The 72,089-nt window shown below is 36.5% G+C and overlaps 2 protein-coding genes and 3 non-coding genes across 6 annotated transcripts; 4 read left to right on the top strand and 1 right to left on the bottom strand.

Moving 5' to 3' along the window:
- The first annotated feature begins 14,924 nt into the window (after window positions 1-14,924).
- LOC149082806 (uncharacterized) lies at window positions 14,925-46,771 on the top strand. Of its 2 annotated transcripts, none has more exons than XM_089235968.1 (3): window positions 14,925-15,066; window positions 38,158-38,735; window positions 42,628-46,771. In XM_089235968.1, exons 1-3 carry the CDS (start codon window positions 15,043-15,045, stop codon window positions 44,798-44,800), a joined length of 2,775 nt encoding a protein of 924 aa, XP_089092094.1. In that variant the 5' UTR covers window positions 14,925-15,042; the 3' UTR covers window positions 44,801-46,771. The 2 variants fall into 2 exon arrangements, with proteins under 2 accessions (XP_089092094.1, XP_089092095.1); XM_089235969.1 differs by lacking the exon at window positions 14,925-15,066 and adding an exon at window positions 29,900-30,182.
- On the top strand, window positions 24,889-24,961 carry TRNAE-CUC (transfer RNA glutamic acid (anticodon CUC)). Its single transcript has one exon. It is a non-coding gene; the product is annotated as a tRNA-Glu (tRNA).
- TRNAA-GGC (transfer RNA alanine (anticodon GGC)) lies at window positions 28,285-28,356 on the bottom strand. Its single transcript has one exon. It is a non-coding gene; the product is annotated as a tRNA-Ala (tRNA).
- On the top strand, window positions 28,560-28,631 carry TRNAA-GGC (transfer RNA alanine (anticodon GGC)). Its single transcript has one exon. It is a non-coding gene; the product is annotated as a tRNA-Ala (tRNA).
- A 15,562-nt stretch (window positions 46,772-62,333) lies between the features above and the next one.
- Window positions 62,334-71,018, top strand: LOC149082810 (uncharacterized). The gene is made up of 2 exons (XM_089235970.1): window positions 62,334-62,951; window positions 66,842-71,018. Exons 1-2 carry the CDS (start codon window positions 62,335-62,337, stop codon window positions 69,012-69,014), a joined length of 2,790 nt encoding a protein of 929 aa, XP_089092096.1. The 5' UTR covers window position 62,334; the 3' UTR covers window positions 69,015-71,018.
- The last annotated feature ends 1,071 nt before the right edge of the window (window positions 71,019-72,089 follow it).

Here is a 72,089-nt window from a genome sequence, read left to right on the forward strand (position 1 = left end):
TTCACAATGAAAAGGTCATTTTTATTTCAAATTTTAGGCAAAATTCATGTGATATTCCAAACGATTTCAAAAAATTCTATGAATGGAATGTTTTGTTGTTCTTACAGTACATTTAAATAGTAATAGTGCATGTTATGAACCGAAATTTACAGGATTGTATAATATGCTCATAAATTACACTCAAATCTGTTGATGTACGTATGAATTTTTGCAAATTTCATTCCATATTTTGTCTATAAAAACACTGTAATTAGACAAATACATGTGATATACCTTAGATTTTAGCTTATAACATCGGCAATATGTAGCAGAGTATCATATTAAAATTTTGTAATGATACATTTTTAGAAATCGTGTTTCGAACTCAAGTAAAATGTTAAAAAATATCATTCTTCGTTTTAAACGTGATTAATAATTTTATTCGCGGAATACTTATGTGTAAAAACGAAACACTAAAGTGGACGTAACTTCGGTTCTGAGCGTAATCTAAACAAAACAAAACCTGTTTTGGAATCACGAGGAATAGGGAAATAATAAAACATAAAAAAATAAAAATCGGTATTTTCTTTCAAAATGTTTCAAACGTAGTCGGATACCTTAATTTGATTTAAATTAATTTTAAAAATGCATGAAAATATACCATCAAAAGCAGAAAAATCGAGCTTTGATAGTTTTATTCGTATTAACAATATTTTTTTTATTTCATGCTTAAAATAATAATTGAAAGATAAAAATTTCAATTTCCAAACCATTCCTAATAAAAAAAAAATTTACTGTTACAATTTCTGTGGTGTTTTGTCAGAACATGATAACTCCAAAATCACGTTTTTGAGATACAATCATTTTCATTGTCATTTAAAAATCAAAAATAAAGCTTACACGCAAATACAAATGAAAATATCATACATCAGCATGTTGTTTAGCCGTACGCACATATTTGCGCATTTATCTCACATCTCATTAGTTATAATTAGCAAGACTTACTTTTAGATCTAAAAGCCATTTTTTCGAGATATCATGTTCCGACCAAACACCACAGATTTGTTGCTGTTGCCTTTCTATTATACCTAAAATATTTCCCATTGACAGACACGTGGCCAAAATTAGATATAGGCCATCAAGATATTGATGATTTAAATTCCTAATATTTTTGTCTATTTCTACGACTATCTCTTTATCTTTTTCATACTTGGTCAATTTACCGTTTAGAATTTGGCAAACAAAAGAATTTCATCAATATCTCGACAAATTTTCGTTCAAATATTACGGAGTAAATTTACTCTCTTACGTTTTTCTTTTTGGAAAAAAAATCAGCAAAATTTGAAATTGATTTTTCTTCATTTGGGCTGCATTAATATATATTTCGAGTCCTATTATCAACCGCACTCAATTATAATTTCACGATAGAAAAAATAACAGCCCCAATCCCCTTTTTCCCAGTTATCTTTACTCCCTTTTTCGTTAATTTTGGGCACTGAGTCAATATTTTCATTCCTTACAAACATTTTTCGTGAAATATCCTGTATAAAGCGTTAAAAAGTAATCGTAAACTCCTTTAAGAAGAGTGTGAGGATACAAATACAAATACAAATACAAATACAAATACAACGCCACAACAGGCAAAATGCCCAACGAGGTGGCTGATAAAAAGATGCCCATAAAAATATGGTTGTCATATGTTTCAAAAATACAGCAACCCAATTAAAAATGCAATTAACACAAATTACAAACAATATATACACATGATAAAATATTATACAATGCCCATAAAGAATACTTATGGTTGTCTTATTCTAAGAATGGATAGCTTCTCGATTTACCCCAACATGTTTATCGTATTTCTTTTTAAACGTGTCAATTGTGTTACAATTTACTACCTCCGGGGGTAAGCTATTCCATTTATTAACAACCCTATTGGAGAAAAATTCCCTGCGACACCATAACCTTGCATTGTCCCTCACCAATCGATACTGGTGTCCCCTTGTAAAAGCAGTCGATTGGCGGTGTACTAAAAGTTCATGGTCCATCCTATCCATCCCATTGAAAATTTTGAACACTTCGATCATATCTCCTCGACACCTGCGTTCATCCAGTGTAAACATATTCAAAAAATGAAGTCTCTCTTCATACCTCAAGCCCCGTGTGCCAATAAGGACACGCGTAGCTCTTCTCTGCACCCCTTCAACCAAGTCTATGTCCCTCTGTAGGTATGGTCTCCAAAACCTTACAGCATACTCCAGTCCAGGACGAACTAAGCCTCGAAAAAGCGGAAGAATGACTTTAGGAGAACGCGAAGAGACCTTTTTGAAAATGAGACCAAGCATTCTATTCGATTTTTTGACAACCGCTGAACAATGTTCAGAAAACTTAAGTCGCTCGTCAATGAGAATTCCCAAATCGGTGACTCTAGTTGCATCCGGGATAGTGACACCATTCAACTCGTAAGAGAACCGTGGGTTGTTCGAACCAAAATGAGCGACCATGCACTTATCTACGCTAAACGTCATGCTCCATTCATTTGCCCATGCTGCAATCTTGTTTAAGTTGGTCTGGAGCAACTCCCTATCGCTTTCATTTCCGATTACCCCCATTAGCTTCACATCATCTGCGAATTTGCTAGTAATTCCATCGATACCCTGATCGAGTTTGTCGATAAAAAGTGAAAAAAGTATGGGGCCAAGGACACTTCCCTGAGGAACTCCACTTGTGACGTCTGTCCAACCAGAGAATTCCCCGTTCACCATAACTCGTTGCGACCTATCTCTTAACCACGATTCTATCCAATTCAGCAAGTTGCCCCCTATTCCAATCTCGTGTAAACGCTTCAAGAGTTTGCCATGTTGGACCCGATCGAATGCCTTCTGGAAATCAAGGTAAACAACGTCGACATTTTTGCTCTTACCCAAAGCCTTAGTCACGTAATCATAGAAGCAAAGGAGGTTAGTTACACATGACTTCCCCTTCCTGAACCCATGCTGATTATCCGACAATACATTATTCTCGTCTATCCACTTCACAAACTGCCTTTTGATGATAATTTCCAAAATTTTCGAGAGGGAGCTCGTCAAACTCACTGGACGATAATTAGACACCACTTCTCTACTACCCTTCTTAAATATCGGAACAACGTTAGCCAGTTTCCAATCTCTCGGGACGATACCCTCAGCAACACTACTCCTGTATATCTGTGCGACTGGCCCCAACAATTCATTAGCACCTTCCCTGAGAACCCTGGGATAGATATCATCTGGTCCTGGTGCTTTGCTTGCACATACATTTCTTAGAAGATTTAGGACCTCCACGTCTTCAACTTGAATATCGTTGAGCGTTTTATTACCCCATGCAACACCCGTATATCGAATATCATTATCTCCATTAAAAACCGACGCGAAAAAGTCATTGAAAGCACTACACATGCCTACATTGCTCTCTACTTTTGAGCCTCCTATCGAGAGGGGGCCAACTGTCCCCTTACATCCATTATTGACGTATCGAAAAAATGATTTTGGGTCAGAGCCAATGTTATCTGCCAACCTAGATTCAACTTGCTTTTTACTATCCCTTATCGCTTTCTTCAACAGTCTTCTTTTATCAGTAAACAATGATAGGTCACCTCGTCCACTTTTATACTCTCTGAATGTTCTTTTCTTTTCAAGATAAAGGTTCCGCACGCTATCCGTGAACCATAGAGGGTGTGATGTACAAACACGCTTTTTTCGAACAAAGGGTATGACGTCGTGCAAAACAGAGGACAGCTTCGTACTAAATTCTTCCCATTGACTTACCACCCCTACTGATTCCAACCGGTCTTTGAAAACTTCCGCTAACCTTCTTCGCAAAACATCAAAGTTAGTTCTCCGAAAACAAGGAACCAGTCTTTTGTTATCAACCTTACCCGAGGAAAAGTTACAGTGAAATCTGACGATACGATGATCACTGGAAGAAAACTCTTCCCCCACCGAAACATGTTCAACTAGATCCTCAGAACTAGTAAGAACTAAATCCAAAATAGCAGTACCCCTAGTGGCTTCTGATACATGCTGATACAAAAAATTTTCGAGCACCAACTTAAGAAAGTCTCTTTCATACTGATTTCCAGATGAAAGGTTCTCCCAATCAATACCCGGGTAATTGAAATCCCCTAGTATGAGAACCCTCTTTCGCTTACACCTGTAGGAAATTTCATCATGCATTTTGGCGATATAGTTTTGATCCCTATTCGGTGGATTGTAACAAACCCCAACAATAAGCTTATGACGTCTTTTGTTCTCAAGTTCAACCCATATGGTTTCAATATCACTTCTCTGCACGTTACACTCTCTAGCCTTGAAACATGATTTCACGTATATCAACACTCCACCCCCTTTCCTATCAGATCTATTTCTCAAAAAATTATCGTATCCGGAGATGTGTAAGAAAGATTCATCCCCATCGTTTGCCCAAGATTCTGTAATGGCTATAAGATCCAAGTCCTCCACAACTATCATAGTTTCTAAAAAATCTTTCTTATTACCCAAGCTCCTGGCATTTATTAACACACATTTTAATTTGCCCGGTGGTTTGTTGTCAATCGAGAAGCCATCCAAGTCAGAGGTGGGTAATTCCCCGTCAGTACTGTTGTGATTATCATTAACTAACCCGCATTCCCGACTACGTGGTCTGGGAGTAAAAAACCTGACCTAAGACTATCGTAAACCTCCCAGACCCCTCTCTTATTTAGATGGATCCCATCCGAACGAAGCCACCTATCGGTAAATGCGGGAAGCTCCAAAAACGTGACCCCAAGTGAGGAGCAAATGTCCTTCAGGCCTATATTGAATTGGTGGATCCTACTCCTATATCCCCTACTACCCCTTGGCAGCACTGGAATCACTGCCACATCTGAACCCCCCTCCCTAGCGGATAATAGTAAATCCCGGTATTCTGACAGAGACTCACTAATATACAGTGGAACCTCGTTCATACGTCTCTCAGTTAAACGACTTTCACGTTTATACGACGTTCGACTTCGGTCGCAATTGGTTCTATACATTTTAATTCCAAAATTATTCATTTTAATGCCAAAATTATTCATTTTAGTGCCAAAATTATTCATTTTAATGCCAAAATTATTCATTTATTCGATGCAAAACCTCAATTATTCGGCGCTTTCGTTTCAAATCGTACTCCGAATTTTTTGAAAAAGTGTCATTAATATTCATCAAATGCTCACAATTTTTGTATGTAACAAAAACTAGTTACTGCAACAGTTTTTCTTGCATATTGTCATTGCAAAAGCCATAAATTTTTGGGTGATTGCTAACGTATACGAAAATACGTTCAGAGTGGACATTCAAGGGATTTGTTTGTTGCTTGTGTCTGAGTGGCGTGGTGGTGAGATGCTCGTGAAAGTTGCCATCAAATCCCAGGTTAGGACTAGGGGAAGAATATAGATAACAAGAAATTTTCCCTTACGAGCTTGAGGCGACCACTGATAGATGGCGGTTTCACCCCCAACCCAACTCGTTAATGGCAGTAAATTGCAATATAGTGATATGGCCGGAGCTGGTGTGTGGTGAAATAGTTGTTTATTGCTTAAGTCTTAGAATACGCAGATACGGCGAGCTCCAAAGAAACGAGTTTCAATTGTTTTGAAGGCCATATGTCTATTCAGAATTTTTTTCAGCGTTATCCCAGAGGGTACGAAAGTCCACACACATGATAGGAGACATATACGGTAAACATACACAGTAAGATCTTTCGATCAATTTCCCGTAGAATTTTCTTTTGTTGTGGTGCTTCGCTTGCTAGCTGTGTGAAATCTATCTGTCATTCGTAATGTCGAGAAAACGTAGTCCACAAAGTATCGTTACATCGGGATTCCACTGAATTTTAGTTGTTAAAAGAATCAATTTGAGCATGTGACATGTTGACGACGAATGATATGTGAAATAGAGCGTATCTCACGCTTTATTCCAATTATCATTCGTCCAAATATGTATTATAATGTAGAAGTTTGAATCTTTGTGAGTTTTAAAATATTTCCCGTGAACTTATTACACGCAATTACAGCTTTAAATTATTATCCTTTTCAATTCCGCATACTTTAAAAAAGAAAAGAAAGAAACATTCTTTGACCTTAACATTGTTGAACCCAAACAGAAACATTCAAACAAAGTGTTTATGACAATGTGTTTTTCTTTTAGAGTCGACGCCTCTCGATCTCATCACACCCTTGCGTAACATGTTTACGTCACCCGTGTGCGAACATCAGAAAAAATTGCATCGTCATCATCATCATCATCGTGAACAACAACACTACCTACAGGTTTGGTCGTGTTTAGCCTCACCTGAATGTCAGGAATTGGTGGTGGTGTAATAGAAGACACAAGAGCGGAGAGGTGTAACACGGTTTATAGATACCTTTAGGCGACCTTGGTTCTGTTGTAAATTTTTTATTTTATTTATTTTTTATTAATGTGGTTGTCCTATATTAGGTCGACGTCCTCAACTGATCTTCCGCCCGGGGGGGGGGGAATATTCAGGCTTACATACATGGAAGATCATCAGTTACATTAGAAACATGAGCGGAGAGGGAAAAAAATGAACGTATAACGCTTTCAAGTGTTTTCATGGCCGGTTTAGAGAGTTTGAGAGAAGAGTGAGAAATATAGCACACGAGAGCGAAAAGATAAATAGTTGCCCGATAGGTTTCGGATTCTACCATTGGAGCTACCTTTACTGGGAAAGCAGCAGAATAATAATTGGAAAAAGAATACGATTACAGAGTAGCAGCATTACAAAGTATATTCCGGTATGGAATACCTCGTCAAGAGCATAAGTTACTGTAGGAAGTTGTTGGATGTGGTGCACATCCTGATCACGATCTAGACCAGACCTGTGATACAATAACCTACTGACGATAGAAAGTTTCCTGGTGTCCGCTTCGTATTACTGTTTACTCTTTGTTTTTGTTTTTTTTAATATATATAAATGGTTTCGGCTGTTTCTGAAATTGAAAAGATGAAACCAAAAATGTTTGTTTTCTCTCTCTCTCTCTCTCTCTCTCTCTCTCTGGAGTTGGAAGGAAAAGCACCTGACTTGAATCTGATATTTACGGTATTAAAATCATACATCATGGAAGATTTCTTTTGAATTTGATTGTTATGAAATGAACGCGAACTTGGTATGAAATTTGATACTGTAGCTGAAAATAAGAATGAATTTATTCATTATTCCTCTTACTATATATAGACTTCTTACAGGTTAGAAACGCTATAAATCAGTGATAAATAGCACTGAATATACAGTGCGCACTTACACACCCTCAGTACTTTCACTTGTACTTTTCTCTCAGTTATAAGACGATTTTCTTCACTCCCGGTCAAAGATATAGCGTAGCATAATAATGCTATTATTTTATACGCCTCTCTCACTTATACGTCTTTTTGGGAGTGAGGGAGAGATCACTGTGATTGAATATTGAAATCCCAAAATTAATGTTTTGCATTAAATATGTAATGTATTACCGCTTTGTGTGCAATATGTATGATAATAGCATCCACATGAATTACATGCAGAAAAAATTTTCTGCGTGTAATTCATGTGGATATGATTATATGCAGAACTATATGCGGAAAACTAGGTTTAAATCGTGGATGTGATTTTCGTTACTGCGAGATAAAATGTCATCTTATAATCCACATATCAAAAGTTTATTCACCCACTATAAAATATTAAAAATTGGGAAGGACTGTTATCCATGTTTTTTTGGTGAAAAAAATATACATTTTTCTACTCACGCGTGTGTATACGCTATCTGTGTGCACGCATCTTTAAAAAGTTTAAATTTTAGAAGTTATTTTTCGTATATATTTATATTTACTCCAACCTCTCATAAAAAGAACTTTAAATAATACACAGTGGTGTATAATCTGCGCTAAAAAATTCAGACGTTTTTCCACGTATGATTCGTGGATTATATAGACACATATTAGTTAAATCCAAATTCCATGAGAGAAGCTAATTGGTCTCCAGTCCGGGGGAATCCAGTGTGAATATCATTGTTATTATTTTTTCACATTCACCATAGTTTGAAGACGTGGAAAACCTGGCCAGGGGAGACAGCACATAGTACCTGTGTTTTCCCGTTTTGGGGGGGGGCAGTTATAAATATACGGTCGAACTTAATTAGGACGAAGGTGACGAACCGAATTTCGTACTAACGGACGAAACAGCGATTTCTGTCCAACGTGAAAATATTTAGTTCATAATTAAATGAATAATTGAGCGAGTTCGTCTTAACTAGGTTTGACTTGTAATGGGTGTGTGTGTCTTAATGTACTGTGGGAGTTTGTTAATTTGAATTTTCACGAACTACCCTTGAGCTTTCTATCCAATTCAATGTTAAAATTACTAGTTTAATTTTAATTTTTTCAAATATTTCGGGTAATTCGGAGTGAAAATAATTTACGATTTTACTTCGAGCAAATGTGGATAATTCGGAAAAAATGTACACGCAGTCAGACTTTGCCTCTCTCGATCGAGTTGCCAAGCAATAAATCTATAAAGACAATAAAAGTTTGGAAATTCTGACGTCAATTCGGCACACAATGAATGCCGTTTTTCTCGGCCTTAACGTCTGGCTCACAAACACAGCCGTGCTTTCATTCTGTCCACTGAGCAACGTGTGAAAAAAATGTAGAGCAAGATAACCACAGTTTTTATGATCGACATTTAATAAATAACGAGTACCTCTTCCTTTGAAAACGGCTCTCTTTGTGCGTCAAAACGTATGTCAGTTAGTTAATTTGCTTTTCACGCTAGATTTATTGTTTGGCAACTCAGTTCGACAAAAAAATTACCGACATTGATTTGAATCCGTCGAAATTCGTAACAATGCTATTTGCTCTGAACGAATCCAACAAAAGTGCTTGGATGACAAGTGAACTATTTCAAATACCAACTATATATCAGTATAGGAAACTTTCACAATTTTTAGTGGGTTTTTTTCATGATTATTTAATGCCCATTTTAGCATAATTCAGCGCGAGTGCATCGAAGATTGTGGGCCACTTGATATGAATCATGTTCTTCAATCAATGGATCAAGGTGTACCATTCGATATCCGAAACATTTTTATCGTCGTGAAGAGTATCGTAAACGCCGACTACTTCGGCACTGGGGTGTAACTCTGAACAAAAACGAAAGTAATTGAAACATGCGTGCTACAAGCGATTGTTTTGTATTAGGTTTCGTATTGTAGCCGGCGATTCCGCCAGGCCGTAACACGGATTAGTCAAGCCCACCTTCAATAGAGTTCTAATATTCACCGCTAGGTTGCAGCAGTGCTGTTTTCATACCTCTGTTAAATGCACGGTGTTAATGCACGGTAATACCCTTCCCTCCCCACCCCTGTGTTAAATGCACGTGTTTTGTTGTTGTCAAGCTTTCGTTTGTGCAAGGAATCCGGTACATGTTTTAGCTTATGTAAGTATCAAATTCTAAAGCCAATATCCTCCTGATTAAGAATGTGCTAAATGCTTTTTTTTTACTTTGTCCAAAGAAAAAGTGGGACAAAGTAGCAGGAAATACTTGAACCAACACCGGGAAGTGTGGGGTGGTAAAAACTAACAGCAAGTCTGTTGAGGAAAATGAGCCATCGAAATCAAATTCGCCAACTGTGGAAACTGAATCGCTAAAGGCCAATATAGTAGAAGGAGATATTGTGTAGCAAACACACATACACACACACACTGTAACCACACCACACTGTTGGGGGGGGGGGGGGCAACGGATGTGGTCGACTCTTTTACGGCCAAATATTAATTTCCGTCCTTAAATAATAAAACTATGCTTTTCAAACCCCTGAATGACGGTCACCCCTCTTTTACGGATGGATTTGTTTATCCCATCGGTGTCCACAAAAAAAGAGGTTTCACCGGTAAAACCCCTCTTAACGGTCTCCTATTAGATGTGGTCACCCCTCTTTTACGGACAAATTTTTTTGTCCCGGGAGTGTCCGCAAAATAGGAGTTTTACTGTATTTTCAATGGTATTTCTAGTACAGCAGTGTTTCTCAAAGTGTGCGTCGCGGCGAGCTGGAAATGCTGATCTACTAAAAATATAATCAGTGTGTGGTTCTTTTATGAGTGCACAATATCCACTAAACAGATGAACCATAAATAGGGCCGCGAGTGACAAAAGTTAGAAAACCATCGTACTAGAACATAGTTTTTCCACCACGTTAAAAGGTAGGGGGGAGACCCCTTAATAACATCAATAAGTATGACATGATGTCACTCTCCACTTGTTAATGCAAGATATACAGAAAGCTGGATGTTGTGAAGATATTTATTTTTTGAGATGTTGATTTTTTTAAGGAACGAAAACTCATCTCTGCCTCTACCGGGAGTCGAACCCGAGGTTCGAGGGACCCGTGTTCGACTCCCGGTAGAGGCAGAGGTGAGTTTTCGCTCCTTAAAAAAATCGACATCTCAGAAAATAAATATCTTCACAACATCCAGCTTTCTGTATATCTTGCAACAGCAATAAGGTTAGAGTAATTAGATCAATTATCAATCCCAATGGAATATTCGTGATTAAGTTGTAATTTTAAGTCATTTCACGTATCTGGAATTGATGAATACGTTAATTTTAGATAATTTAAACTTTTTTGCTGTGACATTGGACTAAACCAAATTTTACTGTATTTCCAATAGACACGTGTGTGTTTTTTCTTATAGTTCGCAGACGGGTATCACTGTTAATACACTCGAAAAATATCTCAAAAAAAGCTTGTACCATTGTTTTCTGTCCTTTCTTTAATAAAACAAAGCAAGAAAAGACAATGAATATAGGTAAGTATACAGAATAACAAAATAATAAAATTTCATTCATTAAACTCGACCAAAACAGAGGACGCGAATCTTCTCGATTCCGTAAGCCACAGAGATTATATATCCACTAATTATTTCATTTATTTATTTTTTCCCCCTTCTTTCCAGCCGCGAATAAATATATCAGGTTCCAATCAGTTAACGATGGTCAGTCAGTCCATCAGTGAGAAGAAATGGTCGCATGCGTGTATACTAAACCACTTAAATTCGGGAGTACTATATACAACGAAGAGGTGTTTCTTTATTGATGGCCGACGACCTATAAACGATCTGTTCCACTTTGTAAATAGTCTTTTTTATCATGGCCAGAGGGCAATAAAGCGAAAAATGTACGTAATTGATTGAATAAGCCGAAAGGAAAAAGGATTTCCGACGCGAACCAGTTTTCGCTCTCCTTCCCTTTTTTTTTTTTTCTTATATATATATTTCCTAGACAACAAACAACACATCTTTTTGCCTCAAACCCCAACATCTTATATAGAATCTATAAAAACTAGAGCAGGGTCATCTCCAATCGAAGAGAAAAATAAAATTAGTATGTTTTTTTTATAGCTTGGGATATCGGACAGAAGCGTGGTAGGAACATTATGAAATATTAAAATGAAATGACGTCTATACACTAGCCTAGAAAAGAAAAAATTACCAACTGGGAACTTATATAGGTTATAATCTATATTTTAATCATTATTTCTGACTCCTGTGACGGAACTCATTTAATTTCACTGAAATTTTTTATCGAGGGTGATCGATGAAAATTTCAATATCAGTTGATTTAACCCTTTCGGACCCGAGCATTAAATTTTTTGGAATTTTCGAAATGTTTTTGCTGTTCTGATACTCAAATGCATTAAAAACGTAAATGTCAACAAATCTCTTTTTTTTTTTGTTTTTTTTTTTTTTTTTGTAAAGAAATAATTCACATCGTTCAGATTTGATATAAGACAGCGCAAGGTCATCTTGACATTCATCTTGACATTGATCATTCATCTTCACATACGCGTTTTTCCAGAATTTTATTGATCAATTTTGATGTAATAAATAACATTTTTCCCGGAGGCACTTTCTCCTGGAAGCCAACTTAAAAATACAATTCGAATTAAATTTTAACGCTGCTATCTGATGAAAGCACTCAAAGTTCATATTTACCATATTTCTAACTCGGAGCTTACATACACAATCCTACAAATTAAGACTTAACTGCCTGAAGTCAAAAGAAAAATGGGGGAATGGGTTAAAAGGGTCTCATGTCTTTAAAATCGTCAACATCGTCAAAAACCTCAAAATCTATTCCCCATTTAAAATGACATTAAAATATTATTTGAGCAATTTCTTATTTCAAATTCATTACACATATTTTCGATTGTATGGGTTATGCTACCCCCAACACAATTTCATGCATGTCTTTGATACTTATTTTTTAGCAAATATTGAAATGTTAAGAAAAAACATTTAATGTTAACATCTTGCAAGCATGATAAAATAGCATATGACATCAATTTTATTTAATTAAATAAAAATTGACTCAGAATGAGGAAAACTGTTTAGTGAAAACATTAGAATTCATTGACTCTCAATTTTATTTGAAATTATATTTAAAATTAAAATTCTAAAAAAAATTAAAATACTCTTCTTCATAGATCAAACATGTTCATAAATGAATTTCAAATATTTCGCCTCATTCAATAAATCAGTTTTCAGCTTCGAATTTTTATTCAATTATATTGATACCATGCGCTTGTTAACATTCCTTTTTTTCTGAATGAAATCCAATGATGTAAAAGACAAATTTAATTGACTCCATCTTAACTAAAAACTAAATTTAAAATTCAAAATTTGAAACAAAAATCAATATCTTTTTCACAAATCAGCCATTTATGAATGAATCTCAAATATTTTGCTTCGTTAGACGAAATGAACAAACAGTTTTCCTTATTTTGAATCAACTTTTATTCAATCAAATTGATTCCATGCTATTGTATCATGCGTGAAAGGCGTTAACATTGTTTTTTTTTCCCCTTAATGTGTTTGGAAATTTTTGCAAAAAAAATGAGTATTAGAGATACGTTTAAAATTTGTACTTGAACAGCATAACATACGCAATCGAAAATATTTATACCAAGTTTAAAATAAATTAATTTTTAAATAATATTTCTAATGATATTTCTACTAGAGCAGTTTTTGAGGTTTTAGACTATGTTAAAAATATAAGATTTCCTTAAAGTTAGAAACCATGGTGAAAAAAAATAGCGATGAGCTATGCAATTGCTCGCAAGGCTCTTTGTTTCTTTGATGTCTGATCACAGGGTTTTCAGTTAAGTTAAGGGCGGCCTCGAGGGAATCCCTAGCAGAAATCACAATGTATTGTAAAATAATAGACAAGGATTTTTTGATTATATAACCTACCCAAGGACTCTCCCCTTAGTCACACAAACACCGGGAAACTAAAAACCCACTTTTCACTTGTTTGGAAAAACAGTAATATTCTTAACAGTTGGTCAGTAGCACTTCAGGGTATCATCAACAAATAATCATTATTCTTCTTTGATATCGTGGTCAAACTATTATTCAAGACCATGTCGGACTATTATTTAAAGACAGAATTTACATGTATAAAATCATATACATATCTCAATAAATTAACATAAATAAAACATAAAATAAATCTAACATAAAATCGTTTATAAAATTGATAATCAGAAATAAAATTGGCAATTTAAAATAAAATCGGTGATAAAATTTTAAAGTTTAAAATAAGGCTTCGTGATGAATCGATGTTCAGCAACACAAACAGTTTTTGCTGATATACTGGAGTTCGAAACGCCAAGCTCCTTTTCTACCTCGCGAATCTTCGGTAGAGTCCAGCTCAAAGGTAGTAGTAATAAATATATTTATTTTGGAGGTTGAACTCCCACTGGTTGACGTAGTTGACGATTTTGGCGTGGTGCAGAAGATGGTGGCCGATAGAAATAATCCTCGTCTTCTTCGATGCATCGAACTAGATCTCCAAGTCTTTTCACAGCACCTTTTCTCTCCAAGTAGGTGTTTCTTCCTTGCTGCCGAATTCCGTAGTGCTTTGCACAGAAAATTGCAAACGCCTGGTGATAGGACAATGAAAGGCATGGTTCTCCGGATTTCCCACATCTCCGCATTTACATGAATCGGACGAACGAGGTTTAAAGCAGTGTATGTAAGCAGGAAACGGCCCACGTGTGCTGTCATAAAATAAAGTCACTTCCCGACTTTAATTTAAATTAATTGATTTAGGAAATTCACGTCAAAGTAAATTTCCCACTGCTAGAGGTCGCTGAAAATCCAGAATCACGTGTTTCAGTAGAAGAAAAATAAATAGAGAAGCTGTCAAAGAGGTTTATGCCGCCTTATCAGTGTGTCGAGGTACTTCAGAATGTCAACAAAAACCTTAAAATCAAGCCTAGATGCATCGAGATGTGTGTAAAGTTCTAATCTCACTTCCAAGGGTACCGCGAACATAAAATGTTTGAGAATAGTTCAAGCTCCTATTTCAATTTCGTTTCTTTCTGTTTTTGGTCCATCAGTTCGAATTTTTTTAAATAAAATACACTCATTTTTTTCGTTGCCCATTTAGTTATCTCTTGAAATCTCGATACACATATACAGTAGCATATCCATCATACGTATATAATCGAATTTGTCCTCCAAAAAAGATGGAATAGAGGAATCATTTTCCTTCAAGGCCATACTATCATGATGAATAATACCTTACGAGTAGTAGACGGATGGATGGATGGACCGCTGGAAGGTGATTACTGTCCGAGTGAAAGGTTGTTGACCCATTTATCTCGCTCTTCTTTCTCATCCGATGGATCGTAAGTCATGAAAAGATGCTTTTGCTGGCAATTATTATGCTTCGACGGTCATACGAAATCGTGTCAAAAGGGAGAAAGGAACTTCTCTCTGATGAGTTCCTGAGTGTTGTTCTGAATTATTAGGAATAAAATAATAATAATAATAATACGTCGGAGGGAAAAGAAAAACCGACGGGCTGAGGAATAGAATTTGCGCTCTCTCTCTTTGTCCGTCATTCAGGCCAATTGTTCGATTGGTCCAAGTTCAGTTTTCTTTCAACTAGACGGGCTTATTATTATCGTCTCAGCTCCGAAGAACTTTCTGGAAAAAAAAAAGGGGGATGAAGCCTAATTGGTCTGTAAATGTAAGCATACGAGACTCTTCATTATCTTTTTTTTTTTTTTCCATTGATAAGTTTAATAACTAACTTCCGAGGATAATGATTTCATATGGATCCAAATATTGGATACAATACGTTCAATTGTCCTTCTATTCCAACCTCCAAAAAAATAATTAATTGATAAATATGTTAAGTTTACTATTGGGAAGAGTTCTGGTATATTTAGGGTGACCATATAACCCATATTACCCTGAACCTTCCCATATATTCCAGAAATTTTGGCGACTCCGATTATTCCCGTACTTTCAACTAAGCTTACTTGAATTTTTTTTGTTTCTTTCTTTTTCTTCAATTATTTATTTTTATTCACTGAAATCAAGGGGATTAAGTCTTCTTATCCTTCTTATCCTATTAAGTCTTCAAAGACTAATTGTTTTCCTAACTTATAAATTTATTATGATGATTATGACTATGAATAAGTAATAACTAACATCAAATATAATAATAAATAAGTTTTAATGAGTACAGTAATAACATAATGATCCTTATTCATCTCACATATTTATCATCTTAGACGTTTGTTTTCGTGAAATATATATTTTAGTACTCTGCGATTCGCAGTATCACTTAATTTCCTGCCACTGGCGACTTTGCATCGATTTTAATAATAACTGGCAACTTTATGACGATAATTGACGATGACCCATATTTTCCTGTATTTAAGATGTTAATTCCCGGTATTTTCTCGTGGCAATATGGTCAGCCGTATTGTTAGTTGGAATATCTCGAAGAAAAGATGATAATTCTAAAAATATTTTCATTTTCTGCGCATGCGCTGGTAATCAAACGGGGGTGCAGAATAACTGTGCAATAATGAGATCCACTCTGAGATCAGTTATTTTCAAAAAAATTTCCGTGGTCCCCGTCCCGGCGTATCAGTAACTAAGATTTTTTTGGGGGGGGGAGGGGCGAACATGATTTTCTCACCACCTTCACTTCAAAATTCAACAATTAATTTTATAACGTGTTTTTCTTCTTACCCCCTAAGATCCGCCGCCACCCAAAGTTTTGCTTTCCGGGGCAGTTGTCAATTTTTCCCCTTCCCCTCCCTGGAGGGTTGCAAGAGGTTGCTGATGGGTCCCCGAATGTGTTTCAGAACAAAACAGAAATAACAATGGGAATGTATATTCGTGGCTACGGCATGGCCAAAGGACTCCTTGATCCTCTCGGTGTTTAAAATCAAGGGTTCCTCGAGTAGTAACTAAATATAGTCATCCCTCCAACCAAACTCTTACCTATCGGTACCTTAGTTGAGTGAACTAATGATCCCCATTAAATCTGAATAGTTAAATTGATTTTAATTCAGTCATTTTCAATTTTCTTGCAAAATTTGTTTCATCAATTCGATTGTTTTACAATAATATTTCTTAATATCATCAAATCAATCCGTATATTACCGCATTATTGTGAATTATTGTGACCGTATTTCACTTCTGTCGTTTTTAAACTAAAACATATACTTTTTCAATTTTTTTTCTTAATTTATCGTCATTTTTCTTCAAATAATTGGGAAGTTTTTCGATTTGCAATATGATGATTCTTAATTGATGGTGCAAACATTATCAGATAATAACACATGCGCTAAAACTAACACTTTTTTTTAGAAAAAAAGGGTGTGTAAAGTGAGGCTCTAGCGGTTTGTACAGATGCTATTGATACGTTATGACAGTGACTCCCAAACTGTACACCTTGGTACTCTCAGGTGCCGCTGCCAGCCGTAGCATTCGGACGAGATTATATCCTACAGGAAACAAAAATTGATTGTGAATTTTAATCATCAATTTCAATCAACCAATCTAGTCACACTGTATTCGTTAGGTAGGCCTATATGACTCGAGTGGCGTGGAAAAATCCTGCACACAAACGGCACCGTTAACCGAAAATTTCTTTCAGCTCCTACGTTATTGAATTAGAGTGCAGATAGCTGGATGAACCGTAAAACATCAATATACAGTGCAATAAAATACAATATTTAAGTCACAACATGACATTCTCTCACGCAACTAGATCGGTGTATATAAAATCTGTTTCCAACCACCACCCTTCTCCTCTCCTGCTCTCAAAATTTTGATGGTTTTCCAAAAAAATTTAAATGCTTCCTCATCTTTCGTAATCTGCAATTCTTTTTGACGCCATCCCTTCTTTTCCCTAATTCTCGAAGCAGATGTCTTCCTTACCAGATGTCTACAGACCTCTTGCGAGTTCTTGGAGAAGTTTCGGGGGTCCGTGAGCTTAGATGATAAACTATTAACTTTTTTTTTACTTTATTATATGCAGAATATTATTCTGTAAAGGGGTCCGTGATCTTGATCTCATAGGAAAAGGTGGTCCCTAGCCTTCGTTTTATTGTCACAAACGATTTGTTGGACTCAAAATGCTCAAATGGTTAAGAACCCGCCGCCCCCCCCCCATCCTGTGTCTCTCAATATCATTAATTGTAATAATTTATGGTATACAGAATTCCTTAACCCTTTTAGACACGAGCATTCATTTGTTTGGAATTATCGAAATGTTTTTGCGTTTTTGATACTCAAAAAAAACATTAAAAACATAAATGTCAGCAAATCTTTACTTTTCTAATTTTTTTACATTTAAATTTTTTTTTGTAAAGAAATAATTCACTTCGTTCAATTTTTTCAGCCAAGATGATTAGGGGTATACAGTCAAACTTCGTTAGTGCGTCACCCGGTTAACACGTCACTCCGCTTACCGGGTCACTTTTTGGAAGTCGCAATAGTCCTCAGACAGGAATTGCCACAGCTATGGCTTACTCCGTTTAACGAGTCACTCCGCTTACTAAGTCATATTTTTGCTCTTCCAAGTGTTACTCATTAACGAGGTTTGACTGTATTCATCTTCACATAGAATTTTTTTCCAGAATTTTATTCCTGAATTTTATGTAATAAATCATACTTCCCCCCCCCCCTCGGAGGTACTATCTCCTGAAAAAGCCATCTTTAAAAAAAAACCCTGAAAGTTCAACTTTAAGTGTTTTCCCCTCTGATGCAATCCCCCAGAATTCATTATCACCATATTTCTAATTAACTCGAAACTTACACAATCCTCTAAGTCAGGGTTCAACTCTCTGAGGTCAAAACAAAAAATTCTACAGTGGGAAAAAGCAACCCACACGTTCGTGACACCATGGTCAGGGTGGCACCCCACACCAAAGGGTTAAAAAATACTTATTAAAATTCCCGTATTCATAATTATAAGGTAGTTTTTTTTTCCACCGATAGGGAACATTACTTGATTCAGAATGCTTGAAAAGTTCATGTCTCTGCCTTTTCGGAATTCGTGAAAAATGCCCATCATCTGCAAAACCACCAATGACCAACCATTCTAGAATCCAAAGATAAATGTCATATCAGACGGACATTATAAGCATGCAAAGCCGTTCAGGATTTTTTACACGCGAAAAAGCACATATTTCCGATGATGAATTATTAATAAATAATTTTAAGGGATCCTGAAAAAAAAACCAATGAGGTATCGATTGAAATTTTCACCTGGTAGCCTATATAATTCAATGTCTCCTAAATAGGTTAAATTTAGGGCACTTGTGTGCACCCCTATGCAGTTATTTATTTAAAATATATATTTCAGTTTGCTACGCACCATAATTTCAGAATACCCTTATACAGGGTATCCGAGTTGCGTTATTTCATTCTATACGTAGGATTTTAACATGGGGCTACGCTCATTGGCCGAGATCACTATTACGTCGCTAAAAGGGGAGGCAAGGGGCGCAAAATGTTTTAGTACATAATATGTTACAGCAAATGCAGTAAATCGATTAGAATCCATAATTAATCGATTTATTTGCTGATCGTTCCCGTGAGTTTAATCATTTTTTCCCGGTGATTATGTATAGTACCCAAGCGTCGTTGGTAAATTTGATAAACACTAAAAGAAGTACATAATTTTTAATGGAGATGTGCATAATAGCCAAGCGTACCTAGTTAATTAATTTGATATATACTTGAAATTTATCAAATTCGATGAGTTTAGAACGATTTATCATGTTTACCAACGGCGCTTGGATATTATGCATCATCGCCGGTAAAAGGGATAAATTTAGAAAAATTTATAAAACATAATGGCCGATGGTTGTACATAATAACCGAATTTATCACATTTACCGCGTAATATATATATGCATATTACTTGGTGAATGTGATAAATCCTGTGATTATTGCATAATCGCCGATTTTATATTAGCTTATCAATAACAAAGAAGAGTTTCGCTGGCAATTTTTCAATCTATATTTGAATGCGGAACCCATATTTCAAGAACTTGCACGCTATAACTATAATAGTATAAACATGTTTTAGTTGAGCACCAATCCAGATGGCGCTATAGCCATAAACAAAAATCGCAGTTTGCCTCACTATTTGGTGACGTTTTTATGATCATAACCAGTGAGCGTAACCCCATGTCGAAATCCTAAATAACGCGTCTGGGTTAAAGATATCCAAAAGTGACGGCTTCCCATGAGTCCCCACCAACCACACATGATTACCTATAAATTTCAGTTGCATTAAAGAGGGCAACTCCTCAAGTTTATCGGCAGATGAATAAAGTTCAAAGTGCAACCATAGACGTCGGCTCTGTAGACGTCGAAACGGTATTGGATGTCTTGTCAAGCGTTTAGGGGCCATTAAAGTATTACGTAAGCAGATTTTCAGCCATTTTTTACCCCCCCCCCCTTGTCAGCAGAAGTCAGCAAAACACTGGACCCCACCCCCCGTCAGCAAAATTTCGTCAGCAGCTTAGAATATTTCATATCTTCAAAAAGGGGTTGTTGATGACGTAAGCAACCTTCAAACCCCCCCACCTTGTCGTCAAAAGTCAGCAAATCCGAAACCTCCCTACCCCCCCCCCCGATGCTGACGTAATACTTGAATGACCCCTTAGTAGCATTTGAGATATTAAATCAATTGCTGCAGATGCTGTTTAAAATCATGTGGGATGCTTCACATTTCACTCGCTTTGTATAAGGCGTTTAACATGCCTCACTGACTTAAATTCAGCTATGCAAAGCACTAACAGAACCTTATATTGTGCACCCATATGCTACTACTGCTACTACCACTACACCCCACATGCACATCGTAAACATTCATCTGAGAAACTTCTAATGAATTGGTGGATGTATCGGAATGGGCCGAAAACGTATAGTTCCCCCTTTCCTAACGTATAGTTAGGAAAATTTACCGCTGGGAAAATTTAACGAGAAACAATTAATCGATTACGGCTTGTGACCTAGTGGGCAAATGAGCAAGCAGTGAGCAGGTATATGAGGAAGTGAGTGAATAAGTGAGTGAGTGGGTAAATAAGCGAGTGAGTGGGTAAATAAGCGAGTGAGTGAGCAATGAGGGAATGAATGAGCAAGAGGAGTGAGTGAGTAAGTTATTGAGTTGCTGGTTGAGTATGTGAATGAGCAAGTGAGTGGGTGGGTGACCATGTGAATGAGCAAGTGAGTGGGTGGGTGACCATGTGAATGAGCAAGTGAGTGAGTGAATGAGCTTGCGAATGAGCAAGTAATGGAACAAAAGGATGAGTGCGTGAAAGATTGAACAAATTAGTAAGCATAGGAGTAAGTAAGTGAATGGGTGGGTGAGCATATGAATGAGCAAGTGAGTGAATGAGCAAGTGAGTGAGTGAATGAGCATGTGAATGAGCAAGTGAGTGAGTGAATGAGCATGTGAATGAGCAAGTAATGGAACAAAGGGATGAGTGCGCGAAAGATTGAGCAAATTAGTAAGCATAGGAGTAAGTGAAGGAGCAAGTCAGTGAGAAAGTGATCACAGCAGTGAGTGAGTGAGCAAGTATATAAGAGAGCGAATAGATGAATGGGTAAGTGAATGAGTGGGGAATGAATTCTCCTAGTGGTGAGTTGCGTGGAGGCGAATTGTTGTCAGTGAATTTCCGTAAATCACGAGAAACGTCTGAGAGCAGCTGTTAACAGTGCTCACGAGCGACCTTGCTTAAAAATCTCGGATCATTCCCCCTATCGACGCTGGAGCACTTTCATAGCTAAGCATTTGTAGTCCTCTCAATATAAGCCAATAATTTTGAATACCTTTAGCCGGACACCCTGTATATTATCAACGAAAATATCAAAACCTGATTCGTTAATTTGAATTTACATATTCCGATGAGATAACTTGAGCGTGTGTCGACCTCTCTCATTATGAAATTATCTCAAATCCCGGATTCAATGTCTTGTCTATATCTCTCTTTCGATTTATGGAGATCTATTACAGGATACGAGATATACGATCTAATGCATGTATCTCTCTCTTCTCTCGGTTATTCACGATTCCCAATCTCACGATATTTCTTTTTTTCTTCTTCCATGTATCGTGATGAATGAATTCAGAGAAGAGTTCCGATCTGGGTCACTCATATCTGCATACAATCAAGAAAACGGCATCCGATCTGGAAAAAAAAAAACAACAATTTTGCGAATATTTCTTCGAACTTCCCTTCGAAGATATACAAACATATGCTCGGTTTTTCACTTACATTTTAAGGCTGGTCATTACTGATCCATCATGGGAAATAATGTAAACACGAGAGGGGCATGTTGCCACTGAGGAAAAAAATTTTTCAAGTGGGGAGAGAGAAGAGTCAATGCCCTGACAATTCAACAACATCCTACGGATTTCCTCGATGGTCCCATTTTCATCTTCGCCGTAGGAAAATATTCATGATTACCTATCAAAACATGGTTATTGGATCTAAATAAATTTATTTACACTGATTAATTATATGAAATTAATTTTTTTTTGAAAAAGTCATTATGGGATGTTACATGATAACAGGAAAACAAATTCATTAAGAGATCACCGAGAATCTATAACGATACAAAATATACAAATACAAGGCCACAATAGGCAAAATACCCAACGAGGTCGCTGAGAAAAGACGTCCATAACAAGGATGTCATATGTTTCTAAAATACAGTAACCCAATTAAAAATGTCATTATAAAACTATTGAATATATATACATGATAAAATATGATATATACAATGCCCATAAAAGATATTTAAGGGTGTTTTATCTAAGTATAGATAGCTTCCCGATTTACCCCAACATGTTTATCGTATTTCTTTTTTTTTTTAGCGCGTCAGTTGTGTTACAATTTAATACCTCCGGGGGGATAGACACGGAGTATTCAGTGAATAATTATTATACACTTTCAAGGGCAGAACAAAAGAATTTGTGAATAGAGGAAAACATCGAAATTAATTCTGCGTGTTATGCAATGAACAAATATTCAGTGAGATGTAGAGTTATATTAATGAAATAAATTGCATTTCAGATGCAATCTCGCGTATACATGAATATGACGAAGAATAGGAAATGCTAGAATACGAGAATTTGTTAGTGACGGACAACTGGAGGCAAAACATCTGGAAGTGTCAGTTCTATATTGTAAGGGCTGTTTCGTGTCACGCTGGACTCGGTACAAGCTGACGTCATGCGTGACATCATTTCTCAAACAGAACCGAGTGTGTCCACTTTGTGTGCTACCTTGTTAATAACGGAATCGCTGTACACTGCTAATTTTACTGAATTATTTCCAAAATTATATTTTCGATTATTATTATTAGTAGTATGTGCATATTTATTGGCTTGCTTCAATCAATAAGAAAATTCTTGCACTTTCTTATGAGATAACTTTCGCTAAGAATATTTTTCTTGGATCTATTTCCATTGAAATCCCCTACGTTAGTCAACTTTTACTGGATTGTTTGAAAGCTAAATCCGGATAGATAATTTCAATTGTTTTGAACTTTCTTTAGAATTTTCAATTATCTTTTTTTCTTCATTTGAATTGAGCGTAGTTTCTAGAAGTGTTGACTTCGTCATTATCACAACTGTAACATAAAAACATGGGAAGCAAATATATAAAGAAATCCTTATATACAAATTTTTGAAGTTATTATTTTGAATGCTAGTATCAAAAGACATAACAACTATTTCTGGAATTTAATCCATTTCTTAGATTATAGATTACAAAAAGATCGTGAAAATACCACACGTGCATACCTGTTACACTAAAACATCGCCATGAAAGAGGGATCACTCACTTAAACAGAAAATAGGCAACCAAAATGTAAACAAATCACATCAATTCAGCACGTTTTGTGTGCTTATGTCGTCTACTAAAAAATGTGTTTAAGCAGTGACGTCCCGAAGTATCTCCAATATCACGCCCGCTGAGCCAAGGTGGCAAGCACGACTTCAAAGGGATGAAAACAGCCCTTTCTATATAGCCCTGAGGAAGTGCACTCATTTATAAAATTGAGCTTAGGTCTATGACTGATAGAGCTCTGTTTTGTTTTGTTTTAAATGATCGTTGATCTATTGAGAAAAGATATTTTTTTGAATCGTTCTTTTAGTACCGATATAGAAGAAGAGCAAATAATATCGTGTAGTTTGTGTTTCAAACTTTCGGAGTAAGACACGTATTGATTTCAAGTTTTTCTTCACAGCTTTATGTATTAAGAGAATATTCAGAATGTTATTGTACGTATTTTATATCGTTGATAAACTAAGGGGGAAGATTCAGTTGTTTTTTAGTAAGTAGAATCGATTTATAAAAATATAAATATATAAATACCGCAACCGTTAATGAGAAGTTTGAAATGCATACTTTTATTATACAAGTGGAAATTATTTGGCCGTAAAAGAGGGGTGACTGCATCTGAGGGGTGTCCATTAAAAGTGGTTTTACTATATTTAATATTTCGATAAATATTGCATCTATAATACGTGAAATTTTTCGTTAATAACTTTCAAAGTGATATCTCCATTTCAATAATTGAAAGTTATAGCACATGGTAACTATAAAAAGTTAATTTCTATATTTTTTATGATATGATTCCTCAAAAAAAATTGAGGTTTAAAGTTACTACTTGTCATTTGAAATATTTAGTAATTTGTAACGTATTTCCTGCAGTCAAACGTTGTATCTTCTTTGCAAACAATTTGTGACAGCCTGTATATAACACATTTCTTATTAATATCAAAATAGTTGCTTTCATTCCTGGTAAATAAGCCGCTGGAATGCATAGGATATACCGACCAAGGATTATGATCGGAAGCTTTTCGTCATGAAGCGCTATATTGCTAAGAGAAACCTTTTGATATTCCAAACGAGGAGAAAAAAAAATCCTAAGGTTAACAATCTCATCTTCCCCATTCTCCAATTAGATTAATTAGATTATATTTTTAAAATTACTATAACATTTTTAGCACCAAGAATATTTATGCCGCGTTCAAGAAAACTCGTCGAAAAGAAAAATATTTTTTTTTATAGTTACAACAACATGACAAATTTATACCAAAAGACAAAAACAGTAAAACAGTATAAAAATACATAAAAATAAACCTAAATTAGGAACATTCACTTTGTGACTCTAAGAGACTAGGGTTTCCTTCCAGCGGGTTGATAAGAATAGTCTATCATTTGTTACACAAATGGTAGTTGTTTTACATTTTTCAAAAATTAGTCAACTTATAGTAAGGGTTTCATTGGAATTCATTTTTCTTAATCTTTTTTCAATATAAGATAGCACAATGCTTTAGTTAATAGCAAGTTACATGTACGCATTTACATTTTATCTTATTAATGTAATCAATATTGTATATAAATATTTTCCAATCAATATATAAATTTTCAAATATAACTCATGCAGGATTATACAAAACGAAAGCAATAAAGAGCTATGCACAGTTTGTAAAGATTGACTTCAGTATACATACGTTTCCCACATGGTCTAGTGGTTAGGATACCTGGCTCTCACCCAAGGAGGCCCGGGTTCGATTCCCGGTGTGGGAAGCAGTTTTTAAAGGAAGCAACTTCCTTGTGCCCGAATGGCATCGTGGTAAGATGCTCGTCTACCAAGGTTGTTGTTCAGCGTCCCGGGTTCGAACCCAAGGGAGGATATAGATAAGATATTTTCCCTAACGAACTCGAGGCGACCACCGATAGACGGCGCCTTCACTTCCAACCCATCTCGCTAATCTCAGTAAATTTCGATATGGCCAGAGTTGGTGTTTGGTGAAGTAGTATGCATGCGTAGAATGGTTAAAATTTCAAAATGTTAATTTCTTGCAATATAAAAATATTCACAAAAAAATTAGGACCACACGAAAGAAAGAAGCAACCATGGTTTTTCAAACATCCCATCTTCGTATAAGCCCCATTAAATATTTTTTATTCTGAAACTGGAAAAAAAAACACTAGTATCGAAATAAAGTTACATGTTGTATGTTATTTCCTCAGAATTATGCTAATGAAATTGGTATAGTAAGAATTACAAGGTTGATCAAGTCAGGCATCATACATATGTAAAAATACGAGTATAAAAATATGCATCTTATGTAGATATATGCATAAAATATACATAAAAAATATGAATGGAAACTATGAATGTGAAACTCAAAAGAAAACATACTAATGAAAAATATTCAACAATTTAAAATATGAATATGAAGCTTCAATTACCTTGTAAACATGCTACATAAACGCACGGATCCCCTAATATTATTTTGATATATAAAAAAAAAAAATTAAGAACATAACCTCACACAAAAGATGATCTTTTATTTTTCAGAGATATTCACAAAAATATGTACTATTATTTTATTTCGTGAATCAAGACAAAACAATAGTTGAAATCTCTGTGTAACTTGAAGAAATTACACTTGACCGATCACGAAAAACTGAATCGAATCGTATTTGCATACATTTCAGAAAGCTTTTATTGTATTTCCAAAGGTCAAATGTAAAGTTGTTTCCTCCGAACAATCGCTTGTATTATGACTGTGACAGCAATTGGGAAAAGTTTTTTCATGACTATGCAGAGATATTACAAAAAGAAATTTTTTGTGTCCCGGAAATAAGGGACCGTATATTGTGCTCATGCTATCTCTATAGCAATGATTCCTGAAGAGTGGGACCCTAGGGTGCCATAAGATTTCAAGAATATACTTACTGTTTCTCGTCGAGAAAAAAAATTAATTGAAAAGTTATAAAATAATACCGTTGGAAGCGCTCTTCAGGATAAATTTAACTTTCTTGTAATTTACTGTTTTCTACATTCGACAAACAAATTTTTATTAGAAAATGCTTTCTAAATGCTTGAAGTTTGTTTAGATTGTATTTATTTAGTTAGTTATATCAGATGATATTATTTAGTTGATATTGATTAAATAATATTGAATTCTTGGAACTTTTATTTTTTTTTAAACAAAACTTAGCTTTTGTACGTCATATGAGTGTAAGTGTATCGCAAGCTTCTGCAATAATTGTAGAGGCTCGCGAAAATTTACTAAAACCTCTTATGAAAACGTGATTCCTGTTCAGTGTCTCAATTCACTTTAGAATTCCACGAGATACTCGATATTCTAATTTCATTCACAAGGGTGCCAAGAACTTGAAAACTTTGTTAATCCTGCTCTAGTATTTGACGAGAACTGAAGAGCTTCTTAGTTAAATGTTTATTCATAATATTTCTCTAGTGGTTATAGCCATGTAACCCAAATCAGCCATTACATATGTCAAGTAAAAAATTTGGCTCATTGTAATGAATTTGGCAGATTAGAAAAGTATCTAACACTCCCTAATCAGTCTAATTTTTTTTTTGCACACATACACATTAAAGATAATTAGAAAAAGTCTAATTGTTTGATCAAAGTGCCTGTTTTTTCATCTAGGCTCTTTGCAGTTAGTCAGGTTTTTCAATTAACCTTTACGACCATACAACACACACACACATCAGGTTCTAATCATTATACGAATTTTGTATTTGAAGACAATGGTTCTTTTTTATCTTGCACCAATCAATCACAGTGAACTTTCAATTTCCATTCCTTCAACCCTCTATGGTCCGATATACATTTCAATATACATAGCAAATACGTAGTCAAAAAACCCATTATACCAATTCCTTTCCTCAATTTTTTTGCTATTTTAGAAAGTACATCTCTTGGTGTAATTTTTAAGTACAAAATACGACAATACAGGGTGTTCTGTTAATGGACCGACAAACTCAGAGGGTTGTTAGTAAGCATCAAGAGGAACAAAAATTGCAAAGGAGCATTGTGTCGCAAACCACGTTGAGAGGGTGAAAATTGCGGAAAACGCATGCAGGCTCTAAGTCCAGAGGAGACGAAAGGTGGATGTCAGTTGATCGCTGAATGCGTTCGTGGGTTCGCTCATCATATCTGACGTACTCCCAGTATCTGGGTCACCTTAAATCACTCGTTTATGCGACACCTGTGGACACACACTGGAGGATCGCGGATTGTCGATAGACATCAAAATCATACCTGGTATCTTCGAGCGCGTACGGAAATCGTTTTTACGTCATTGTAGACTGTGCAATGATGTCAGCGGCCGCCACTTCCGACAACTCTTGTAATAGTTAATCAAATAAATTTTATTTGTAGTTATTATTGTACATTTTGTCGTTCCAGCGTGACGTCGAAACCTGCATGCGTTTTTTACCCTCTTAACGTGGTTTTGGACACCATGTTCCATTGCAATTTTTGTTCCTCTTGATGTCCACTAAAAACCCTCTGAGTTTGTCGGTCCATTAACAGTAGACCCTGTATAAGTATAACGATTCTATAAATAGTTGATTCCTTGCCATATTTTGGCAGCTGATAATATTTTACGCGTTCAACTATTTATATAATCACACAAAATAGAGTTGGAAATAAAATTCAAGTCAACAACTATATATATATATTCAACTTTGCTAAGTAAGATTTCACCGGTTTATAATAACAGTAAAATTAAAACAAACTGTATATTTCCTCCATAATCGTATATGTAACTAATTAAAAAGCCCCACTCTAATTAATTAAATTGCTGTGTTGATACATTGTTCCTAGGGCTGATACGATTAATCTATTAATCGGGTCGGTTGATCAATCATTTGTTAATCGGAATTAAAAATTTTAGTTCGGTTAATTGACTCGATCAGTCCGATTAAAAATCAATTTCAATTTTTGTTAAAAGTTTATAATTTAACGTTATTTATGACATGAATGTCGCTCTCCACTTGTTAATACAAGATATACAGAAAACTGGATGTTGTGAAGATATTTATTACTTGAGATGTTAATTTTTTAAGGAAGGAAAAAACTCATCTCTGCCTCTACCGGGAGTCGAACCCGGGTCTCTCGATTGCCGGACGAGTGCTCTGACCACTAAGCTACAGAGGAGATAGAGATTTTCCTTCGCTAGAGCGTATATATGCCGAACAGAACCGTGCAATGGACGGTGAAACCGATCAGCTAATAGCTCATGGACGACGAGCCACCAGAGGGCTATATATATGACATGAATGTCGCTCTCCACTTGTTAATACAAGATCGTACTTGTTCCGTTCGGCATATATACGCTCTAGCGAAGGAAAATCTCTATCTCCTCTGTAGCTTAGTGGTCAGAGCACTCGTCCGGCAATCGAGAGACCCGGGTTCGACTCCCGGTAGAGGCAGAGATGAGTTTTTTCCTTCCTTAAAAAATTAACATCTCAAATAATAAATATCTTCACAACATCCAGTCTTCTGTATATCTTGTATTAACGTTATTTATTTGACCATGTCTTGAATCATGTTTGTATGCGTAACATTTCAGATGTGACCATATTTAAAATATCGATATTTTGATCAAATCTTTTGATATGGGGAAAGTCGATTCAACAAAAAAACTGCAGATATCGTAATTTAAATTTCAATTTGCAGGGAGTTTCAGAAAACGAGACAAAAATTTATTGTCTCCACTTTGAACAACACTTTTCTTATTCGGAAAGCATTGGCTAATCAGTCGATTAATAACCGATTAAAAGTTTTTGATTAAACAGTTAAAACTTTAAATCGATTCTCACCCCTGACTGTTTCAATTAAAAATATGCTACAACACCAATTTTTTGGTCCGCTTTTGTATAAAAAAATCTCAGTAAAATTTTTTTTTGGGGGTTAGTGAACCATAGTGGGTTGGTAAGAAATATCAAAATTTCATAAAATTAATTTATTTTTTTTACTAACGTCAATCATATACGATCTACATACATACATCGATGATAGTATACCGCTTTTATATATATATATTTATTTATTTATATTATTTTCCCACCAAAACTATCAATGGAGATTGCGTTGAAAAGCGAAGGTAGACTTCAGGATAAGATTAAGCCGTTTCCTATTGGAGAAACCATTAGATCCGCATCAGTTATCTAGAAGAAATCGGGATGGATGTATGTTCATCTGAGATCGAATGTGAAATTTCTTGAATGTCATAGAAAGTCAAGAGTTCAATCAAATGGAACCACTATCTCTCGCTCTCTTATGTCCGCCTCATGACATCAAGGCGTATCCTACGCTCACTCACACAAATACATAACGGTTTGGGAGGAAAGACCCACAGAAGCAATAACCGGAGGTGAGTGTTAATGGTATAGAGATGTGTATTTTTTTTTTCTTTTCGATCTGAGGTATTTCTGCACCAGGTAGAAAAAGAAGCCAAAGGGCATGTAAAACTAACTAGAGAGTGGTAAGAAAAAAAGGAAGAGGGGGGGAAATTCCAACCAACCTCTCGGAAGGAAGATGAAGAAGAGCTTATATTGCCCTTAAGGTTTGTTGTATAGGAGAGAGGAAAAGAGAAAAAAAAAATCTATACTAAATAGTGTGTTATATACGTGAGTGTTTGAGGAGTTGGGTAGTAAGAGATTCCAAACGTTCTCCTGACCTCGTTTCCCAAAACAACGAGGCCAGGATCTTACAACCCGCCAGACTTCTTAACGTGAGTCTCTCATTTGACCACGTTTATTTATAAGAGTTCAGGCTGCGAGGGCGGTTGCAAAAAGGTTTCTCCGCTCTGTCCCGTTTTTTTTTTTTTTTCGTTTTACTTTTTTATTATTATTATTTTTTTCCATACTGTGTTTATTGTTCATCTTGAGAATCCACTCACTGTTTGGAGAAACTCGAGCTAAGACAGACACTTAGCTGAACTTTGAAGGTAAAGGATCTTTAGCAGAGTCAAGTTCAAGGTAGGAAGAATAGCTTTTTCAATACATATTTCCTAATCGTCTGTATAATAGTGTTGCCATATTTTTCACATTTTTTTTTTTACATTTATAAGAATGAAATTTTTGTTAGGAACTGAATCAATAATAGAGAACTTTTTTTTTAAGTGGGTTGGTACACAATCTTGGTTTTCCATGTTTTCCTATGGCAAAAATAGCCTTTCTTAACATTAAAAATTTTTATTTACTTTAGGCACTAATTTTTTTTATGTTTTACAATTTAACAAGAGAATTTAGGATTTTAATTGTTTGTTGGTTTTTTTTATTGAATTTTAACTTCAACAAAAACATGCAGTTTTTTCAAAAATCACTGAAATTTACTCTTACTTTGTGCCATGAAATTTCTTTAAATCATTTTGATAAGAAATCCTCTAGTCGAAATACGTAGTGCGTCATTGTTAAGAGACACACAAAGTTTCAAGACATTTGAACAAGTGGTATTTGAAGAAAATTTTCTTTATCTGACAAAAAACTCAGTTTTGATAAAAGAGCATTTAATATGCTCATGAAAACATAATTATATAATTCCTGCTAGCAGTTTAAATTAAAATATGCTAAAAATACTTCTAAGTATGTAGAGCAAAAACTCGACCACAGTTTAACGTAGAAAATTTTATAGTAATTGAAAATTGAAAAATTCGAAAAAAATGTGATTTTTTTTAGAAAATTTGCGTGCACCAACCCTCTTAGATTCATATCACTGAAAATTGTGAGTGAATTTCTAAATTGCGATAGGTCAAAATTCTGATAACCTTAAATCTCGGCAAGGCTGCTGCAATTTTTAAGTCAAAATTATGTCAAGCAAGTCTTGTCTCGAAAAAGAGAAAACATTTCAGTTACAGAACTTGTCCTTCAGAAATAAAATGCATCCGTAATGAATTGCGATAAACATTATTTATTCATGGGATCTTATCAAGAGTGATACAGATCATTGATCATTTTTGTCGCACCACGGTCATTTTCTACACACGAGGGCTAATTAGACCGGGACGTACAATTTATTGCCGATTCCGAGACCGGCAAACTTTTTAATACTCACCGAGAGGTTGGTGCACTAACCGCTCAATGTGGGACTCCCTGCGGTAGCAATCGTTTCCTGTGGTCACGTCACCGTTTTCGTTGTACCGCTGCGTCAGGAAAGTTTCTGACAAAGACGAACCTAGTATCGAACTCGCGGCACCTCCCGCACCCGAGTGATACAGAAATTTTACATAAAATTAGGTTTATATCGATGGTGTAGTAAATGCTTGATTCTTTGAAGTGATGATACGATCATGATTTTCTATATTTCAATCTCTTTTTCTGTCATTGAGAGACACAATTCTGACGTTTCAATAGAAAAATTAATTAACATTCAAAATATAACAGCTCAGATTGTGGGTCTAACAGCGTGAAAGATTATAGATATTATTTTCCGAATGAGGATCGGAATTTTCTTGTATAAAGAGAATTCAACTATATATATATTTTTTTAGATCTTTTAGTTATTTATCTATACATTGACGGTACTGTAACACCAGGTTAGATAATTCGATATGGACTATAAATTGTTTAAAAACAGTATTTTTCACTATCAATTAGAACTAAAATGACCTACCAAATAATTTACCTGATAATTATTTTTATTATTATCTTCATATTTATATTTTTGTGTATTAGGATTTTCTTCTCGTTCCATTTTTTATAACGCGGTATATAAAGGGTTATTTCATGTAATTTAAACTTGTGTATGATTTCCTAAATTTGTTCAATATTTCAATGTCCGTTTCTATCATTGGAGGCAAGTTCTGACATTTTATTCGAAGTTTTTTCTAACATTAGAGATATAGCAGCTTAGATTGTGCTGTATAAAATATTATAGAAAAATTTATAATTGGAGATTTTTAAATATTATCCAGAAAGTTCTGATCCGGATAAAAATTTATTAGCAATTTAATTAAGTATATTTCTTGTTTCTTGTAAAACTCTTTTGATTTTTTTTACGTGCGGAGAGAAATATTGTGAATGAGTGAAGATTGGTTCTGAAAGATACATTTGCCGTTATCAAAGAATTATGTTATTTATGGAATTGTGTACATAGAAAAGGCAGCGTATTGCAACTTTTTCACCTTTTAAATAATATCCATGTTCCAGAAAATCTCTAATGTATAATATCATAGGGAATTTTAGAATTCGAAATTTGAAAATATTCTATAAAGAGAGGGCTGATCATAAATATTAGTTGATTAAGAATCTAAGTTCTAATATTTTACGCATGCCAAGTCTTTCCATCTCTGTCAAATTTGTGGAGAGAAATATGTTCAGTATGATAGAAGATGGTTCGGAAAGAATCATTCATCGTTATAAAATAATTATTTCCGCATCTATTAGTGATTATATTACGTTAATAAGGATTATTTAATGTATAAAGGGCAAACGTAATTTTTTCGTCCTTAGAAATACTATGCCTTAGGAAAACTTCTACTCTGAAAAGATCTTTAGAATATATTACCACTTATTTATTACTAATTTTTACCGCGGTTATTCATTACTATTTCTAGTAGTTCCCCTCGTGATGAATCGGTGATGCTTATGATTCTATGGAAGCCTGGATGAGAAACACTTATATAGGGATTATATTATATTCGATGTTTTTTAAAAGAAATCGTGAATATAATAATCATGCGGAAAATGCTTATACTAACAAAAAATATGAATAAGAAGTAATGTTTAAAAAAAATCAAAAATTCTATTCGCAATTAGTGGTTTACGTCAGCATTACACTATAAAAGTTTTGTAAAAGCTCTTTGATAAAACTTGATAAATGCAACCAATAAGCTTATCGGCTACATTAGAGCAAATGCAGCTTTCATAGTTTAACACTGGTCTCTCAAGATGGGGTTACTCTGTAAAAGCTTTACAAAATTTCTTCTATAAAACTATAAACTTGAAAAATGCAACAAATAAGCTCATTGGTTTCATTCGAACAAATGCAACCGATAAGCTTATTAGTTGCATTTTTGAAGTTTCACCAAAAAGAGCTTCTACAAAACTTCTACAGTGTTATGCCGGCCCAAGGCCGGGATTACACTACAAAAGTTTGATAAAAGATCTTTTGCACAACTTGAAAAAAAACAAACAATAAACCTATTGCTTGCATTCGCCCAAACATGGCGAATGCATTTATTGATTGCATTTTTCAAGTTTTGTAAAAGAACTTTCATAAAGCTTTCATAATGATAAAGCTTATACTGAAAATATCGATTAAATACCGTTTTCATATAAGAAGAGAAATTTAATTTCTGGGTCACGTTCTCAACCTCTAATAAGTAACACTTTTAAACAACACTTTTTATTTTTCAAATTTTTAATATTTCCCTATAAAAAAAATCATCATAAATAACAAATATTGTCTCAAATGGAACATGCAAATAAAAGTATTGAACATTTCCAACTCAATCTCAATAGTTGTATAACCCATTGACGTCTTACTCTCGTGCTCTTCTTCAAACAATTTGATATTGGGTCAATATGGCCTCTATTTCATTTGAACATGCAATTAGTCAACACAAAGCGAGGGTGGATCATCTATTCACACGGCATTTGATACAACACACAGTCGTAAAAGTCTCTATCAATACTAACAAGTGTCTGTCATGAAACGAGGTAGAGAAGGGGAAAAAAGCCGTCAAAAGATGACCATGAGACCGTGACCGGCTTTTGGCGTGACCGGAAGATGTAATGAGGACCTTCTTTCTTTGACCTATGACAAAACGTCTGAAACAATATGTTTCAAATTATCGAAGTTCGTTCAATGATAACATTGAAATTCTATATGTTTTTTTTTTTTTATCGTCTTTATCAGTTTTTTTTTCTTCCCCCAAATACATTGAAATTCAGATAAAATTTTAGATTCGTTTTTAATTACGAATCTATAAATATTGTTACGATCTGTAGGCGATAGATGGCGCTCAGAAATATCGAAATCGGTTGATGCTGGTTTCGGTTTACTGGATAGGGATGCTATTGGTGAGAACATTCCAGAAAGTCCCGCCCCTCCAGACATTGGTTCAACCCCTCCGTACGGTGGCGCTGCCGACTAGGAAACAGTTAAATAGAATTTTGTGGAATGTTCTATTTCTCGAAGTTTCTGTCGGAGTTATAAATAGTCTGGCGCTCACAAGATGGCAGGCTCAAAAAAGACTCGAATCGAGAGATTCGATGAGCAGTCAGTTGTATTTAAACGTTGAGAGAAAGTTGTTAGCTCTCTGATTAGGCTGTAAATACGTGTAAATTGCTGTTCTGTAAATAAATCTGTGTTTGTCCGTCAAACCGCTTCTTGTTTTGCAATCTCGAAGTGTTGTGGAAAAGTATCCGGAACAATATGTTAAGATTTTTGTTTGAATTAAGGAATGAATTTAGAATCGAAAACTTAAGAAATATCTACAAGGTGTCCCATAAATTCGTAAATGGTTTAAAAATTCATAAAAACTGAAGTAATTGGTTTCGGTGGTTTGCAAAAAAAATTGTCCCGAATGGAAATTCGGTATGGAAAAAAATAGTTCAAATTTTTGTTGATAGAGGACACTGCATCAAAGCAAATTGCTGGAAATCAGAGCCCGATAAAATGCAGTGTGTACGATCAATAGCTCATTTCTGAATTTTCCTGCTTGCTCCGTATCGGAAACGAGGAAGATTATGAAAACCAATAAACGAGTACAACGAAGCGAGTGCGATTTTCCTGTCACGGGCGTTTACATAAGGTTTTATTGTCATGTTGGCATTGGTGGCTGAAGCGCTATCGGTAAAGTTGTTTTACCTCAGCCATGGAACACCGGCTGAACCTTTACGAACGTTTCAGACTCAGAACTGATAGAAGAAAAGTTGTGGTTCATAACTATGTGATATGCTTCGTGCAGCGCCCTCTATCGACAATAATTTGATCTAAATTATTTTTTTTATGTGCCACTAAAAATTCCTCCGTAAGAATAACTTTTTTCTAACCACATTCAAATTTTCCAATTCCGTCAATTATTATGAGTTTTCAAATTATTTACAAATGTATTGGACACCCTATACTTGAAAATTGAATTTTCGCTCATCCATATGACTATTCTCCTTTTTTTTATATCAATATCATAAATAGAAATGCGTGAAATAAATTCTCGATTCTCTAGGTGCAGTCATTTCGTACTTTATTCTAATTTTGTGAAACTTATGATTTAAAAAATAAGAATTTTTGGAATATAGAAAGACGCGTAAGAAAAGCATTGTAAAAATAAATATTGTCATATTTCCTATCAGAGTTTTTATTGTGCAATAAAATTGATAATAAATAACCCATTTACACGTTTTCAGCATCATTTCCCCTTATTTTTGAAAATTCTGGCAATTGCTGTTTGTACTTCAGTTTCTAAATGTAAAAAATATCAAAAATTTTCTGGATTTCACTGGTGGGAATATAATCTATACATATAGAAATAGCGTGATGATATTCACATTATGTACGCTATATTGGCTTGAAATTTAAATTCAAGCTGTTGATCAAAATGAAGTTAAATTAGTATTTTACCTAACTGTGTTTAACGCTTTCAGTGGAATATAGAATAAATCACTAAACTTTCTTTTTTTTAAATGCTATATCTTTTTAAATGAAGAAGGCTTTTTTCTGATTTTCAGAGGTGCGAAGTGTATAGGGGAAGTGTTCCATAGAGAAATCAACTTTACAAGATATCTGGGCTTGTCAATGCTAAAATAAGACTCTTAAGGAGGCGAGATATCTCGTCAATGCTGCTGAGAGAGTTAAACAATAATCTTGATCAACGTGTTTTTCAAAAGCTTACGTAGTTCAAAAAGAATGATTCTTAAACAATGTTTTGAAACAATGTTTTTTCTCTTTAGCAATGGTCTTTAAAATTGTTATTTTTGTACAATGCTCTCTTTTAAGTAACGTTAGATAAAAATAATTTATTACAATTATAGTTCAATAACATTGTATATTAAATTTGTCTAATGAAATATATATATTATTTGTTTGATATTTTTGTGTCTGAGAGAGAGAAATTCAAATAGTCGTGCCAAATAACAATAAGATATTCTCTGTAATAATATACAGGGTGATTTCCATGATTTCACTTCTCACATTTTACTGGTGAATCGTTTATCCTAGAACGGAGGTTCACAACTTTTTTTACATCGCGGAGCCTTTTTCAGTACATAATTTATATGACTGAGTCCCGTAGGCCTCTTTTATTTATTGATTTTTCATACTTACCGATTTATTTTACTTTCCTCGAGCGTAGCCCCTGGGAAGTGCACACGAATCACCTGTTGAGAATCAGTGTCCAATTGGGAAATGTATCAAAATAACGTGTAAATCTCAGATACGTCATTCTTGTTGCAAGGAGTTGTAAAGTAATCAAAATATGGAAACCAACTTTTGACACCCTGTCCTCAAGAACGCAATTCGAAAGTTGTTTTCCTTCTTTTCCTCAAGCCAACAAAAAAAATCCACATTTCCAATTGAATATTTGCTGAGATATTTGAATTCAAAATAAGAAAGGTTGGGAGAGAACAGCACAAACTAACGGACAACACTTCTTTCCCTCATTTATGCCGTTTTCCCCCTACTTTTCTTCTTTTTTGAATTCAAATATCTCAGCGAATAGTGCACTTGGGACTGCGGAATTTTTTTCATTCGTTTCAGGAAAATAAGGACAACTTTCTAATTGGGTTCTTGAGGACAGGGTGTCTGTTTTGAATAGTTAATTTTATATTTTGATTACTTTACAACACTTGCAAAATGAATGAATGACGTATCCGAGATCCATACGTTATTTGGATACTTTTTCTGATGGGAAGTATGCCTTTAGGATCAACAGTTCGTCAGTAAAATGTTACGGGGAGGGTGGGATTATGGAATTACCCTGTATAATTATAGGCAATATAGAAGTTACATACATAAAACATTTGCAAACTCATTAAATTTATACGCCACACAACAATGGCAATCAATAATAAATAAACAGGGTTTTTCTCAATGATTGCTTATGTAAGAAATGATTTATTCAATTTTTTCTTTTTTAATAAATGAAAAATTTTGTGAAAAAATCGTTGTGTTATTGCTTTTTTCAACAATCATTTAAGGGATTTTGGTACACGATCTTTTTCCCGTGGTTTCCTATGGAAGAAAATCCCCTTTCCTTTAAGAAACATTTAAGAATTTTCTATTCACTTTAGACGCTCAATTTTTTTTCTGAATCACTGCAGATATTTTCATACAATTTAACGTGAGCATTTTAATTGTTGGTTATTCTTTATTTCTTATATTTTAACTTTAAAACCATGCAACTTTTTCAAAAATTACTTAAATTTGCCCATATTTTGTGCCATAAAAATGCTTTAATTAACTTTAATAAAAAAAAAAACCTCGTGCTAAAGTATCTAACACCATAGTGTTAAGGGACACAAGAAGTTTCAAGACATTTGAATGAGTGGTGTTTGAAAAAATGTTCCTTATCCAACAATAACTTAGTTTTGAGAAAAGAGTATTTTAGCAGGAAGCATTAGCATATACGCAATATAACGCCTACTACCAGTTTATATTGAAGTATTTTAAAAATACATTTCTAGTACACGGTTGAATAAGAAATTGAACAGTTAGACCTAGGAAATTTCTTGGCATTTGAAAATGTGTTTTTGCAAAATTTGCGTGAACCAACCCCCTTAAAAGTAAAAATGAAATGTTTTTGTCAGTTAAATTTCTTCTGAATTGTCCCAACTTAATTGAAAACCAAGGCCTCATTCGATTCTTTTTTTTTTTGCAAATTAGTTACAAAACTGAAATAATACTAATCAAAAATCATTATCCAGCACTAAAAGTTATTTTTGTTCAATTCAATTACATTTAAATCAAAATTAAATGTACATTTGTATTTTTTTTTTCTTTTTCTCCTCCAAGGTGCAGATGATGACACCGCTGACACTTCTGGCAGCTGTGTCTATCCTCTGCCATTTCACCGTAGCCACAAACGATGGCGGCTGGTACGGAGGGTATGGAGCGCAAGCATGGCCAGACCACACTCCCAACAAAATCATCGTCAAGCACGTACCGAAGGTCATTCAGATCCCGAAGCCATTTCCGATACCCAAGCTGGTTCCTGTCCCGAAATACTTGAAGTATCTGAAACCTCTAGCCATCGCCAAGCCAGTACCGGTACCACAGGTGGTGCCAGTCATCAAACACTTCCAGAAGCCGTTCCCCGTACTGAAGGGAGTGCCTTTCCATTTCCCGATACCGCTTCCTAAGCTTGTCAAGCTGCCTTTCCCGATCAAGCTCCCTAAGCCGTACGTCGTTCACGTACCGAAGCCGTACGCAGTGCCCAAGAAGTTCCCGGTACCCGTACCAGTCCATATACCAAAACCTTACGTGGTACCTGTGCTGAAGAGCGTGCCAGTCGCTGTCCCGAAGAAAGTCCATAAAGTGATCAGCATCATAAAAGAAGTACCGGAGTACGTGAAGAAACCAGTGCCTGTGTAGTGAGTTCTCTTTTACTATACTAAATTATTCGAATTTTATCAGAAAATTTGATTTTATTGAAGTCACTGTCAGGGAAGTAAAATTTCATTTTAATAGTTTTTATTAGTATCATTTGCAAGGGCTGACTTTGACTTGAGGGGAGGCCCTGGGCAAAGCAACGTTCTGGGGGGGGGGGTACGATTAGAATTAAGCACTTATTTGATTATCCGGCAGATAATTTCTGCTTAAGTTGTATGCCCACAAATTGTTTTATAAAATTCCCACTTGTCCTTGAGGGAATAAGTTGTTAATCTCATTTCATTATGTGTTAGTATCACAAATTAGACTGAATATCTATTCGGATAAACTTCATGAATAGAACCTATAAAAGAAAATTTTATGGATATCTTCCATATATATAAAACTGATTGTGTGTGTGTGTTTTCTATACAAATCTACAATTTTAGATCGATCGTCGTCAAATTTTGCATGTATACTAATCGCACTTTTCCCGAAGGCACATTCTCCTTGAAGCAATCCCAAAAAAAAACTGAATGTTAAACGTCAAGCGCTGAACTCTGACGAAAAAGTCCCCGAAATTCGTATTCCCCATATTTCTAACTGAAAACTTTCGCAATCCTTTAAGTCAAGGCTTAACTGCCTGAGGCATAAAAAAAAAAAAAATTCTGCAGTGGAAAAAAGCAACCCACATATTTGCGGCACCAGGGTCTGAAAGAGATATATAAAAATTTATAAATTTCACGAGCGAAAGTATCGAAAAATAAATAGATTTCCTGAATACAACTTTTCAAAAAATAAATAAGCTCAACGAAAATATTTTTAGAAAATTCTATGAATTATAAACATTTAAGAATTTTTTAATTTCAAATATCCGAAAAAAAATCCTATCTTCATAAGATTTTATCCTTATTTATTCCCAACATGAAAACTTAAAACTTTTTATTTTCCAACCAAAATATTTTTCTTTGATATCGTAGAATTCTGTAGCTCATTTTCGCAGATATGAGCTTCAGCTTGGAGATTTCCATCCTGTAATTCTTAAATGATCATCATCATAAAGTCATTTTACGCATGGCTTACTTTACACATGTTCTTTTTTGACGTGTTCCCTTTCAAATCATTCAGATAATGAAAGTAGGCGTAATACATGGCAATACATAACTCTCAAAGGTTTCCAAATCTCATTTTCTTCTCTTTTTATACTCGAATATAAGACGAAAGGAAAATAGGTGAATTATACGAAACAAAAGTATATTTGCTTTTTTACCGAAGTGCATCGTTACATATTGAGTTGGGCGTTGAAATTTATTTTTCTCCATTCTCTTAAAAATATGTGTCAACAAGCATTGTTTTATTGTTATTGTATATTGTTCCCGTTATAAAACTTTCCATCAAATCGTTCTCGTTTTTTCGTTTTTTTTTTAATTTTGTTTTAAATATGTTATCCTTGTAGAAAAATATTTTTATATACATCTTACATGCGTTCATTCATCATCATTTGAGAGTTGAAACAGAAAATGGTTCTCGTCATCTCTCAAACATAATACTTGAAAATGAGTTATGTCTGAATTTCTTATAGAAATGATCACGAATAGTCAGTGAAGATCGTTTTATCATTAAGAATAAATGATTAATCGTGTTTGGAGAGTATGACTTGAATAATTCTTTTTGCATTGATAGGGAAATGCTTCATCGTCACTTTAATTACCTTGACTAACGTCACATATGATGATGCAATTAATTATATCGCACAAATATATTTGGGTATGTTTAATCTATATAACAGTGATTTCCAAACTTTCATGTTTCAAGTATTCCCCCATAAACTATGCAAGACACCGGCGTTCTTTGTAAAAATGCGTAGGAGTCTCGCGTATTAGTGCCCAGGAGGATTGCGTATCACTATAAATGTTTTGGAGGCGTGCGTATTCTCAAAAACATTAGGAGTTTCTTAAAAGTCTAAAAATACCCAGAATCTTGCTTACTCCCTTGTATTTTAGTGGCAAAAAAAAATTTATCTTATTTTTTCAGTTGGGTATTATTTTTACCTGTTTTTTGCGCCCTTGCTGATTACTTTTCGCATGGCCCTGGATATACAGCATGTAATATACTTGAGACAGGGTACGCGTACCATAATCTATAGACATTTCAAGATATGTTGTAGCTTTTGACTTGTGTCGTGAAAGCTAGTTTGTTTGTATGTTTTTTTTTCTTTACAGATATTAGGTAACAGCAATTGGGATAATTAACTGAACGCTCTGTTTGTAGGATGACAAATTTAATTGAAACAAATATATGTCTTAACGGTGTGTATTTAAACCCTAACACCGTCGGTAGATTTTCATGCCTTACGTTCCGTTAACAAAAACGTTACATATTGAAAATATGTTTCCCGGTGACGGCTTTTCGGTTAGAAGTCCCGTAGGATATGACCCGAGCCATCACTCGGTTAGTTGTTAGACTAGAGCTCTGATACATCCCCACGGAAAGAAATCAAGGGTTTCTATCAGTAAAATAAGATGGCCATTTGACAGCTCTCCAGGGGTTGATTCAGGGAGTGAAGAATTGACAAGCTGTTCGTGGTCTTCATACACAGTGAATGCAATGTGAAAACGGACCATCTCACATGAACCAGAATTCATTCCCATAGACCAGGGATTCTTAACTTTTCATGTTTTACTGGCCCTTTGTGCCAATAAAAAATGAAGGCCCCGAACCCCCATTAGAGAATGATACTCAGTGTGTAGCAATGTAAAACGATGACTTAATTGCTTTCTTATCCAAGCTGACAGTTCATCTGAGCTTCTTTCCAGACTCCAAAGTACCCCCCCCCCCTCCAACCGTGATTAAGAACCCCTGCCATAGACGGTGAATTTCAGAGAACTTTCTAGTAAATTTGTAGAGATTTGTAAGAACAGAGAGAGAGAGAGAATCACTCGTCAGGGGTGAACCGTAGGTGAAGATAATGCCCCCCCCCCCACCACAGTGTGGTACTAATGGTACTGATTGATCTAATATGTATATATGTTACGGTGATGATGCTAATGATGGTACTGATTGATCTAATATATATATATATATATATATATATATATGTTACGGTAAATGTGATAAATAGGTTCATATACATAATAACCGGTTATTATGCATACTTACCAATCGTCTTGGTGAATTTGATTTGAATTTATCACTTTTACCAGGGAAAATGCATAATACCCAAGCACCGTAAGTAAATTTAATAAATTCTAAAAAAAATTACCACTTTTACCGGCGAGTATTCATAATACTCAATTGTTGCGTTGTTGGTAAACATGATAAATCGTACTCTATAATATACAAAACATGGTATTTCATACATGTATTGTATCATTATATCACTGTACTATCGTAAAATTTGTTATCATTATATCGGGACCCGACTATATTCATCACACATATTATAGGCTCATTTAGAATTTTTTTCATATTTATAAAATTCACCATTTGCACTAGAGTATTATGCATAATCGCAGATAAAGGAGATAAATTCCACGTATTTGTCAACGACACTTAGTTATTATGCATAACCATCGGTAAAAGTGGCAATGTTTTGAGTATTTATCAAATTTTACCAACGACGCTTTGGGTATCATGTATATCCACAGGTAAGAGTGATAAATTTATCAAAGACGATTGGTAAGCAAGCATAATAACCGATTTATCACATCTACCGTAACATATGTAAGTGCATAGTGCAGTATATGTTTTTATACCGTATGTCAGCTTTTTAAGCCTAAAAGTTTCATTGTAATAGTGAAGGAATAAATTATTCAGCAGTATTCCATTGATTTCTTAAAATTTTGTATCGTTATAATGCTTATAAGTATCAAATTTTTTTGTTTCCTATTGCAGCGTTGAAGAAAAACCATACAAAAAAGAGTACTACAGTCCTGATACTCCCGTTTATGGTGGGGGAGCTGGCGGTGGTATATCAAAGGGCACCCCATATATACCACCTAAAGGCACACCGTATATTCCACCCAAAGGCTACGGAAGTGGCAGCGCTGCCAGTTTCATAGAAGCCTACACTGGTCATCAGGCTGGCTTGCAGGCAGCTTACCAAGGCCTCTCGAATATTTACGGTCAGTCTTTGCACGGTCTGGGCAGTAACTACGCTACTCATTCGGTTCATGGAGGTGGTAACACTGGCGGCTATGGCAATTTGGAGAGCTACGGCTCAGGCGGATATCCGGCAGCTTCGGCTCAGGGCTACGGTTCTCTGTCCGGCTATTCGAACTACGGTGGTCTTGATCTAAGCCTACGCGGTGCGGATCAAAGTAAAGATGGGAAATCAACCGATCAGGCTTCTGCTGGTGCTCAGTCATACGGGGATGGACACGCTGGCGAAGGAACGGCGTCCGCTGAACAAGGAGAACAGAAAGACTCGTACGACTCGCAGAACGCTGGACGGCCGCAATACATAGGAGTTGCTGTGACGAGCTACAACGACCATGGTGGTAGAGGAGGAGGAACAGGAGAAGGAGGAGGAGTAGGATACTCCGAAAAACCGGAACAATCTGTCCAGAGTGCCAAAGACATTCCACAAAATCAATACAGTGGTTCAGAAGGCACTTACAGCAGCCAGAATGCTTACGGTAACCAGTTAGGTAGTGGTTACTACAGTCACGAAGTACCAGGAGGATATACTTATCAGAGCACAGGCGCGTACTACGGACAAGGCGCTGCAGTATCATCCCCTCAGCAGTATTACGGGCAAACAAACTCTTTGTATGGAATTGGGAACAACCAGGTGGCGATTTCAGAAAATCAAAATTCAGGTTCGGGCTACAGTACCCCTAACAACCGAGCAATTGCTGTCAAGCTGGCTCTTCTGAGCCCAGCACAGTTGGCAAACGCACAACTCACGACGATCGGAGGATCTTACCAAGGACAGGGACACCAACAGGAATCATCTTACTCTAACGACGATGCGTCTGGTAAATACGATGGCCAAGGAGCTGAGGGAGTAGGAGCATATAATGGTAACGCTGCCCAATATGGAGGTCAGGGATACTATTACCACAATCAAGTAGGCCTACCCTCACAAAGTTCAGACTCCAGTTATCCGGATCAGGGTAGCGCTCATGCATATGGTTCTCAAAACGGGTATCAGGGATACGGAACTAGCGGAGCAACATCATACGGCAACTTGGGTTCCCATCAATCTGATGCTGGGGTAGCGAGTTACGAAAGTCAGAGAAATTCGGGACACTACAGCCAACCAGTGGCCTCCATAAGTTTTGCACAACAGGGAAGTGGTGGTTATGGACAGCAAGGAAGTGACAACTATGGACAGCAAGGAAGTGACAACTATGGACAGCAGGGAAGTGGCAGCTATGGACAGCAGGGAAGTGGCAGCTATGGAGAGCAGGGAAGTGGCGGCTATGGACAGCAGAGTAGTGGCAGTTATGGACAGCAAGGGAGTGACAGCTATGGACAGGGCAGTGACAGTTACAGGCAGCAGGGAAGTGACGGCTATGGACAACAGAGTAGTGGCAGTTATGGACAACAGAGCAGTGGCAGTTATGGACAACAGGGAAGTGACAGCTATGGACAGCAGGGAAGTGACAGCTATGGACAGCAGGGAAGTGACAGCTATGGACAGCAGGGAAGTGACAGCTATGGACAGCAGGGAAGTGATAACCAAGGATACCACAACTCAGCTAGTTACCTCAGCTCTAATAGCGATACCTCATACGGCGGACACGATCAGGCATCCGTAAACGGGGAAGCGAACGGTTACGCGAAGACCTACGATGCCCAGGGAGGCGCTCACGTCTCCAGCTACTACGTGAGGAACCCGACATCCGACGCCCTGCACAAAGACGAGAGCCAGACCCACGCGGATTACAGCGCGTACGCCAAGGAGGACGTCGCAGATAAGAAAGGCGACGAGGACACGTCGTCGTCGTCCAGCTCCGCGTCGGACGAAACCGACCAAACAGCGAGCAGCGAAGAGGGCTACAGCACGCAAGTCGTCAAGAAAGACGGTATCTGGCAAATAGTGCCCAGGAAATCGACATAACCCCGGAAACAGAGCAAAAGATAGTGCAACACAAACTGCCAATATTGTACATAGTTCCTTTATTCTAGTTTTATTGTATGTATTTAAATCGTCGTTCATTGTGTGCCTGTATGGGAAGTAAATGAGTGCATGAAACCAAGTCATTAATTGACGTGAGACACCTCGTGATATGGGGGGTCTGTCTCATGGTGCTGTGCCATCTAAAAGATTAAGAAAAAAAACACTGGTTATATATTCGTATTATATAAATAAAAGGGACCCAGTTTCATGCACTGATTTGCCAATAAATAAAATGTGAAATGTCCATGTAATTGTACAGGTTGATCCTGCCAGTTTGATTATACATCGTAAAAACGTGATATATTGCGCTGTATTTATCTTGAACGTATTAATCTGGACTTATATACGAAATCAATTTTGAGCATTTCTTTTTGCGGATATTATCTACTCGCTAGCTATTGTAGTTATTTTATCTTAATTATAAGTTAGTTTTTCCCGCCCCTTTATAATATCCATGATATGTGCATATATACTGAAAATTCTACAGCAATATATAACTTCATGCATGCTCGACCCGTGGCCCCATGGGCCAAAAATGTAGCCCTCGAAGTCATATGATGAACCCGGCGACGAATAGCCAAAACCATTCAAGATTACCCGCGAAAGATTGTCAAATCACTTAAATGGTCCCGTAGCAAATTTTCAGATTTTTTTTTTCAGTGACTCGCGGCACATCTCCAGATTATTTTGATGATACCCAAGCATATTTTCAGATCACTTAAGCCACCCACGGCATATTTCTAGATCACTCGAGTGACTTCGGCACGCTTGCAAATTACTTAAGCGACCCGCGATACATTTACAGTCAACTTAAGCGACCCGCGATACATTTACAGTCAACTTAAGTGACCCGTTACACCGTCACATAGATCACTTATGTGGCTCTTGGCACATTTCCAAATCCCTTAGATAGTCCATGGCATATTTCTAGATCACTTAGATAGCCCACGACACATTTCCAGATTACTCAAGCGGCCCGCAACTCATTTACAGTTGACTTAAGCAACTCGCAACACATTTACAGTTGACTTAAGCAACTCGCAACACATTTACAGTTGACTTAAGCAACCCGCAACACATTTACAGTTGACTTAAGCAACCCGTGGCATTTTTATAGATCACTTCAGTGGCTGTTGGAACATTTTCAGATAACTTAAGTGGTTCCTTTCACATTTTTCCAGATCACTTAAGTAGTTCCTTTCACATTTTTCCAGATCACTTAAGTGATTCCTTTCACATTTCCAGATCACTTAAGTGGTTCCTTTCACATTTCCAGATCACTTAGATAGCCTATGACACATTTCCAGATCACTCAAGCAGAGCTGCTCACGGCACACTTTCAGGTCACAATAGTGACTCGCGACACACTTTCAGATCATTTGAGTGGCTCGAGGCACATTTCCAGATGATTCAAATGGCCCACGGCACATTTTTAGATCACCCGGGCGGCTCCAGTTAAATTTCCAGAAAACTCAAGTAACGTGCGACATGTTTCCAAACCAATAAGTGGCCCGCACTCCCTATAAAAGGTTGATCACTCTTGCATTACATCATATCACAGCTAATAGATAAATATGACCAAAGAAGTGATCTTTCAAGACACCTTCACGTGATACAACAGTCTCTATTATCGACACTTTATGCAAATGAATTTCACTGCTCAATTCCACTTCTTATTGCTCAAATTTTCCCATTCAAAATAATATCACGTGTTTGAATACGTTCTTGAGCATTTTTTTTTTTCAATGAAATATCATATTTGTGCTACCTTTATTTTTTCCTCTTCATTGTACATCGTTGAATGCTATTTCAATCGCATATATTTTACTGTTTATGTCTTATTATGCACAGTTGATAGCTGCGCTAAAGCTGGTTTTTTTTTGTAAATAAACTTTAAAACTATACATATTACTTCTGTCGTGTCTTTTGTAGTTATTTACACCGTAAGTTTTGATTCCTGAACTAAATCTTTGCCATCGGATTGCAAACTCATGCCAGGTGTCTTTCATCGATGATGCAACGTCTATCTGTTGTAGATGAAAGACGTGTTTAATGAGCTGAGCATCATGGGAAAATTTTCGGGTCAGAAATGAGATATTTGGTGCTGTGATTTCTGGAGAAATGCTTCATTATATCGTAAGCACCACACCTGATCGAATCTGAAACTGGTCACTCCCGAGGCGAATGTTTTCTTTTTCGATGGTGTAAAAGTTTTCGACTCGTTCGCTCATTTTGCTTCTGGTGCGTGTGAGCGGAAGAACGGATAGCATAAACTCTTATCGACGTATTGCTCATTAGGTTTCCACCACGCGGGCCACACGCGGCTCATGTCATATATTAATGCGGTCCAACAAACACTTTCAAATATTATAAAATATCAACACTGTGTTTCTCTGATAAATTTCTAATGTGTTTTTTTCGTCACCAAAAAAAAATGAGAGAAATGGAAAAAAAAAATTTTCTTCTTAGAATGTTAAATATTTGGCTTTAAAATGTTCTCAATACCTATCACTTGCATTTTGAATTCAGTTCAAAACATTTTTTTCCTCCCAATTCGTGAAAAGAAACAGTTTATTTCTTCCCAATAAGACCCTAAACAGTTTTTTTTCCTCCCAATGCTGCTTAAACCACTTATTTTCCTACCCCAATGCGGCCCAAAACATTTTTGTTCTTCTTCCAATGCGGCCCATAAAACCAAAAATGTTGAACACTCCTATAAAGATATAGAAAATTCTAGGGAAAAGTTTTCGTCAAAAAATGAGCATAAACTCTTCATTGGCAGAATGTGCCACACAATTCGGAATAAAACACGTTTACGACTCAGCATTTCTTACAGAAATCACGGTACATCAAGTCCCTCCTATACAGACGTACAAACGTTAAGGAGAAGCGATGTTTTTTTTTAGCATTAGCTTCGCATTCAATGACATTAGCAGCCTAAGAATTAAAGATTCCTCCCCCATAGACACCGCAACATGTACCAAAAAGTTAATGAATGAAAAAATAAACATCATTGCACAGAATGCATACACGACGCTTAGTCAAGGTCTTGAGAATTTTTTGAGCAATGTATTACACACACACACCACAGTATAGAAGAATCTTCACCAAAGCAAAAGGCAATATAATATCCTCCTTCAATTATAATGGTCACTTTGCAATGTCTGGTCATACTAAACGCAAAATTATCGATGAGCTCTTGAAACGAAATTTTCTATCCTTCAATTGGAGCTCGTTTTATGTAACCGATAGAAACTTTCTAGTGGGTGCTGGTGCGAAGAATACGTTTATCGGGGAGGATTCTTCTACCCATGCAGATTTTGTATTTTGATGAGGATATTAGCCTGTCATTACGACTATTGATCATGAAAAGTCTAGTGCTATCTTGCGGTATCGTTCATTGAAACAAAGACTTCAATGTCACTTCTTAGGAGTTGATCTCAGAACGTCTACCGACGAGCTTTCGTTATGCAAAGCGTTCCAAGCTTTCAGGTTCAATTTGGGGGCTATGATGTGATAAAATAGTATCCTCAAATTTTGCAATTTATAATAAGTATATTATAATAAGTTCAAAGGTATATATGGTATGGTAAACGTGATAAATCGATAATTATACATAACAACCGGTTACTATGCATACTTCCTAATCATCTTGGTTAGTTAGATAAATTTATGACTTTTACCAGCGAATATGCATAATATCCATACAAACGACGTTGGTAAATTTGATAAATACTTGAATTTTGTCGCCTCTATCTGTGATTATGCATAATACCCTAGTGTAATTGGTGAATTCGATAAATATGAAAAAAATTCCAAATGAGCCTAGTATGTGTGATAAATATAGTCGTGCCCTGATATAATGGTATAATACATGTATGAATTATCGTGCATAGTATATGATATATTTATCATGTTTACCAACGACGCGATGCTTAGTTTTATGCATAATCACTGGTAAAAGCGATTAAGTTAGGGAAATTTATTACTTTACCAGCGACTCTTGGGTATTATGCATAACCGCCTGTAAAAGTGATAAATTTTAGGAAATTTACCAAACTTAGTAAAATACTCGGCGATTACGCATAGTAATGTTATTATGTATAATAACCGGATTTATCACCATTACTCGATGATTATGGATAATAACCGTATTTATCACCATTACTCGATGATTATGCATAATAACCAGCTTTATAATTTACCTCGTAACATTTCCCACGGTTCCACGGCATCGGAAAAAAAATACGCATAAGAAACGGGCGTAAAATTTTCATGAATATAATTGTTTTTTGGTTATTTTGGCTCATATGGTTGTCCTCAAACTTATTTAACTTCGAACGACATTTCGACGCAACGCCGAAAAACAATAGCCGATCGTGTTTTGGTGATTACTTTTGTCGTCTCTGTGACTATTGTTATTTTGTTAGGTGCACTGTGATTCGGTGCAATAAAGAATCACGCGTAATCGTGACCAGAGGCACAGTCAGAATATCACAAATGATAGCGATGACCATGGTGCAATTTTTGAATAAGGGTGAGAAAGTTCTCTGTGAACTCAGACATAATAAATGCAATAGACATTTCTGACAATAGGATATTTTTCCATACGACAATCTGATCATAAAACGACCTATGCAAATACTTGTTTTAATAAATAAATGTACAGGGGGGGGGGGGTGATTTTAATTCATCGGACGAAAACACGCTAATAAACACTTTCTTTCCACACTGATGAATGAGTCAAATATTTGGGTGCGCTGGTGACGCAATCAAGTGCATTTTATGCATAGAGAACTGCTTATAAAATAATCTTATACTTAATATTATAAAATAATCGGGAAAACTGCGTCAAATGATAATCTGATGCTTGGAGATAATGTTCGGATCCTTATAAGCATTTTGGGGCCGTTCAAGTATTACGTCAGCAAATTTTTAGCCATTTTTGACCCCCCCCCTTCCCCCTTGTCAGCAAAATTTCGTCAGCACTGTCCCCTACCTCCTAACGCATATTGGTGGGATCCAAATCGTACGCGGGAGGGGGAGGCATAGGGGGCTCGTGACCCCCCCCCCCCCAGATGAAAAAAATTATTATTTTTAATGTAAAAATTTAAAGAAAAATTAAAATTTCAAAAGAAAATACCTGAATAAGAAATCGATTATAAAAACATAAATACAATTTCAATGCTATTTGAAGGGTAAGAACTCAAAATTTCTCTATAGGAATGAATTCATTGCGACCCACCCTTTAAGCCATATATGGTAAACCCTTGACCCGCGGACCAAATGTGGCCCTGCAGGTTATATGATGTGGCTTTCCCTTCAAACCCAATTTTGTAAAAATTAACTAAGCGGCACATTTTTACAAATCGCTTAAATGACCCGTGGTACAATTTCAGAGCGTTTAAGTGGCCCTTTCCACGTTTTCAAATCACTGAAGTACGCCTCAAAGATCCCTTTCACATTCAAAGATCACTTAAGTAACCCGGATACAGTTCCAGAACACTTAAACGATCCGTGGCACATTTAGAGATCAATTGAGTGACGTGCGGCGCAGTTTTAGAGCACTTGAAGGATCCGTGAAACATTTAGAGATCACTGAAGTGGCTCTGTAGGGGACTTATCAATAGGGGGAATGTTATTTTTTTGGCGCACACAGTAAGATGCTATTAAAAATATTTCATATTTTCATAAAGGGTGGTTGATGACGTAAGCATCATTCAAATCCCCCCCCCCCGTCATCAAAAGTCAGCAAATTGAACCCCCCCCCATCGATGCTGATATAACGACTTGAATAACCCCTTTTTATTAAGGCAACTGATTACGTTCAAATAACGATTTTTTCGAAAATTGTTTTATATGTTCATTTGGAAGAATGTTTCACACAGAATCCAAAACTGTTTTATTCTTGTGCATACAATAAGTAAAAAGAAAGTTATGGCCGATTTAAATCTGTGAGATGGTTTCGAAGGTAACAAACAATACAGGAGGTATCCACAATTTTAGAAATGTGTATTAAGTACCTACAATTTTAGAAATGCGTATTAGGTACCCACAATTTTAGAAATGCGTAGGAGGAACTGATAGTCCTAGAAATGCATAAGAAGTACACATAGTCTTAAAAGTGGGTAAGAGGTACAGGTGGTAATAGAAAATGCATAAAAGCGCAAGACGATCTCGTATTCCTAAAAATGCGTAAGATGCACGCGTGGTGCTACATATGCGTAAAGTACCCGTAGTCTTAGAAATGGATAAGAACTTCGCGCAGTATTAGAAAACTGCGTATGAGCTACGCGTGGTTCCTGAAATGCGTAGGAGGTAACCATAGTCCTAGAAATGCATTAGGAGTGCATGTAGTCTTGAAAATGGGTAAGAAGTACTCGTAGAGTCTTAACAATGGGTAAGAAGTACGCGTAGTCCTAGAAATGCGTAAGAATTTTTCGTACTCCTTTTTTATATTATGGTCATATTTGTTTAAAAAAAAATATTTCTCAGTTCGTTCTTTTATATTTATTACTTTACTCGTTCATCCTCCATTTCTGGTTGTTTTTTTTCAATCCGAATATTCACCACTGGACGATCCTTCTCGTACCCCCAAGGATACGCGTATCACAGGTCGGGAAACCCCCTGTCTATATACGTCCAAGTTCTTTCCCTTAACTGGAATTATTTATATTGCCCTTACTTTCCTCCAACCTTAACCTGTCCGCTATCTTCCGAAATCACGCAATCGTGCCTGGCATTCCTTATGTAATAAAAAAGAGGGGGGTGAAAGCATAGTCGGATGGATCCACAGTGACTACCGCCTTGATAAGAGCTACAGAAAGGAACCGTGACCTAGTTGTTTCCATGCTTTATTTTTTTTTTTTCGGTTATGTTTGACACTCATTTATTCCTAGACGGCCTTGACCCCTAAACGAGGAGGGGGGGAAAAGTATTCCTCTCCCCCACCCCTATTTCTGCGTCTACGGTTCAACCTTTTTCCCTATTTGATGTTCTTACTTTTCATGTCAGTGGCAGTCACATTTTTGGATACCGATGTCATGTCTCGCTCCGGGAGTCCCCGACTGCTATATCATGGGATGACTTGAGATTATGTCATCTCACTGAAAAAGCAGACTCCCTTTTCTATTTTATTACACATCTTTAAGAGAGCACGGGAGGTTGCCGTTCTCTCTCTGTAGTTTCCAAACGTCATATCTTAATTTTGTCGCATCAGACCCGCCATCATATTGTACACTCTCTGATAGATAGAATGCAACACCAATGAAATACGACAACATTTTGAAACATAGAGTAACAACATGCGTTCATTGTAAATGTACACGCCTCTAGCGGCAAAATATACAGGGTGATATGTAACAGTGCCGTGTTAACACATGGGTATCCCCAGGGCCTCGAGTACAGAAGGGACCTCATGATAATGAGATCTGAATTTTTAAATATGCAAATTGGTAGGTAGGTAATTTTGAATCAGGTGGGCTTAGGAAAAAATCTCTTTGCTTTAAGACCCGTGATGCTCTTGAGCTGGCTCTGATATATAGGTAAAGTCGAGTGGCTTTGTGGTGCTCACTTTTTTTCCTAACCAGTGCCAATTTTAAGTTCTGGAAACTTTCACACCTACTTCTCTAAAACAAGCAAAAAAATCTCTTTGATCATCAATTTGATTCAGGATTTACATACGTCCCGTATATACGGGATTGTAACATATTTTGTAGAGGGGGGTTGCAAAACCGGCTCCGCGAAGCCCTCAAGGTTTCCCCATCCTGTCCACGACAGGAATCCCGATAGAAAAATATCAATACGCGTACAGCACGATATACAGGGTAGTAATTAAAGTCCCTAGGCCGCATTTTACTGGGGAACCGTTGATCCTAGATTCATACTTCCAATTAGAAAATGACGTGAAAACCTCAGACACATCATGCATATTGCAAGGGATTGCATAGTTATCAAAATACAAAAATTAACTTTTTATACAATATTTGCTGAGATATTTGAATTTGAAAATCTGATTTTTTTTTCCTCAGAAGAGATAGAGCAGTGTTTCCCAAAGGGGGCAATATCGCCCCCTGGAGGGCGATGAAATGGTCCAAGGGGCGATAGAACCTACTTATTTAACATAGGATCCTATGGGCTTACTTGAGTTAGGGGGCGATGAGAGGAAAAAAATTTGTGAAGAAGGGGGCGAGATGGGACAAAAAGTTTGGGAGACCATGGGATAGAGCAACAACTTTAAAAAAGGGATTTTGAGGACAGGGTTTCTGTATGAAAAGTTAGTTTTTGTATTTGTATTTTAATAACTATACAACTTCTTGCAATATCAATGTCGTATCTGAAAAGTCTACACGTTATTTTAATGACTTTTCTAATTGGAAGTATGACTCTAGGATCAACGGTTCGCCAGTAAAATGTGACCTTACGACTTTCCTTACTACCCTGTATACCTACCTACACCAGGCATCTTCAACCCGTTAGTCGTGAGCACCACGATGCTTCCTTAAGCACACAGAGTGCTCGATTCTCGTGTCCGACTTTGTGGTCGCGAGCACTTGGCCAACGTTCCAATGCTACCGTAATGGTGTTCTTCGTTCGATGATAGGGGTACAGGCAGTGCTCGCGACTAGGAAAAAGGTTGAAGATCTATGACCTAGACAATATTTTCCCAACCTTTTTGTTCCATCACACCCCCTTCATCAAACTTTTTTTTCTCTCATCCCCCCCCAACTCAAGTGAACCCATAGGATCCTATGTTAAATTCGTAGCTTTTATCGCCCCCCCCCCGGACCATTCCATCACCCACCAGGGGGGTGATATTGCCCACTTTGGAAAATACTGACCTAGACTGACCATATTTCCTTGATTAAATATACGGAAAATCAGAATCCCTACACATTGCCAATTATCGCCTAAAAATGCTGTCGAAGGTTGTCATTTATCACCGAAATCACTGAACAATCACCATGGCGCGGAATAAAGCGCTGTTGTAAATCGCCGTGGATCAAAATACAATGCATGAAAAGTTTGACAATATGTGAGATGAATGAAAATAACCAGATTCAATCCATTTTTCATTTCAATAAAGATCAAAAAACTTCAAGTAAGCTTCATTGAAAATACGGGGCACTTTTAATTTAAAAAATCGGGATCGTCAAAATAATGGGAATGCCCCGTAAAATGTGGGTCATATGATCACCCTTTTTGTTACAGTTTCTGGCCCGTGGACTGAAAAGGATATGCAGCCCCTCATAGCTCTCTGAAAGGACTATATCAATAAAATTCTGTCAAAAGGTGAAAACTTCCAGTCATGGGAATTCCTAATTGAAGTGATCAGTCATCACGATAACGGTACACTTTAAGAAGCTTGTTGATTAAAATGAATGATTAGTAGTACGGTTATGAATATCCGATAAGATCGGGGAATGTATCATTAAGAGGCCCCCAAAACGGGAAATAATCCAAACAAGCCATAAAAACGGGGAGGAAAAGCCCCGGAATCACTTTCACTGATCAATCAAATTATAGAATACCTGTTGCCTTTCGGAGGGTTGGGTACAGCGTAACTTCAAAGGTACGGTGCATAGGAATGATGAGTGGTGGTCATCTCAATGTCTAAGTACTACGTAAATAACCACCTCCTAATTCATCATCTTGATGATGAGAGGATGCAGTTATATGAAAAATTTCTCTTTATACTTGACCTATATATTTTTTATGAAAAATTGTATCTAGAAACACCATGTCAGTATCGCTTATTACAGGCGCGCGATTTTTTTGATTAACTGCACCTAGAACAACACGTTTTTAAAGATTGCCGCGGAACGGACCACCTACAGGGAACAGTTTTCCATAAAATTAATGTAAGAATGATAATGACTCGAACATATTTTATAAGATTCTCCGCGTATTGAGACAAGATAATGCTAGGGACCTGTGGTGCTAATAACACGTACAAAAAAAGGAAAATTTGCCGACTATTTTTTGCTGAATATTAATAAGGCTTTGTAATGTTCGCCATGTTTCTTTTCATACAACATATGTTTAGGGCAGCGGTTCTCTAGCTTTTTTGACTCGCGGAACCCTCTGCAGTAAAAAAATTCTATGGCTGAGCCTCGTAGGCCCATTTTTTAATTATTCGCCAAAGTTACTGATTTATTTTTACTATTTAAAATATTTATAATAATTTTTTTTTAATTTTACTGTTTTTTTTCCTCGAGCGGCCGTGGAGCCCCTGGAGAGTGCACAAGGAGCCCCAAGGGTTCTGCGGAGCACCGGTTGAGAACCACTAATCTAGGGAAAGTCAAATTGTTTTAGGTTTCGCAGTACCATCTCTTTTACGGACGAATTTTTTTGTCCCGTCGGTGTGCGCAAAAGAGAGGTTTACGGTATTTCACTTCACTGAAGTGAACCTCAAACAAAAATCATGGGATACCTCTTAATATTGTTGCACTTCGCCGGGTAAAAGGAGGTCCCACACGATGTTATGAGGTATCCCGTGGCTTGCACTTCAGCACTGAAGTCATGGGATACCTCTTAATATCGTATGGGACCTACTTTTACCCGGCGAAGTGCAGCGATATTAAGAGGTTTCCCATGACTTTTGGCACTTCACTGTATATACAATGTGTGGAATCATATGGTTAAGCCTACTGTAATGTCGGTTCCCCCTCCCCCCCAAAAAATACCAATTGTCCCCCTCCGAAAGATGTTTATGGATACGTTCCTGATTCTGCGTCTCTGTCTACAAAGACCCATGAAAACAGAAAATTACAGGAAACCCTTGTAGAGTAGAAAATCGATTAACCGAATACGAATCGACTGAAACATCGGTTAAGAGAAAGCCTTCCGTTCGGAAAATTCACTGCCTTGAGACGGCTATGAAGTGGTTAGAACAAGATGGATTGTGATGTTGTTCAATTGTTGTCTTTAAAAAGTTTGCGAGGTTTAGCGGCAAAAAAAAGAGTCTCAGCTGTGAAGCAAAAGAGAAAATTTTGGATTTTTTTTCCTAAACTGTAGGCCTACTTTAATGGCCATTTTGAACTTGTCATACTAGGCTACAGTCAGTTCTCTGTGTTATTTGTAAGACGTTTGATACAAAATATCTACCGTTTTGTGTTCAATATATTACTGTTTCTCTTTGTTTCATATTGTTCCTATAACATACTGGTACAATTCTTTTTCCATGAATGATCGGTTATCTGAAAAATCAGTTATTCGAACACCCCCAATCCCCAATTGTTTCGGATAATCGATGCTCTACTGTATTCGCAAACACTCGGTATATGTTGATAGGGACGTCAGTTAAGACTCATTATCAACACTGCATCACTACGCTGCAGACTTCATAAATCCGACGGGTCTAAGTCACAGTCAGTATGGCTATTCATTGATAACGAAGCAGGTTTTCATACGCAGTGCCTATACTATACCGACTATGGTATGGTATAGGTAATATCTACGCGAAATTTGAAAAATAAAAGAGTGATACTCTTATTTTAGAGCTCTCCTTTGTTTTGAATCAGCTGAACCCACAGTGACACATAATTTGTAACCTTTCTCTTTACCCCCTACAAACGTGCTGAGATTGTTTCAAAATGGCGCGGGGTTAGGCGCAAAATGATAACCATTGGTATGAGAAGCATATTCTGGTTTTTTTTTTTTTTTTGGGGATAAGGAACAATCACCATTTTGCAGAGAATCCCTTGCTCGGGATTAGAGACACGATCACCATTTCACGCATCACCCCTCTCTCGACGATGAGTCACCGTTCTGCAGATATTCCTTCGATTTACGATAAGGTCATACGATTTATCATTTTCCAGAACATGCCTTGCTTCGTGATGAGAAACAATCACCATTTTGCTGATGATTCCTGGCTTGCTGAACCCCCTTTGCTGAACTGATTCCATCGTTATAAAATAATTATTTCCGCATCTATTAGTGATTATATTACGTTAATAAGGATTATTTAATGTATAAAGGGCAAACGTAATTTTTTCGTCCTTAGAAATACTATGCCTTAGGAAAACTTCTACTCTGAAAAGATCTTTAGAATATATTACCACTTATTTATTACTAATTTTTACCGCGGTTATTCATTACTATTTCTAGTAGTTCCCCTCGTGATGAATCGGTGATGCTTATGATTCTATGGAAGCCTGGATGAGAAACACTTATATAGGGATTATATTATATTCGATGTTTTTTAAAAGAAATCGTGAATATAATAATCATGCGGAAAATGCTTATACTAACAAAAAATATGAATAAGAAGTAATGTTTAAAAAAAATCAAAAATTCTATTCGCAATTAGTGGTTTACGTCAGCATTACACTATAAAAGTTTTGTAAAAGCTCTTTGATAAAACTTGATAAATGCAACCAATAAGCTTATCGGCTACATTAGAGCAAATGCAGCTTTCATAGTTTAACACTGGTCTCTCAAGATGGGGTTACTCTGTAAAAGCTTTACAAAATTTCTTCTATAAAACTATAAACTTGAAAAATGCAACAAATAAGCTCATTGGTTTCATTCGAACAAATGCAACCGATAAGCTTATTAGTTGCATTTTTGAAGTTTCACCAAAAAGAGCTTCTACAAAACTTCTACAGTGTTATGCCGGCCCAAGGCCGGGATTACACTACAAAAGTTTGATAAAAGATCTTTTGCACAACTTGAAAAAAAACAAACAATAAACCTATTGCTTGCATTCGCCCAAACATGGCGAATGCATTTATTGATTGCATTTTTCAAGTTTTGTAAAAGAACTTTCATAAAGCTTTCATAATGATAAAGCTTATACTGAAAATATCGATTAAATACCGTTTTCATATAAGAAGAGAAATTTAATTTCTGGGTCACGTTCTCAACCTCTAATAAGTAACACTTTTAAACAACACTTTTTATTTTTCAAATTTTTAATATTTCCCTATAAAAAAAATCATCATAAATAACAAATATTGTCTCAAATGGAACATGCAAATAAAAGTATTGAACATTTCCAACTCAATCTCAATAGTTGTATAACCCATTGACGTCTTACTCTCGTGCTCTTCTTCAAACAATTTGATATTGGGTCAATATGGCCTCTATTTCATTTGAACATGCAATTAGTCAACACAAAGCGAGGGTGGATCATCTATTCACACGGCATTTGATACAACACACAGTCGTAAAAGTCTCTATCAATACTAACAAGTGTCTGTCATGAAACGAGGTAGAGAAGGGGAAAAAAGCCGTCAAAAGATGACCATGAGACCGTGACCGGCTTTTGGCGTGACCGGAAGATGTAATGAGGACCTTCTTTCTTTGACCTATGACAAAACGTCTGAAACAATATGTTTCAAATTATCGAAGTTCGTTCAATGATAACATTGAAATTCTATATGTTTTTTTTTTTTTATCGTCTTTATCAGTTTTTTTTTCTTCCCCCAAATACATTGAAATTCAGATAAAATTTTAGATTCGTTTTTAATTACGAATCTATAAATATTGTTACGATCTGTAGGCGATAGATGGCGCTCAGAAATATCGAAATCGGTTGATGCTGGTTTCGGTTTACTGGATAGGGATGCTATTGGTGAGAACATTCCAGAAAGTCCCGCCCCTCCAGACATTGGTTCAACCCCTCCGTACGGTGGCGCTGCCGACTAGGAAACAGTTAAATAGAATTTTGTGGAATGTTCTATTTCTCGAAGTTTCTGTCGGAGTTATAAATAGTCTGGCGCTCACAAGATGGCAGGCTCAAAAAAGACTCGAATCGAGAGATTCGATGAGCAGTCAGTTGTATTTAAACGTTGAGAGAAAGTTGTTAGCTCTCTGATTAGGCTGTAAATACGTGTAAATTGCTGTTCTGTAAATAAATCTGTGTTTGTCCGTCAAACCGCTTCTTGTTTTGCAATCTCGAAGTGTTGTGGAAAAGTATCCGGAACAATATGTTAAGATTTTTGTTTGAATTAAGGAATGAATTTAGAATCGAAAACTTAAGAAATATCTACAAGGTGTCCCATAAATTCGTAAATGGTTTAAAAATTCATAAAAACTGAAGTAATTGGTTTCGGTGGTTTGCAAAAAAAATTGTCCCGAATGGAAATTCGGTATGGAAAAAAATAGTTCAAATTTTTGTTGATAGAGGACACTGCATCAAAGCAAATTGCTGGAAATCAGAGCCCGATAAAATGCAGTGTGTACGATCAATAGCTCATTTCTGAATTTTCCTGCTTGCTCCGTATCGGAAACGAGGAAGATTATGAAAACCAATAAACGAGTACAACGAAGCGAGTGCGATTTTCCTGTCACGGGCGTTTACATAAGGTTTTATTGTCATGTTGGCATTGGTGGCTGAAGCGCTATCGGTAAAGTTGTTTTACCTCAGCCATGGAACACCGGCTGAACCTTTACGAACGTTTCAGACTCAGAACTGATAGAAGAAAAGTTGTGGTTCATAACTATGTGATATGCTTCGTGCAGCGCCCTCTATCGACAATAATTTGATCTAAATTATTTTTTTTATGTGCCACTAAAAATTCCTCCGTAAGAATAACTTTTTTCTAACCACATTCAAATTTTCCAATTCCGTCAATTATTATGAGTTTTCAAATTATTTACAAATGTATTGGACACCCTATACTTGAAAATTGAATTTTCGCTCATCCATATGACTATTCTCCTTTTTTTTATATCAATATCATAAATAGAAATGCGTGAAATAAATTCTCGATTCTCTAGGTGCAGTCATTTCGTACTTTATTCTAATTTTGTGAAACTTATGATTTAAAAAATAAGAATTTTTGGAATATAGAAAGACGCGTAAGAAAAGCATTGTAAAAATAAATATTGTCATATTTCCTATCAGAGTTTTTATTGTGCAATAAAATTGATAATAAATAACCCATTTACACGTTTTCAGCATCATTTCCCCTTATTTTTGAAAATTCTGGCAATTGCTGTTTGTACTTCAGTTTCTAAATGTAAAAAATATCAAAAATTTTCTGGATTTCACTGGTGGGAATATAATCTATACATATAGAAATAGCGTGATGATATTCACATTATGTACGCTATATTGGCTTGAAATTTAAATTCAAGCTGTTGATCAAAATGAAGTTAAATTAGTATTTTACCTAACTGTGTTTAACGCTTTCAGTGGAATATAGAATAAATCACTAAACTTTCTTTTTTTTAAATGCTATATCTTTTTAAATGAAGAAGGCTTTTTTCTGATTTTCAGAGGTGCGAAGTGTATAGGGGAAGTGTTCCATAGAGAAATCAACTTTACAAGATATCTGGGCTTGTCAATGCTAAAATAAGACTCTTAAGGAGGCGAGATATCTCGTCAATGCTGCTGAGAGAGTTAAACAATAATCTTGATCAACGTGTTTTTCAAAAGCTTACGTAGTTCAAAAAGAATGATTCTTAAACAATGTTTTGAAACAATGTTTTTTCTCTTTAGCAATGGTCTTTAAAATTGTTATTTTTGTACAATGCTCTCTTTTAAGTAACGTTAGATAAAAATAATTTATTACAATTATAGTTCAATAACATTGTATATTAAATTTGTCTAATGAAATATATATATTATTTGTTTGATATTTTTGTGTCTGAGAGAGAGAAATTCAAATAGTCGTGCCAAATAACAATAAGATATTCTCTGTAATAATATACAGGGTGATTTCCATGATTTCACTTCTCACATTTTACTGGTGAATCGTTTATCCTAGAACGGAGGTTCACAACTTTTTTTACATCGCGGAGCCTTTTTCAGTACATAATTTATATGACTGAGTCCCGTAGGCCTCTTTTATTTATTGATTTTTCATACTTACCGATTTATTTTACTTTCCTCGAGCGTAGCCCCTGGGAAGTGCACACGAATCACCTGTTGAGAATCAGTGTCCAATTAGGAAATGTATCAAAATAACGTGTAAATCTCAGATACGTCATTCTTGTTGCAAGGAGTTGTAAAGTAATCAAAATATGGAAACCAACTTTTGACACCCTGTCCTCAAGAACGCAATTCGAAAGTTGTTTTCCTTCTTTTCCTCAAGCCAACAAAAAAAATCCACATTTCCAATTGAATATTTGCTGAGATATTTGAATTCAAAATAAGAAAGGTTGGGAGAGAACAGCACAAACTAACGGACAACACTTCTTTCCCTCATTTATGCCGTTTTCCCCCTACTTTTCTTCTTTTTTGAATTCAAATATCTCAGCGAATAGTGCACTTGGGACTGCGGAATTTTTTTCATTCGTTTCAGGAAAATAAGGACAACTTTCTAATTGGGTTCTTGAGGACAGGGTGTCTGTTTTGAATAGTTAATTTTATATTTTGATTACTTTACAACACTTGCAAAATGAATGAATGACGTATCCGAGATCCATACGTTATTTGGATACTTTTTCTGATGGGAAGTATGCCTTTAGGATCAACAGTTCGTCAGTAAAATGTTACGGGGAGGGTGGGATTATGGAATTACCCTGTATAATTATAGGCAATATAGAAGTTACATACATAAAACATTTGCAAACTCGTTAAATTTATACGCCACACAACAATGGCAATCAATAATAAATAAACAGGGTTTTTCTCAATGATTGCTTATGTAAGAAATGATTTATTCAATTTTTTCTTTTTTAATAAATGAAAAATTTTGTGAAAAAATCGTTGTGTTATTGCTTTTTTCAACAATCATTTAAGGGATTTTGGTACACGATCTTTTTCCCGTGGTTTCCTATGGAAGAAAATCCCCTTTCCTTTAAGAAACATTTAAGAATTTTCTATTCACTTTAGACGCTCAATTTTTTTTCTGAATCACTGCAGATATTTTTATACAATTTAACGTGAGCATTTTAATTGTTGGTTATTCTTTATTTCTTATATTTTAACTTTAAAACCATGCAACTTTTTCAAAAATTACTTAAATTCGCCCATATTTTGTGCCATAAAAATGCTTTAATTAACTTTAATAAAAAAAAAAACCTCGTGCTAAAGTATCTAACACCATAGTGTTAAGGGACACAAGAAGTTTCAAGACATTTGAATGAGTGGTGTTTGAAAAAATGTTCCTTATCCAACAATAACTTAGTTTTGAGAAAAGAGTATTTTAGCAGGAAGCATTAGCATATACGCAATATAACGCCTACTACCAGTTTATATTGAAGTATTTTAAAAATACATTTCTAGTACACGGTTGAATAAGAACAGTTGAACAGTTAGACCTAGGAAATTTCTTGGCATTTGAAAATGTGTTTTTGCAAAATTTGCGTGAACCAACCCCCTTAAAAGTAAAAATGAAATGTTTTTGTCAGTTAAATTTCTTCTGAATTGTCCCAACTTAATTGAAAACCAAGGCCTCATTCGATTCTTTTTTTTTTTTGCAAATTAGTTACAAAACTGAAATAATACTAATCAAAAATCATTATCCAGCACTAAAAGTTATTTTTGTTCAATTCAATTACATTTAAATCAAAATTAAATGTACATTTGTATTTTTTTTTTCTTTTTCTCCTCCAAGGTGCAGATGATGACACCGCTGACACTTCTGGCAGCTGTGTCTATCCTCTGCCATTTCACCGTAGCCACAAACGATGGCGGCTGGTACGGAGGGTATGGAGCGCAAGCATGGCCAGACCACACTCCCAACAAAATCATCGTCAAGCACGTACCGAAGGTCATTCAGATCCCGAAGCCATTTCCGATACCCAAGCTGGTTCCTGTCCCGAAATACTTGAAGTATCTGAAACCTCTAGCCATCGCCAAGCCAGTACCGGTACCACAGGTGGTGCCAGTCATCAAACACTTCCAGAAGCCGTTCCCCGTACTGAAGGGAGTGCCTTTCCATTTCCCGATACCGCTTCCTAAGCTTGTCAAGCTGCCTTTCCCGATCAAGCTCCCTAAGCCGTACGTCGTTCACGTACCGAAGCCGTACGCAGTGCCCAAGAAGTTCCCGGTACCCGTACCAGTCCACATACCAAAACCTTACGTGGTACCTGTGCTGAAGAGCGTGCCAGTCGCTGTCCCGAAGAAAGTCCATAAAGTGATCAGCATCATAAAAGAAGTACCGGAGTACGTGAAGAAACCAGTGCCTGTGTAGTGAGTTCTCTTTTACTATACTAAATTATTCGAATTTTATCAGAAAATTTGATTTTATTGAAGTCACTGTCAGGGAAGTAAAATTTCATTTTAATAGTTTTTATTAGTATCATTTGCAAGGGCTGACTTTGACTTGAGGGGAGGCCCTGGGCAAAGCAACGTTCTGGGGGGGGGGTACGATTAGAATTAAGCACTTATTTGATTATCCGGCAGATAATTTCTGCTTAAGTTGTATGCCCACAAATTGTTTTATAAAATTCCCACTTGTCCTTGAGGGAATAAGTTGTTAATCTCATTTCATTATGTGTTAGTATCACAAATTAGACTGAATATCTATTCGGATAAACTTCATGAATAGAACCTATAAAAGAAAATTTTATGGATATCTTCCATATATATAAAACTGATTGTGTGTGTGTGTTTTCTATACAAATCTACAATTTTAGATCGATCGTCGTCAAATTTTGCATGTATACTAATCGCACTTTTCCCGAAGGCACATTCTCCTGGAAGCAATCCCAAAAAAAAACTGAATGTTAAACGTCAAGCGCTGAACTCTGACGAAAAAGTCCCCGAAATTCGTATTCCCCATATTTCTAACTGAAAACTTTCGCAATCCTTTAAGTCAAGGCTTAACTGCCTGAGGCATAAAAAAAAAAAAAATTCTGCAGTGGAAAAAAGCAACCCACATATTTGCGGCACCAGGGTCTGAAAGAGATGTATAAAAATTTATAAATTTCACGAGCGAAAGTATCGAAAAATAAATAGATTTCCTGAATACAACTTTTCAAAAAATAAATAAGCTCAACGAAAATATTTTTAGAAAATTCTATGAATTATAAACATTTAAGAATTTTTTAATTTCAAATATCCGAAAAAAAATCCTATCTTCATAAGATTTTATCCTTATTTATTCCCAACATGAAAACTTAAAACTTTTTATTTTCCAACCAAAATATTTTTCTTTGATATCGTAGAATTCTGTAGCTCATTTTCGCAGATATGAGCTTCAGCTTGGAGATTTCCATCCTGTAATTCTTAAATGATCATCATCATAAAGTCATTTTACGCATGGCTTACTTTACACATGTTCTTTTTTGACGTGTTCCCTTTCAAATCATTCAGATAATGAAAGTAGGCGTAATACATGGCAATACATAACTCTCAAAGGTTTCCAAATCTCATTTTCTTCTCTTTTTATACTCGAATATAAGACGAAAGGAAAATAGGTGAATTATACGAAACAAAAGTATATTTGCTTTTTTTACCGAAGTGCATCGTTACATATTGAGAGTTGGGCGTTGAAATTTATTTTTCTCCATTCTCTTAAAAATATGTGTCAACAAGCATTGTTTTATTGTTATTGTATATTGTTCCCGTTATAAAACTTTCCATCAAATCGTTCTCGTTTTTTTTTTAATTTTGTTTTAAATATGTTATCCTTGTAGAAAAATATTTTTATATACATCTTACATGCGTTCATTCATCATCATTTGAGAGTTGAAACAGAAAATGGTTCTCGTCATCTCTCAAACATAATACTTGAAAATGAGTTATGTCTGAATTTCTTATAGAAATGATCACGAATAGTCAGTGAAGATCGTTTTATCATTAAGAATAAATGATTAATCGTGTTTGGAGAGTATGACTTGAATAATTCTTTTTGCATTGATAGGGAAATGCTTCATCGTCACTTTAATTACCTTGACTAACGTCACATATGATGATGCAATTAATTATATCGCACAAATATATTTGGGTATGTTTAATCTATATAACAGTGATTTCCAAACTTTCATGTTTCAAGTATTCCCCCATAAACTATGCAAGACACCGGCGTTCTTTGTAAAAATGCGTAGGAGTCTCGCGTATTAGTGCCCAGGAGGATTGCGTATCACTATAAATGTTTTGGAGGCGTCCGTATTCTCAAAAACATTAGGAGTTTCTTAAAAGTCTAAAAATACCCAGAATCTTGCTTACTCCCTTGTATTTTAGTGGCAAAAAAAATTTATCTTATTTTTTCAGTTGGGTATTATTTTTACCTGTTTTTTGCGCCCTTGCTGATTATTTTTCGCATGGCCCTGGATATACAGCATGTAATATACTTGAGACAGGGTACGCGTACCATAATCTATAGACATTTCAAGATATGTTGTAGCTTTTGACTTGTGTCGTGAAAGCTAGTTTGTTTGTATGTTTTTTTTTCTTTACAGATATTAGGTAACAGCAATTGGGATAATTAACTGAACGCTCTGTTTGTAGGATGACAAATTTAATTGAAACAAATATATGTCTTAACGGTGTGTATTTAAACCCTAACACCGTCGGTAGATTTTCATGCCTTACGTTCCGTTAACAAAAACGTTACATATTGAAAGTATGTTTCCCGGTGACGGCTTTTCGGTTAGAAGTCCCGTAGGATATGAACCGAGCCATCACTCGGTTAGTTGTTAGACTAGAGCTCTGATACATCCCCACGGAAAGAAATCAAGGGTTTCTATCAGTAAAATAAGATGGCCATTTGACAGCTCTCCAGGGGTTGATTCAGGGAGTGAAGAATTGACAAGCTGTTCGTGGTCTTCATACACAGTGAATGCAATGTGAAAACGGACCATCTCACATGAACCAGAATTCATTCCCATAGACCAGGGATTCTTAACTTTTCATGTTTTACTGGCCCTTTGTGCCAATAAAAAATGAAGGCCCCGAACCCCCATTAGAGAATGATACTCAGTGTGTAGCAATGTAAAACGATGACTTAATTGCTTTCTTATCCAAGCTGACAGTTCATCTGAGCTTCTTTCCAGACTCCAAAGTACCCCCACCCCCCCTCCAACCGTGATTAAGAACCCCTGCCATAGACGGTGAATTTCAGAGAACTTTCTAGTAAATTTGTAGAGATTTGTAAGAACAGAGAGAGAGAGAGAATCACTCGTCAGGGGTGAACCGTAGGTGAAGATAATGTCCCCCCCCCCCACCACAGTGTGGTACTAATGGTACTGATTGATCTAATATGTATATATGTTACGGTGATGATGCTAATGATGGTACTGATTGATCTAATATATATATATATATATATATATATATATATGTTACGGTAAATGTGATAAATAGGTTCATATACATAATAACCGGTTATTATGCATACTTACCAATCGTCTTGGTGAATTTGATTTGAATTTATCACTTTTACCAGGGAAAATGCATAATACCCAAGCGCCGTAGGTAAATTTAATAAATTCTAAAAAAAATTACCACTTTTACCGGCGAGTATTCATAATACTCAATTGTTGCGTTGTTGGTAAACATGATAAATCGTACTGTATAATATACAAAACATGGTATTTCATACATGTAGTGTATCATTATATCACTGTACTATCGTAAAATTTGTTATCATTATATCGGGACCCGACTATATTCATCACACATATTATAGGCTCATTTAGAATTTTTTTCATATTTATAAAATTCACCATTTGCACTAGAGTATTATGCATAATCGCAGATAAAGGAGATAAATTCCACGTATTTGTCAACGACACTTAGTTATTATGCATAACCATCGGTAAAAGTGGCAATGTTTTGAGTATTTATCAAATTTTACCAACGACGCTTTGGGTATCATGTATATCCACAGGTAAGAGTGATAAATTTATCAAAGACGATTGGTAAGCAAGCATAATAACCGATTTATCACATCTACCGTAACATATGTAAGTGCATAGTGCAGTATATGTTTTTATACCGTATGTCAGCTTTTTAAGCCTAAAAGTTTCATTGTAATAGTGAAGGAATAAATTATTCAGCAGTATTCCATTGATTTCTTAAAATTTTGTATCGTTATAATGCTTATAAGTATCAAATTTTTTTGTTTCCTATTGCAGCGTTGAAGAAAAACCATACAAAAAAGAGTACTACAGTCCTGATACTCCCGTTTATGGTGGGGGAGCTGGCGGTGGTATATCAAAGGGCACCCCATATATACCACCTAAAGGCACACCGTATATTCCACCCAAAGGCTACGGAAGTGGCAGCGCTGCCAGTTTCATAGAAGCCTACACTGGTCATCAGGCTGGCTTGCAGGCAGCTTACCAAGGCCTCTCGAATATTTACGGTCAGTCTTTGCACGGTCTGGGCAGTAACTACGCTACTCATTCGGTTCATGGAGGTGGTAACACTGGCGGCTATGGCAATTTGGAGAGCTACGGCTCAGGCGGATATCCGGCAGCTTCGGCTCAGGGCTACGGTTCTCTGTCCGGCTATTCGAACTACGGTGGTCTTGATCTAAGCCTACGCGGTGCGGATCAAAGTAAAGATGGGAAATCAACCGATCAGGCTTCTGCTGGTGCTCAGTCATACGGGGATGGACACGCTGGCGAAGGAACGGCGTCCGCTGAACAAGGAGAACAGAAAGACTCGTACGACTCGCAGAACGCTGGACGGCCGCAATACATAGGAGTTGCTGTGACGAGCTACAACGACCATGGTGGTAGAGGAGGAGGAACAGGAGAAGGAGGAGGAGTAGGATACTCCGAAAAACCGGAACAATCTGTCCAGAGTGCCAAAGACATTCCACAAAATCAATACAGTGGTTCAGAAGGCACTTACAGTAGCCAGAATGCTTACGGTAACCAGTTAGGTAGTGGTTACTACAGTCACGAAGTACCAGGAGGATATACTTATCAGAGCACAGGCGCGTACTACGGACAAGGCACTGCAGTATCATCCCCTCAGCAGTATTACGGTCAAACAAACTCTTTGTATGGAATTGGGAACAACCAGGTGGCGATTTCAGAAAATCAAAATTCAGGTTCGGGCTACAGTACCCCTAACAACCGAGCAATTGCTGTCAAGCTGGCTCTTCTGAGCCCAGCACAATTGGCAAACGCACAACTCACGACGATCGGAGGATCTTACCAAGGACAGGGACACCAACAGGAATCATCTTACTCAAACGACGATGCGTCTGGTAAATACGATGGCCAAGGAGCTGAGGGAGTAGGAGCATATAATGGTAACGCTGCCCAATATGGAGGTCAGGGATACTATTACCACAATCAAGTAGGCGTACCCTCACAAAGTTCAGACTCCAGTTATCCGGATCAGGGTAGCGCTCATGCATATGGTTCTCAAAACGGGTATCAGGGATACGGAACTAGCGGAGCAACATCATACGGCAACTTGGGTTCCCATCAATCTGATGCTGGGGTAGCGAGTTACGAAAGTCAGAGAAATTCGGGACACTACAGCCAACCAGTGGCCTCCATAAGTTTTGCACAACAGGGAAGTGGTGGTTATGGACAGCAAGGAAGTGACAACTATGGACAGCAGGGAAGTGGCAGCTATGGACAGCAGGGAAGTGGCAGCTATGGAGAGCAGGGAAGTGGCAGCTATGGACAGCAGGGAAGTGGCGGCTATGGACAGCAGAGTAGTGGCAGTTATGGACAGCAAGGGAGTGACAGCTATGGACAGGGCAGTGACAGTTACAGGCAGCAGGGAAGTGACGGCTATGGACAACAGAGTAGTGGCAGTTATGGACAGCAGAGCAGTGGCAGTTATGGACAGCAGGGAAGTGACAGCTATGGACAGCAGGGAAGTGACAGCTATGGACAGCAGGGAAGTGACAGCTATGGACAGCAGGGAAGTGACAGCTATGGACAGCAGGGAAGTGATAACCAAGGATACCACAACTCAGCTAGTTACCTCAGCTCTAATAGCGATGCCTCATACGGCGGACACGATCAGGCATCCGTAAACGGGGAAGCGAACGGTTACGCGAAGACCTACGATGCCCAGGGAGGCGCTCACGTCTCCAGCTACTACGTGAGGAACCCGACATCCGACGCCCTGCACAAAGACGAGAGCCAGACCCACGCGGATTACAGCGCGTACGCCAAGGAGGACGTCGCAGATAAGAAAGGCGACGAGGACACGTCGTCGTCGTCCAGCTCCGCGTCGGACGAAACCGACCAAACAGCGAGCAGCGAAGAGGGCTACAGCACGCAAGTCGTCAAGAAAGACGGTATCTGGCAAATAGTGCCCAGGAAATCGACATAACCCCGGAAACAGAGCAAAAGATAGTGCAACACAAACTGCCAATATTGTACATAGTTCCTTTATTCTAGTTTTATTGTATGTATTTAAATCGTCGTTCATTGTGTGCCTGTATGGGAAGTAAATGAGTGCATGAAACCAAGTCATTAATTGACGTGAGACACCTCGTGATATGGGGGGTCTGTCTCATGGTGCTGTGCCATCTAAAAGATTAAGAAAAAAAACACTGGTTATATATTCGTATTATATAAATAAAAGGGACCCAGTTTCATGCACTGATTTGCCAATAAATAAAATGTGAAATGTCCATGTAATTGTACAGGTTGATCCTGCCAGTTTGATTATACATCGTAAAAACGTGATATATTGCGCTGTATTTATCTTGAACGTATTAATCTGGACTTATATACGAAATCAATTTTGAGCATTTCTTTTTGCGGATATTATCTACTCGCTAGCTATTGTAGTTATTTTATCTTAATTATAAGTTAGTTTTTCCCGCCCCTTTATAATATCCATGATATGTGCATATATACTGAAAATTCTACAGCAATATATAACTTCATGCATGCTCGACCCGTGGCCCCATGGGCCAAAAATGTAGCCCTCGAAGTCATATGATGAACCCGGCGACGAATAGCCAAAACCATTCAAGATTACCCGCGAAAGATTGTCAAATCACTTAAATGGTCCCGTAGCAAATTTTCAGATTTTTTTTTTCAGTGACTCGCGGCACATCTCCAGATTATTTTGATGATACCCAAGCATATTTTCAGATCACTTAAGCCACCCACGGCATATTTCTAGATCACTCGAGTGACTTCGGCACGCTTGCAAATTACTTAAGCGACCCGCGATACATTTACAGTCAACTTAAGCGACCCGCGATACATTTACAGTCAACTTAAGCGACCCGCGATACATTTACAGTCAACTTAAGTGACCCGTTACACCGTCACATAGATCACTTATGTGGCTCTTGGCACATTTCCAAATCCCTTAGATAGTCCATGGCATATTTCTAGATCACTTAGATAGCCCACGACACATTTCCAGATTACTCAAGCGGCCCGCAACTCATTTACAGTTGACTTAAGCAACTCGCAACACATTTACAGTTGACTTAAGCAACTCGCAACACATTTACAGTTGACTTAAGCAACCCGCAACACATTTACAGTTGACTTAAGCAACCCGTGGCATTTTTATAGATCACTTCAGTGGCTGTTGGAACATTTTCAGATAACTTAAGTGGTTCCTTTCACATTTTTCCAGATCACTTAAGTAGTTCCTTTCACATTTTTCCAGATCACTTAAGTGATTCCTTTCACATTTCCAGATCACTTAAGTGGTTCCTTTCACATTTCCAGATCACTTAGATAGCCTATGACACATTTCCAGATCACTCAAGCAGAGCTGCTCACGGCACACTTTCAGGTCACAATAGTGACTCGCGACACACTTTCAGATCATTTGAGTGGCTCGAGGCACATTTCCAGATGATTCAAATGGCCCACGGCACATTTTTAGATCACCCGGGCGGCTCCAGTTAAATTTCCAGAAAACTCAAGTAACGTGCGACATGTTTCCAAACCAATAAGTGGCCCGCACTCCCTATAAAAGGTTGATCACTCTTGCATTACATCATATCACAGCTAATAGATAAATATGACCAAAGAAGTGATCTTTCAAGACACCATCACGTGATACAACAGTCTCTATTATCGACACAATATGCAAATGAATTTCACTGCTCAATTCCACTTCTTATTGCTCAAATTTTCCCATTCAAAATAATATCACGTGTTTGAATACGTTCTTGAGCATTTTTTTTTTTCAATGAAATATCATATTTGTGTGTACCTTTATTTTTTCCTCTTCATTGTACATCGTTGAATGCTATTTCAATCGCATATATTTTACTGTTTATGTCTTATTATGCACAGTTGATAGCTGCGCTAAAGCTGGTTTTTTTTTTGTAAATAAACTTTAAAACTATACATATTACTTCTGTCGTGTCTTTTGTAGTTATTTACACCGTAAGTTTTGATTCCTGAACTAAATCTTTGCCATCGGATTGCAAACTCATGCCAGGTGTCTTTCATCGATGATGCAACGTCGATCTGTTGTAGATGAAAGACGTGTTTAATGAGCTGAGCATCATGGGAAAATTTTCGGGTCAGAAATGAGATATTTGGTGCTGTGATTTCTGGAGAAATGCTTCATTATATCGTAAGCACCACACCTGATCGAATCTGAAACTGGTCACTCCCGAGGCGAATGTTTTCTTTTTCGATGGTGTAAAAGTTTTCGACTCGTTCGCTCATTTTGCTTCTGGTGCGTGTGAGCGGAAGAACGGATAGCATAAACTCTTATCGACGTATTGCTCATTAGGTTTCCACCACGCGGGCCACACGCGGCTCATGTCATATATTAATGCGGTCCAACAAACACTTTCAAATATTATAAAATATCAACACTGTGTTTCTCTGATAAATTTCTAATGTGTTTTTTTCGTCACCAAAAAAAAATGAGAGAAATGGAAAAAAAAAATTTTCTTCTTAGAATGTTAAATATTTGGCTTTAAAATGTTCTCAATACCTATCACTTGCATTTTGAATTCAGTTCAAAACATTTTTTTCCTCCCAATTCGTGAAAAGAAACAGTTTATTTCTTCCCAATAAGACCCTAAACAGTTTTTTTTCCTCCCAATGCTGCTTAAACCACTTATTTTCCTACCCCAATGCGGCCCAAAACATTTTTGTTCTTCTTCCAATGCGGCCCATAAAACCAAAAATGTTGAACACTCCTATAAAGATATAGAAAATTCTAGGGAAAAGTTTTCGTCAAAAAATGAGCATAAACTCTTCATTGGCAGAATGTGCCACACAATTCGGAATAAAACACGTTTACGACTCAGCATTTCTTACAGAAATCACGGTACATCAAGTCCCTCCTATACAGACGTACAAACGTTAAGGAGAAGCGATGTTTTTTTTTAGCATTAGCTTCGCATTCAATGACATTAGCAGCCTAAGAATTAAAGATTCCTCCCCCATAGACACCGCAACATGTACC

Source organism: Pholcus phalangioides, unplaced genomic scaffold (assembly GCF_987345545.1).
Source record: "Pholcus phalangioides strain wild (caught in Gottingen) unplaced genomic scaffold, Ppha-v1.0 ptg000009l_1, whole genome shotgun sequence".
NCBI lineage: Eukaryota > Metazoa > Arthropoda > Arachnida > Araneae > Pholcidae > Pholcus > Pholcus phalangioides.

What these genes read in the sequence shown, in the direction of transcription:
- LOC149082806 (XM_089235968.1), top strand. Translation starts at nt 15,043, where the DNA reads ATGAAGCCTAATTGGTCTGTAAAT. An exon ending in AGCCTAATTGGTCTGTAAAT is followed by an intron (nt 15,067 to 38,157) that starts GTAAGCATACGA and finishes TTCTCCTCCAAG; the next exon opens with GTGCAGATGATGACACCGCT. An exon ending in AAGAAACCAGTGCCTGTGTA is followed by an intron (nt 38,736 to 42,627) that starts GTGAGTTCTCTT and finishes TTCCTATTGCAG; the next exon opens with CGTTGAAGAAAAACCATACA.
- LOC149082810 (XM_089235970.1), top strand. Translation starts at nt 62,335, where the DNA reads ATGTACATTTGTATTTTTTTTTTCTTTTTCTCCTCCAAGGTGCAGATG. An exon ending in AAGAAACCAGTGCCTGTGTA is followed by an intron (nt 62,952 to 66,841) that starts GTGAGTTCTCTT and finishes TTCCTATTGCAG; the next exon opens with CGTTGAAGAAAAACCATACA.